The 72,089-nt window shown below is 45.6% G+C and overlaps 5 non-coding genes across 5 annotated transcripts; 3 read left to right on the top strand and 2 right to left on the bottom strand.

The window, feature by feature from the left end:
• Positions 1 to 24,901: 24,901 nt before the first annotated feature.
• On the top strand, positions 24,902 to 24,991 carry TRNAY-GUA (transfer RNA tyrosine (anticodon GUA)). Its single transcript is given in 2 exon segments — positions 24,902 to 24,938; positions 24,956 to 24,991. It is a non-coding gene; the product is annotated as a tRNA-Tyr (tRNA).
• Positions 24,992 to 61,206: 36,215 nt separating this feature from the next.
• Positions 61,207 to 61,296, top strand: TRNAY-GUA (transfer RNA tyrosine (anticodon GUA)). Its single transcript is given in 2 exon segments — positions 61,207 to 61,243; positions 61,261 to 61,296. It is a non-coding gene; the product is annotated as a tRNA-Tyr (tRNA).
• Positions 61,297 to 61,672: 376 nt separating this feature from the next.
• On the bottom strand, positions 61,673 to 61,745 carry TRNAA-AGC (transfer RNA alanine (anticodon AGC)). Its single transcript has one exon. It is a non-coding gene; the product is annotated as a tRNA-Ala (tRNA).
• Positions 61,746 to 62,139: 394 nt separating this feature from the next.
• TRNAA-AGC (transfer RNA alanine (anticodon AGC)) lies at positions 62,140 to 62,212 on the top strand. Its single transcript has one exon. It is a non-coding gene; the product is annotated as a tRNA-Ala (tRNA).
• Positions 62,213 to 62,588: 376 nt separating this feature from the next.
• On the bottom strand, positions 62,589 to 62,678 carry TRNAY-GUA (transfer RNA tyrosine (anticodon GUA)). The gene is given in 2 exon segments: positions 62,589 to 62,624; positions 62,642 to 62,678. It is a non-coding gene; the product is annotated as a tRNA-Tyr (tRNA).
• Between the last annotated feature and the right edge of the window lie 9,411 nt (positions 62,679 to 72,089).

Here is a 72,089-nt window from a genome sequence, read left to right as displayed (position 1 = left end):
CTTTCCATAGCTCGTTGCGTCACCCGGAACTTAATAGAACCCTTATCGTAAGCCTCCAGATGCCGCCCCCGTAGGTGAGTACTGGTAAGACACAGCTGTTATACACTTTTTTTTAGGAATAATGGCGACCATCTTTTCATGATCTGAGAATGCCTGCCAAACGCGCCCCAGCCCATTCTTATTCTTCTGATTATTTCAGTCTCATAATCCGGATCCGCGGTCCCTACCTGTCCTAACTAGATGTATTCCCTTACAACTTTCAGTGCCTTGCTACCTATCGGAAACTGCTGTTCTCTTCCGAGACTGTTAAACATTAATGTAATTTTCTGCAGATTAATTTTTAGGCCCAACCTTCCACTTTGCCTCTCCAGGTCAGTGAGCATGCATTGAAATTGGTCCCCTGAGTTACTAAGCAAGGCAATATCATGAGGGAATCGCAAGTTACTAATGTATTCTCCATTAATTCTTAGGCCCAATTCTTCGCAATCCAGGTCTCTGAATACCTCCTGTAAACTCGCTGTGAGTAGCATGGGAGAGATCGTATCTCCCTGCCTGACGCCCTTCTTTATTGGGATTTTGTTGCTTTGTTTATAAAGGACTACGGTGACTGTGGAGCCGCTATGGATATTTTTTAGTATTTTTTATATACGGCTCGTCTATACCCTGATTCAGTAATGCCTGCATGACTGCTGAAGTTTCGACTGAATCAAACGCTTTCTCGTAATCAATGAAAGCTATATTGGGGTTAGTTATATTCCGTAGATTTCTCTATCACTTGATTGATAGTGTGAATAAGGTCCATTGTTGAGTAGCCCTTACGGAATCCTGCCTGGTCCTTTGGTTGACGGAAGTCTAATGCGCTTCTTATTCTATTTGCGATTACCTTAGCAAATACGTTGTAGGCAACGGTCAGTAAGCTGATCGGTCTATAATTTTTGAAGTCTTTGGCGTCTCCTTTCTTATGGATTAAGCTTATGTTGGCGTTCTTCCAAGATTCCGGTACGCTCGAGGTCATGAGGCATTGCCTATACAGGGTGGCCAGTTTTTATAGAACAATCTGCCAACCATCCTTCAACAAATCTGCTGTTACGTGGTACTCCCCAGCTGTCTTCTCCCTTTGCATAGCTCCCAAGGCTTTCTTTATTTCTTCCGGTGTTACTTGTGGGATGTCAAATTCCTCTAAACTATTCCGTCTTGCAGTATCGTCATGGGTGCCACTGGTACTGTATAAATCTCTATAGAACTCCTCAGCCACTTGAACTATCTCATCCATATTAGCAATGATACCGCCGGCTTCGTCTCTTAACGTATACATCTGATTCTTGCCAATTCCTAGTTTTTTCTTCACTGCTTTTAGGCTTACTCCGTTCCTGAGAGCACGTTCAATTCTATCCATATAGTACTTCTTTATGTCAGCTGTCTTACGCTTGTTGATTAACTTCGAAAGTGCTGCCAGTTCTATTCTAGCTGTAGGGTTAGAGAATTTTATAGATTGGCGTTTCTTCATTATATCATTCGTCTCCTGCGACAGCTTACTGGTATTCTTTCTAAAGAGTTTACCACCGACTTCTATTGGCATTCCTTGATGATACCCTTAAGATTGACGTTCATTGCTTCAACACTAAGGTCCTCTTCCTGAGTTAAAGCCGAATACCTGTTCTGTAGCTTGATCCTGACTTCCTCTGCCTTCCCTCTTACCGCTAATTCATTGATCGGCTTCGTATGTGGCAATTTCTTACTTTCCCTCCTCAAGTGTCAGCTAATTCGAATTCTCACCATCCTATGGTCACTGCAGCGCACCTTGCCGAACACGTCCACATCTTGTATGATGCCAGGGTTAGCGCAGAATGTGAAGTGTACTTCATTTCTAGTCTCGCCATTCGTGCTCCTCCACGTCCACTTTCGGCTATCCCGCTTGCGGAAGAAGGTATTCATCATCTGCATATTATTCCGTTCTGTAAACTCTACAAATAACTCTCCCCTGCTATTTCTAGACCCTATACCATATTCCCCCACTGACTTTTCTCCAGCCTGCTTCTTGCCTACCATGACATTGAGGTCGCCCATCAGTATAGTGTATATTGTTTTGACTTTACCCATCGCCGATTCCACGTCTTCATAGAAGCTTTGGAGTTCCTGGTCATCATGACTGGATGTAGGGGCGTAGAGCTCTACGACCTTCAATTTGTAACTCTTATTAAGTTTTAAACAAGACCTGCCACCCTCTTGATAATGCTGTAGAATTCTTGTATGTTTCCAGCTATATCCTTATTAATCAGAAATCCGACTCCTAGTTGTCTTCTCTTCGCTAAGCCCCGGTAGCACAGGACGTGCGCGCTATTTAGCACTGTATATGCTTCTTTTGTCCTCTTAACCTTACTGAGCCCTATTGTATCCCATTTCCTGCCCGCTAATTCCTCCAATAGGACTTCTAGACTGGCCTCGCTAGATAACGTTCTAGCGTTAAACGTTGCCAGGTTCAGATTACAATGGCGGCCTGTCCGGACCCAGAGATTCTTAGCACCCTCTGCCCTGTCACAGGTCTGGCCACCGCCGTGGCCAGTTGCTTCGCAGGTGCTGGGGACTGAGGGCCGGTGTTTGATTGTTGTATTGATATAAAAAGTTGTGGCGAAGTACTGCACCAGGGTGGCCAGTCCTGCTGTGGTGAGGGAGGGCGTTACCGGCTCTGGTCACGGGAATCAGACCGCACTCCAGGCCTGTTGATGCAATTTTATCTACACGCGGATGTTTTTTTTTATCCGGTGGAAAATTGTGTGGCACCGGGATTCGAACCATGGCCCTCTTGTCCGCGAGGCGGATGCTCTACCTTTACGCCTCTAAGGGGAAATGTCAGCTGGATGCTGTTTGCCTTGATTTCTCGAAAACGTTCGACCGCGCTTCACATCGAGAAGTTCTTGATAGTGCTTAGTCTCGGCGGTAATAATGACATTATGAAATGGAATAAGTGATGTTTATTAAGAGCACGGGTTGTACTTGTAAATGGTGCGATATGTGGAGTGTTAATTCTAAGATCAGGACTACCTCAGGAACCGGCGCTATGCTCCCTAATATTCATCACTGCTATAAACGACGTTACAGACAAAGTTAACTCCAATATTAAAGTGCAACTTCTTGCAGACGACTGCTTAATATATACTCCAGTAGCCAGCCGCAATGACCAGATCGTCTTAAATTCCGTATTAAAAAGCATTAGTGACGGGTGCCATAAGTCGAAGGTGAAAATAAACTACAGTAAAACTATGTACATAAATACGAAGAGTACATATTTACACGCCTACGAAGAGCATCGCAGGCATAATGCGAAGACGTGGGATCGTTTCTCACCTGCGGCAAGTTGTTTTTTCATCCACTTTCATTGCCATTAATTTATCATTTCTTCAATTCAATGAGTAAGTACATGTAATTCCACCCTATGTTGTCCTTGGTGTCATTGTTTGCAGGTTTCTTACGATATAACAGGAGAGAGTGTAAGTAAACTTGAAACTAGGCTAACTAAAATTTTTATTTCCGCTGGAAATAAGTAACTAATAATTTGATGATGAACTTGTTTAATGGAAAACCTATGTTCTGGTTGTAATACATCTGTTCCATGTAGCGGCTGTGGCAAAACTGATGGCACCGTGATGTATTTTGTCTTTTGCTTCTTCTTGCTTGTATTGTGTCTTTTCTTGTGTGTCTGCCTATTTCCGTCTGTTCTCGACTGCGGCAGCAGTGCTATATTGTGCAAATATTTTGTCTTGCCACCACCCTGAAACGGCCTCCGGCAGACAGTATTGTTAAATAAATTTTACAAAAACTGTCTGATTCTCTGCACATCTGTGGCCTGATGGGGTGTTTGATAAGATTTTAATGACGTGTTTAAATCCTCAATGTTGTGTTGTTATCCTTCTTTCCTAAGTTATGTTCCTTGGCATATTTTCAACTACGCTAAATAAGTAAACACCAATTTTATCATAAGCAGAGTTCTACCCGAAGAGTGCGAAATGACCTCGTCATAATGAACATCACCATGTTGTCGTGTTAGTTGCCTATCCTACCTAGAACCGACAATGCAAATTGCAAAACATAACGTGCTTACATAATTATTCAAGCTTAAGACTGCCGTTTGCGCACGCCAGTTTTGCATTCTGCATTATATCATACGAAAAATTTAGGCACCTGCATAGTTAAAGTTGTGTGATGTGAATTGCCTCTGCACTTGTCGTTATACAATTGTGGTTCGGAGCAGAGTTTGTATTATTTTAGTCTTTGAACTCTCTCGGTAATTCACCATCGCTGCTGCCTTTTTGGGAAATTAAACCATTTAAAATTCAGTCATTCAATAATAGGTATCTAATGCGAACAAAAACAGCACACGGGGGCAGCAGGCAGCATTAGCATCATCACAACCAGAGCAACCCAGGCAATCTCGAGCTCGCGCCTGGCCGGAGAAGTGCCGATGTGGCTGAAGCACCAAGCATTCCTCTTCACTACATTCAACTCCCCCCCCCCCCCATCGGAAAAGGAGCAATCCTCGCGACTCATGGTGAACACAGTATGAGTTGGTCATAATACGGCTTAAGGCGCTGTCGCGGACGGTTCCGCGATCAGAACAGCATTCGTCCGTAGATGACCTGACAGGCTTGACGACATAGTTCACAGGCGATGTCTGCGCTACAACACAGTAGGGTCCTCTATACTTGGAGACAAGCTTAGTGGAGAGGCCCACAGCAACAGCTCGAACCCATAGCCACACAAGAGATTGTGGAAGAAAGTGACAGTGCAGGTGGTCATCATCACCTTGAGATCTTGTTGCCGATGGTCGATGGCTGTGGCCAAGCTGGCGAGCTGACGGCATTCCACCGCGCGCCGAGCAGCTTCAGAGATGGGCGTACATTCGAATGGGTCGGGTCTGTATGGAAGAATGGTGCCGAGCGTAGTCGAAGGTCCGCGGGCATACAAGAGGAAGAATGGGAAAATCCAGAAGTACATGTTTCTGGGCTAGTCGGATCATAATGCTCAGTAGACCATAAATATGATTGCTTGTTGCAAAAAAAGAACAAGCGGAGTGCTCCCCTTGCTCCCTTCACAGCTTCTTTGTTCCAAGCGATCATATTTATGGCCTACTCAGCAATTTGGAAAAGCCTGTGGTCGCCTGCGGTGGAGTGTTGTAGGAGTACGTGATTAACGGCAAAATAAAGTTCCAATCAGTGTGATCAGAGGCGACGTATTTGGAGAGCATGTCGCCACGAGTGCGGTTGAATCTTTCCGTAAAACCATTTTTTCGACGATGGCAGGCGGTGGCGGTGGAATGAACAATGCGACATTCAGAAAGGAGCGCGTTTACGAGTTAGGAGAAGAGCACACGTCCTCTATCGCTCAGAAGTTCACGATGTGCGCCGTGACGACAAATTAAGTTTTGCAGGAGGAAGGATGCTTTATCACGGGCTATGGCAGCAGGCAGAGCGGCCGTTTCCGCGTATCATGTCAACTGATCGATGGCGATGACTATCCAGCTGTTTCCATAAGTTGTGCTCGGAAAGAGCCCGTACAGGTGAATGCCAATGCGATCGAAGGGCTTGGCAGGGCACAGAATGAACTAGTGTGAACCAGAGACATGCTGAGCAGGAACCTTGCGCCGTTGGCACTGAGGGCCTGAGGGGATGTATTTGCACACAAAGAAGCACATAGTTCAGGACAACATTCATTTGGGCTAGATGGTGCATACTTGAATTACAAAGGAACAGCGCCAACGAAGACGATCACAAGTGGGGAGAACGACACAGGACAAGCGCCAACTTCATCTATCTTTATTCACCGAAAATCCAGCAAATATAAGAAAAATCACAGACATGCGCACAATGACCATAATGTATCATCTGCTAAACCGTTCAAGATAGGATATTTCGTTTTTGAAGAGGGTCACGGAAGTATCACTAACACAGTTTTTTCCTCTTTTATTTATACGGAAGGCTTCCAAAACCTCACGTGCCTTTGTTTCCCTGCTTCTGCCAAGAATCTTTATCTCTCTGAACCGTGGTTCACACTTCTTGCAGTACTGGCATTGTTTTCGTGGCGAATGTTCTGCGGCTCGGTCACACGCAGTGCAAGTTGCGCAATATTGCGAAAGATGCGAAAGATGCGCACCTCCTTCTTTCAGCGACCGCACATGTTCAGCTGCACGATCATTCACGCATCTGCCCGTTTGGCCCACATATATTTTCCCGCAGGTCAAAGCTATTTCATATACCACACTGGTGCAGCACTTTACAAACTGCTTTCCATGTTTTTTGGTGCAGTTGCTCCTGGAACCCTGGCTCGCGACGCGGGCGCAGAGCTGAGCTTGTTATCGAGGAGCCGAAAACACGACTGGGACGCCGTGTCTGTTTGCCACCTTTTTCATATTGTGGGCTATCCTATGTACATACGGAACCACTTCCGGCTTCGCAGCTAGTTTTTCTTGCGCGCGCGGTTTCTTAACCATGACACCTTTGATTTTTTGCAAGATCGCTTCAGCCACTGCTGTGATAACCGTGCTTGGGAACCCTGCCGAAACCAACCTATTAACTTGCTTGTCAAAATTCGCACGCATTGCATGGTCACACAATTTCGCAAGAGCAGACTCAAGACAAAGTTTTGCAATGGAACGTCTTACGGTTTTTGAATGCGCCGACGCATAAGGAAGAAGCTCCTTTTTTGCTCGAGGTGCGTACTGCCAACATACATGATCTTCACCCAAGGTAATGTTAATGTCTAAAAACTGTAATCTCCCCTGCAAGGGTAGCTCATGCGTGAAAACCAAGCCCCGTCCCTCCTCTTTAAAGCTGTCTAGGACAGTGCTTACACCATCTGGTCAAAGTCAAAGTCAACACCAGGTCAAAGGTATATGAAATACCGTTGACCTGCGGGAAAACATATGTGGGCCAAACGGGCAGATGCGTGAATGATCGTGCAGCTGAACATGTGCGGTCGCGGAAAGAAGGAGGTGCGCATCTTTCGCAACATTGCGCAACTTGCACTGCGTGTGACCGAGCCGCAGAACATTCGCCACGAAAACAATGCCAGTACTGCAAGATGTGTGAACCACGGTTCAGAGAGATAAAGATTCTTGGCAGAAGCAGGGAAACAAAGGCACGTGAGGAAAGATGGTGTAAGCACTGTCCTAGACAGCTTTAAAGAGGAGGGACGGGGCTTGGTTTTCACGCATGAGCTACCCTTGCAGGGGAGATTACAGTTTTTAGACATTAACATTACCTTGGGTGAAGATCATGTATGTTGGCAGTACGCACCTCGAGCAAAAAAGAAGTTTCTTCCTTATGCGTCGGCGCATTCAAAAACCGTAAAACGTTCCATTGCAAAACTTTGTCTTGAGTCTGCTCTTGTGAAATCGTGTGACCATGCAATGCGTGCGAGTTTTGACAAGCAAGTTAATAGGTTGGTTTCGGCAGGGTTCCCAAGCACGGTTATCACAGCAGTGGCTGAAGCGATATTGCAAAAAATCAAAGGTGCCATGGTTAAGAAACCGTGCGCGCAAGAAAAACTAGCTGCGAAGCCGGAAGTGGTTCCGTATGTACATAGGATAGCCCACAATATGAAAAAGGTGGCAAACAGACACGGCGTCCCAGTCGTGTTTTCGGCTCCTCGAAAACAAGCTCAGCTCTGCGCCCGCGTCGCGAGCCAGGGTTCCAGGAGCAACTGCACCAAAAAACATGGAAAGCAGTTTGTAAAGTGCTGCACCAGTGTGGTATATGAAATAGCTTTGACCTGCGGGAAAACATATGTGGGCCAAACGGGCAGATGCGTGAATGATCGTGCAGCTGAACATGTGCGGTCGCTGAAAGAAGGAGGTGCGCATCTTTCGCATCTTTCGCAACATTGCGCAACTTGCACTGCGTGTGACCGAGCCGCAGAACATTCGCCACGAAAACAATGCCAGTACTGCAAGATGTGTGAACCACGGTTCAGAGAGATAAAGATTCTTGGCAGAAGCAGGGAAACAAAGGCACGTGAGGTTTTGGAAGCCTTCCATATAAAGAAAAGAGGAAAAAACTGTGTTAGTGATACTTCCGTGACCCTCTTCAAAAACGAAATGTCCTATCTTGAACGGTTTAGCAGATGATACATTATGGTCATTGTGCGCATGTCTGTGATTTTTCTTATATTTGCTGGATTTTCGGTGAATAAAGATAGATGAAGTTCGCGCTTGTCCTGTGTCGTTCTCCCCACTTGTGATCGTCTTCGTTGGCGCTGTTCCTTCGTAATTTAAAAGAAGTACATACCGCGCCAGTAAAACCTGAGCCAAGTCGGCCATACGCTTTGAAGACAGCCGCATGCGCACACTGTGGGTTGTTAGATATGGGGCAGGGCATGTCAAAAGGGTTAGCTGGCCCATGCCGTCGTCCGAGTTATCCACGCTAAGGACGTTGTTGAAAGGAGGAACATGTTTTTATCGAGAATGAGGAGTACTGGGCTTATTTACATTATCGACATGAAGAGTGGAGAACGTTACCTCTCATCAGTCTTGCATGACTGAATTGAAGGATATTGAGGAGCCGAAAAAGTCCGCTTTAAACCTCTCTGTCCTTAACAGATCCCTAGGCCAGGGAAATCTGCCGCCTCACCTTCGTGCAATCATGGCGTCTAAAGTTCTTCGATGGACTCGCGTTGAGGGCGAGAGCCCACCCAATCACTTCTGCATGTTTGTTCACTGAACACACAGAGAGGAGGGGAGCCTCGTAGACAGGGATTGTCACGCTTGACTCAAGCTGGCGCGTCTTGGTTCCTTAGAGGACCCAGCAGTTAGCTGAAGCCTCTGTCAAACGACCGTGACGATTACGGGAGTCCGTGAGGAAGAGCCACAGAAAACCATTTTCTGGGAGTTTTTTGCTCCCATCGTCCGTGACGGCGACGGTGAACCAACAAACGACACTCGATCCGCAAAACGCGCCTAGCCTTCCTGTCGTCGCAGGTCTCTCCGAGGGGGACGCATTCTTACCTTCACGAAGCGATTTGTCGCTGTCCTGCAGGAGAGGCTAGAAGGTCATTAATCCTGCTGGCCAATCGTAACATGGTCCGCGTGGAAGGCAGAAGATATTTCACCACTAGGTATATACGTCAGAATTGGCAACCTAGGCATTTTGTTATGCGGAACTCCATCGGTCTTTGTAATGAGTCACTTTTATTACGTTGTATCGTCAGTGCATTACCCTCATCAGTCTGTCACACCGCTAACGTCACGGTGTGCTGACTTCGTCGTAATCATTACGTCTTCAGTATGACGCTGCTATCCCACTGCCTTCAATACCAACTAGGCATAACATAGAGGCCAAACATTAAGCAAGAAGGAACGTAGCTATGTAGAAGTCGGTAATGCACGCCTTAATTGTACGGGGTACTTAGAATTATGGGCGGTTTAAATTATTCTTGAAAAAGTGTGCCGAATTGTCATTTAAGCCACATACCCAGAGGAACATATCGTGGTCTCAGCAAAATAGCAGCAAGCACATACCCAGTGGCAGAAGCTAGCAGACAACCTGAGTCCCGGCGTATGTTAAAGAGGCTAGAATTATACTGCAACGTTGGTAAAATTCTCAAAGAATGCTAATTGCTTTAAAAAAAGTAGAAGAGGGCAGCGATGGAACCAAGGCTGCCACAGAAATGGCGCAATCCATAAAGAAGGTTGAGTACTCCCCGCTCATTATTGGAGGGGACTTTAATGCTCCCTATCACACATGGGGATACACTTGGAATACAAAGAAGGGAGAGGAGCTATGGAGTCTTGCCATGGATTTGGGGTTAAGCTTGATTACTGATCCGGCGTATCCCACCCGTTGTGGCACGTCCACAAGCAGGGACTCCACACCAGATCTTACTTTCGTAAGCAACTCAAGAGGAGCCAATTGGGAAAATTCAAACATCGATCTCGGGAGCAATCATTATATCATACACATAACCATACGCATACCGAGACAGGAAACTAGAATCTTCAAATTCACTGATTGGGATCATTTCAGAAAAATCAAGGCGAACAGAAGGAAAGTGGGGCCTCTAGATGCCGAGCAGGATCCCCTTCAGACGTGGGTCACCCAGCTCAGAGAGGACGTCAAAGAGGCCACTAAAGAAATCAGGACAGAGGAAAATATTGAGGCCATGGACAGCAGGCTGGCGCATCTCATTGAGGCCAAACAGTCTATATTAAATAGATGGAAAACGCAGAGACTTAACAGAAGGCTAAGGAAACAAATTCCGCAATTAAAGAAAGAAATTGATGATCACTCGAAGACTCTCGTGAAGCAACAGTGGGATGAGATCTGTAATTCGGCTAATGGTAGACTCAAGCATGGAGGTAGCTGGAACCTCCTCAAGCACTTGCTCAACCAGAATGAAACAGGCACAAGCAAGAGAACAGCTATATCTAAGTTGGTTCATCAGGAAAGCCAAGATAAAACACAGCAGGATATCATGGATAGTCTCGCAGCCAAATATCTGCCACTTAAGCAACCAAACGAAGAAGACGAGACCCCCGAATATACGGGAGGCATATGTGAAGAACTTGACCGGGACTTCACTGAGAGTGAAGTGAGGGCGGCTCTTCACAGTCTTAATAGTAGATCGGCGGCTGGACCTGACGGAATAACTAACAAGATATTAAGAAATCTGGATGATGAACCAATTTCTTATCTAACTGAGCATTTCAATGAGTGTTGGAGAAAAGGGGTATACTCAGAGGAATGGAGGGTGGCCAATACTATTCTCATGCCAAAGCCAGGAAAACAACTCACTCTGGACAACCTCCGTCCTATTTCCTTAACGTCGTGTCTAGGCAAAGCTATGGAACATGTCATCCTAAAGCGACTCACTAAATACGTTGAGCAGAAAGACATCCTCCCATAAAACTTGATCGGCTTTCGTCCCGGGCTGTCAACTCGGGATGCTATGCTGCGGATCAAATACCAACTTATACAGGCCAGCCCAGCGCATACGAAAGCTCTTTTGGGATTGGATGTGGAAAAAGCTTTTGATCGTATAAAGCATAAGGCAATACTTGGCGTCCTCTCGGAGATGGGGTTAGGTAAGAGACTTTTTAACATGATTAAGGACTTTCTTAGAAATCGAACTGCACAACTAATGCTGGGTGAGCTTAAATCAGAAGCTAAGAATTTGGGAAATAGGGGCACTCCACAAGGGGCTGTGCTCTCACCCATGCTATTTAATTTAGCAATTTCCAAGGTTGCAAGATATCTGGAGAAAATTGAGGGCATACATTATGTGGTATAAGCCGACGACATAACCATATGGAGTGCCAAGGGTAATGTAGGACAGAGACAAGATTACAGGTAAGTTGATATATATGTTGTAGAGAACACACTGAAAGACATGGGGTTGAAATGCTGGGCAGCCAAATCAGAACTCTTGGTCATTAAACATCGCAGAAAAGGTCGCAAACCAAGAGTTTACATTCCGGAAGATGCGCCAAGAGTGTCCTTATATACTCATGATGGATCCGCAGCCAGGCTACTTGAAACAATCAAGGTTCTTGGGTATCACATAGACGGACACAATGCTAACTATAGAACAATAAAACATATCTCGAATAAAACAGATGAAGTCATTAGGTTACTAAGGAGAATTACCAATAGACACAGAGGCTTAGGAGAGGACAGCGCTTTGAGGCAAATACACGCCTTTGCTCTCTGTCACTTCACTTATGTGGCTGGATTATTCAAATGGAAGCAGGCAGAACTTAACAAACTTAATGTGGTGCTCAGGAAGTTCGTTAAGGTAGCCCTAGGGATAACCAGTAACGCTGCAACTGACAAACTCATGAGTCTATGGGTGCACAACACAATGGAAGAAATCGCGGAGGCCCAACAGCTAGCGCAACACGAAAGATTGACAAAATCACGAGCTGGCAGGAACATATTACAGGCAATAGGTGCAGAACTGAATACATCAAGGAGCCCAATAGAAGCGGAAGTAGAATTAAGGACTGACGTTAGGAACAAGATTGGAAGCAACCCTCTCCCCAGAAACATGCATCCAGAATATAATGTCGAAAGGAGAAAGGCAAGAGCTAAAGCACTCTTGCAGGAAATAGAACAGCAGAACCAATTGGCAGCTATAGTTGGTGCAGCCTGGGTGGAAGGTAAAGAAGCATATACGGCAATTGTCTCAAATTATCAAGGGAAGGTGCAAGATGCTATCACTATTTTTACCAAGGACCCCATGGTGGCGGAACAAGTGGCAATTGCTCTAGCCATCAGGAGTAATAAGTGGGCCTGGATCTACAGTGATTCGAAATCCGCTATAAAGTGTTTTGATAAAGGCTACGTAGCTGGTGTTGCAGCTAAACTTTTTGAAAACATTGGGATTATGAGAACTGAAATTCGATGGTTTCCTGCGCATATGGGAAAAGTGGACGAGACTCGGATAAACCTCAATGAGGTTGCTCATGACTTGGCACGAGGACTTGCTAACCGTGACAGTCACAACCGAGCCGTTCACCATCAAGCCAGGGAATCTAGAGATCATTTAATAGCATACAATGACATTACCAAACACTACTATTTAGGACGCAGACAATTCCCATTGCCACATTCAAAACTGAACAGGGCTCAGGCAGTCTCACTGCGCTTATTGCAAACAGGTACATATCCCACACCGTACACCATTAATAAAATATATCCAGAGAGGGAGATTAAGATGGACTGCAACGATTGTAATGGCATCATTGGAATCAGACATATGCTGGCGGGGTGTCCCGCTATTCTCCCAAACCTCGTTGAAGAATGGACACAGTGGGAGAAAAGGATTCAAAGCCCATTGTTTCAGGACCAACTAAGGGCCGTCCAGAGGGCCCATGATGTCGCTGAAAGGGTTGGCCTGACAGTGCCAAGGTGGGAGCGGCCCGCCTTGACTTAAGAAGTCGAGCCTCCGCACCTCATTCCCATAAATGTTTTCACAGACACACACTTCTCAAGGCAGATGTAGGTTCTGGCCCGAGCTGCGCTCCCCTTTCTAACTACACAGGCACACTAAGAGGTCCCGCCAACCACCGACACCAGGCTGACCCCACTACCTCCGCGATCCATTGCGGCCGATTGTTCTAGACAAAGGAGCATGGGTCAGGTGATGTTTACTGGGTTACTGTGCGTGTATGTGTTTATCGGGTGTTTATCGGGTCCACGTGGCATACTGCTACAGCGATAACTGTGAACTGTTTGGGAACGAGAAATGCCATCGAACCCAGAAAGAAACGTAAAACCAAAAGACAAAAAGAGGCCGACAATCGAACACGGCGGGGTGTGCGGTCGAACAACTGCCTGAGCCCCTAACCATGTCCAATTGGGCTTGTGCAAATAGGTATGTTTGTCCGAATTGGCATCTGGGCATTTTGTTGTGCGCAACTCCATCGGTCTTCGCAATGAATCACAGTCATTCTATTTTTTCGTCACTGCATCGCCATCATCCGTCTTTCAAGCCGTTTACGTCAGGATGTGGTGGTTCGATGGTATTCACTACTGTGTTCATTACTAGGAGCCACTCGCGGCCACCAGAGAGGCAATTCCGGCGATAGAGAAAGCCATACGACATTTTTAAGTGGGAAGCTTGACGGCGCAGAGCTCGAGAAGGTGAAGGAAGAGTCGACTTAGTAAGCGTTGTTCAGCGCAAAGCTTGCGCGCTTCAGGGCGGCCGAAAACTTCTGCTAGGCCAGTTTTGAAGCTAACCAGCGTGCCGAGATTGGCTTCGCGGTTCTTTAAACCGCAGCTTGGCGACATCCAATAAATAGAAGATCGCGTTGTTGAGCTTTAGGAGATCGTCTTATTTGTTTGTAGTGCTCGCTCTTTCTTATGATTCCAGCCAATCTTCAAACTCTTTGTCATCGGTGCCGCTGATGATGTCAGGATCTCGGTGACGCTGGGCACCGGAACATGCCATGGCTGCTGAAACCGGTGAGATGTCTGGTTCACGTCGTCAGGCATGACGGGCGGCAGAGCTCGGTTCCGTAATTCCAGGGTGAGCGATAACAGCAGCACATCCGCCAAAATCTAATTCGAACAAAGGAATGGACACGAGAGCAGCAGGCAACGTTGGCAGCGTTTCAAACATAGCAGCCCAGGCAATCTCGAGCTCGCGCCTCCCGGACGACTGGCGATGTGGCTGCAGCGCCGGGCATTCCTCTTCACTAAATGTACAATATTAAGGTAAATACGTGTCCTCAGGAATGCGCTACTTCCTTTTCTCTTCTGAAAACTGATATTCTTGAGCATTTTTCATCGCTAGTCTATGGGCAGTGTCTGAGTTTCAATAGGTGATTTCTGAAAAGAAGATAAAGAAGAAGCAATGTCCAGGCCTCCGTCCCGGCCGTCTGCGCCTTACAGTCCGCATTCGATCCAAGGCATCTCCATCTCCGGTGTCCACGTGGATTCTTTGCAATGTGCGAATCCTACCGGAAGTAGACGGTTTTCGCCTGGACGTTTGAACTCGATTGCTCACACGGCTCCAGGTGAAGCTTCGGCATTCAGCAAGTGTACTATCCAAAATCGCAAGAGCAGCGCGGGCTCGTTGCGCACCCACCTTGAATGTGATCTAGTCGGTTAGGACAAAATTCCAATCCCTGCATGCGGGCACTCTTTATCGATATTCAAGACGAGCGTTATGAAAAAAAACTGACCTGCTTGAGGCTGGCTCAAAGGCACAGGCTTGCTGCAGTTCTACAGTGAGCCCCTACGTGGAAATCTCCGACACCCGTTCACTTGTATCTACACCCACCTTCAAAAAATAGAGTAAACGCCGCTTCTTCACAACTTGCAGCCACAGTTGTTCCAGTTTCCACAAATCCACGCTGTTCGTGCCGAATGCAAAAAATGCATCAAGCTCACAGAGCTACAAAGCACATGAAAACGGCAAGGCTCCGAAATTACCATATGGTTCCAAGGGGCATGTCTGCAGAGCAAGCGACAAGGCACTGCTTTGCTCCCCGCTGAACTGGCCGATCATTGCAGGCAGCCTAAGCGCCAAGGTTACAACCACCGTTCATGCAACACCTCCAGGTCAAGCACGACAGCTCCGTCAGTTCAAATCAAGAGCCTCTATACGTCAATTGAGTGAATTACCCCAAAGCTTAACACAAAAAGGCGAGGGCCAGCGACTGCAATCCATAGTTTCCGAACAGCCACCAAAAGCGGCGCTGCCACCGCAAATGTATGGGATAGGAAGCGAAACTGCCGCAGTAACGGAGCAGAATCAGCAGTGGGAATCAGCGAACAAGAATCATCGGCCAGAAAATACGGAGCTCCTGCCACCGGAGGTGCTTGTTGCCGACTTGTTCGAAGCTGGTCCGGTAACAGCAGAATCAACGACGGAGATAGTGCTCCATTCGCCGTCGCTGAATGTTATCAGAAAAGAGGCCGAATCATCCGAATACATCTGATCTGCTTTGACCAGCCCCACACCCTCAGGCACACCGATGCAACGGCGCGCGCAGCAGCGTCGAAGTTACCTTGGTGCTGGTACCTTGGTACCTTGGGCCTTGGTGCTGCAAAATGAGCCTGGGGAACAAGAAGTTCCACGCCAGGAAACACCGGAGAGGGTCATTTTTTCCAGAAGTGGGCCAAGTATTGAGACATCCTACGAGGATAGTTCACCCCCATGTTATGCTGTGGAAGCTGAAGCGCCGAACTGTGTGAAAGAATAGCAGCCCAGATCCTTCATTGTTGAACAGAAGCATAAGGGGATAGGAAGCACAGTGTTAGAAACATCATCACCTTCTATCTCAACAGTAGGTGTCTGAACAGCCACACGAAGGAATAGAGAATGTTATGAAACCATTGAGCCTACGGCTTTCTGAAGTATACAACTCGCTCACCTCTCTGAGTACGAGATAGCGTGAAACAGACGATGAGTATTTGCGATTTGTCGGACCTTTTTCCCCCAGAATGTTGAAGGAAAGGCATAATAATCTCCGCAATAATCGTAGTATAAATAGTGACTCCTTTCAGTAGCGATAACGGGGAAAGATAAAGGAAAGATCTGATCCTCTACGTCAAATAACAATGCACGTTCAGCCTTGCTATGTTGCCGAAACCTAACACGTTATCCCACCGTTAAATTCCTAACGTTTGATCCTGACAGACAATTTTTGCAATAAATGTACGTGTGACTATCATTTTCAAGTCGTCAAATACGTACTTTCTTGTCTCCTGGTCTCATTCTTATAGTATTGCGATAACAATTATATAACATATAACTTGTATAACTCCAGGCATTCGCCGCCGTCGTGAGGTTCCAATAGGTTGCACTCGCCGTCGCCGTGAGGTTTCATATAAAATTCAAGGCCTATAAAGTCGCCGCGGGCCATATACTGTATGTGTGAGTGAAATCGGGCGAGGGTGAGCCGTTGAACGCGGCTCAATCTGTAGTCGGCCGGCGAGGAAGGCCGCCCGGAAGCGCGCCCTCTCCTTTCGCGCGTGAGGCACGAGGGCGCGGCGAGAGAGGTGCGTTCTTCTTCGGAGGCTGCTGCTTACGGCACGGCCGTGCGGCCGCCGTATCCTGAAAGCGATCTGCGACGTGGCCAAAGTGCTCGCCCGCGCGGGTCTAATCATCAAAGCGATGCGTGATGTTTGCTGAGAGCGCGTAGTGCCGGTGGCTTCGCTGTGCTTTCGACGTTTCGTTGGCGTTCAAGCGACGGATGTACGAAGGTCGATTGGCTGGCTGCTATTCCGCGCTTACTCACCCCAGAGTTTTGACAGCTTGCTTGCGAGGTCATCGGATGAGGTGTGTTTATGTTTGCTTGTGCGCACGTCACACCCTGCTGTTCAATTTACTTAATTCTAAGCACATTCGAGCGAGCAACCCATCGCATACGTGCTTGCGATGGCGGCCACACCAGGGCGACAACGAGCCGACACCGCTGGTCGCGTTCTACCTTTGTGTGCGCTCTTTTTCCCTGCGCAGTATCTCATCTGCTCATTTTCCGACGCGTGGCAGACATGCAATGCTGCCCGGATCGGCAACACAGGACGTATGCAGCACATGCCTACACGCGCTGCCCACGGGAACCGCTTCTCATCAACGCCGCCCTTTCGCACGCTCCTGGCCGGAGTCATCGATACTCTCTCTTCCTGTCGGTCTCGCTACGCCGCGGCACGCGAGCTTACTTACCGAACTAATATTTACTACAATTCATATTGCTCGGTGAAGGGGACAAGCTGTTGTATTCCGCTGAAGTAGTAGTTCGCGGTTGCTGTTTTCCAAATGCACGAAAAACGGCAGTGGTCTCCAAGCGCCTAGGCACTACATTCCGCTGTACGTTGTGTTATGTTTCGCCTACGACGGGCGGTATAGACGGCGCGGATGCAACGGACGCCGGGCTTCATTCAAAGCGGCGGACATTTTGGCCCGTTCAGCGCTGCCGTAACGCTTCCTGCCAAGCGCGTCCAGGCATGTTTCAATGCCACGTGTCTTCGTGTGTGTGTGTGTGTGTGTGTGTGTGTGTGTGTGTGTGTGTGTGTGTGCGCATGTTGGTGCCCACGCTTGCCAAAGTGCGGCAGCCGAGGAGAGGAGCTTCCCAACTGTGAAGCGAGTAGGTCTGACCGACGCCGGCCCGGCGGATGCGTCACTTCTTGTCTCAACGTGTCTCTCAGCGTGTCCGTGCCCCGCCGTGCCCCGCCGTGACGTGCGCCCCATCCAGAGCCGTTCCTTCTTGCCCTGAGCTCCGAGAGTATAAAAGCAGCTGCCCCCGGACGCCGAGAGAGGCTCCGATTTCTTCCGTCGAGTAACGTGCTCTCCCGTCTCTCCACTTCGGTCGCCCTGACCGGCCGCTCTTTTGCGATGCTAGAATAAACAAGTTGTTCCGTTAGCAGTCGACTCATGCTTTGCCAGGACCTTCGGATGCTTTCAGTTGTGCCCCAGGCCACCAGGCCAACGCTACCCTTTAGGCATGCAACCCAGATGCAACAACTGGTGCCAGCGGTGAGATCGCGACAACGGAGGCCAGCAGGGAAGATATGCGGTTAACTGTATGCTGAGCAGCACAACGACCATCTGGGAGCAGTGCAAGGAGCCCTGTGTGATGACTGGTTGCCTGCAGCGGAAAGACTGCGCTGAATTCTTGGCTGCGAGGTTTGGTGAATGCGGGACTTTCTTCTTCTGAGTTTTGCCAGGCTTTTGTTAGCGTCAGAAACAGAGCAGGTAATTGTGGTTGTCGTTGCGGCCGGGTTAGTTTGCGGCAAGACAATAGTAGGCAGTAGAGAAAGCAGCATTCAGAGCAGCCATGGATTAGAAGTCGTTGCGCAAACCGAAATTGCTGGAGCTTGCAAGAGAGTTGGGTTTGGATGTCTCAGACAAACTGAGAAAACCAGGACTGCTAAGGGCTATTCTTGAGCTAGAAGCTGAGGATGACGAGCTGTCGGAATGCCTTGAGACCATTGAGGAGAGGGAGACGGCAAAAAGACAGGAGCGCGAACGTAAAGAGCAAAATGAGAGACAGGAGCGCGAACATAAAGAGCAGAAAGAGAAAAAGAGAGAGCAACAAGCGAAAGAGGAGCGCGACCGTCAACACGCTTTCGAAATGAAGCGTCTCGAGGTAGAGATGGAACGCGCTCGTAATGGAAGTGAGGCACACGGTGCAGGAGAACGAGTATCGTTCAAAATGACTGACCTGATGCGGCCGTTTAAGCTTGGAGAGGACATTGGTTTCTTCCTGGTTAACATTGAGCGAACGTGCGAGAAGCAGGGGTTCTCTCGGGAAACGTGGCCACAGCGCTTGCTCTCTTTGTTACCCGGCGAGGCGGCTGACGTAGTCGCTCGCTTGAAGAGAGAGGAGGCAGAGGATTTCGACCAAGTGAAATCGAGTCTGCTAAAAAAGTACATTCTGTCAGCGGAGGCGTTCCGTCGGAAGTTTCGGGAAAATGAGAAAGGCAGAAGTGAGTCATATACAGAGTTTGCCTACAGGCGTATGTCAAACATGCAGGAGTGGCTCAAAGAAAAGAAAGCGTTTGGTGACCACGAGAAAGTTCTGCAGTGTTTCAGGCTGGAAAAGTTTTATAGTCGGTTACCCGAGAACGTGCGGTCCTGGGTCTTGGATAGCCCAGACGTTAGTACGGTGGCTAAAGCCGCCGAGCTAGCCGAGGAGTTCCTGACCCGTCGGGCTCGCGGAACTAAGGACGGTCAAAAGGGTGAGTTTGGCTCCAAGTTTGAGAGGCCGAAGTTCACACCCATGAGAGCAAAGGGGGACACACGTAGTGCGGATGCGACTGAAAGCAGTCCGACCGAACGTAAGGAGACGGCGGCAGCCGAAGCCGAACGCAGAAAGCGGTTCGAGACGAGGCAAGTGCGCGTTTGTTATACGTGCCAGAAGCCGGGTCACTTTTCGGCGCAGTGTCCAGAAACAAAAACAAAAGTCGTGTTTTTGTCATTATGCAGCACTGACGAGAACATGAAGCTTCTCGAGCCTTACATGCGAGACCTCTTCGTGAACGGGAAAGAGTGCCGAGTGCTTCGTGATTCCGCAGCTACAATGGATGTAGTTCACCCCTCTTACGTAGAACCCGATATGTTCATGGGCGAGTGCGCATGGATCAAGCAAGCCGTGGAAGCTCATAGCGTGTCTCTGCCCGTAGCAAAAGTGCTTATTGAAGGACCTTTCGGAGCACTTGAGACGGAGGCCGCAGTGCCATCTATGCTGCCCCCCCCCAGTACCCGTACCTATTTTCGAACAGGTCCGATCACCTCCTGCGCGAGAAGGGGCTTTTGTTTGGTGAGGCTAGCGTTCAGGCCTTAACCAGATCGAGAGTTCGGGAGCTAGCTGCAATGGCGGTAGTTGCGGGGCCGACGTCGAACAATGAGAAAGGGTCGGAGTCGCAGCAAGCTGATATTCAGAGCACGTCCGAAATGAATAAAATTGAGCCTGTAGCGTTGAAGGCACCAGATACTGGAGAGGACGTGCCCGACACGGGAAAGTTAGAAGAGCTATCTGCAGATTTGCTCATCGCGCCTACGTCAGATGGACTCAATAGGTTGCTAAAAGTCAGCCGGTCGGCTTTGATAGCCGAGCAAGAAAAGGATGGCCGCCAAGAAAACATGCGCTGCAATGTCAAGGAAGGTATCGCCAAGAAATATGCTCGTTTTGTGGAAAGAGGTGGGGTCCTGTGCCGGAAGTATCTAGACCGCAGGGGAGTGGAGTTCGATCAGCTGATCGTGCGTCAGTGCTACCATCAGGATCAGTTGCGCTTGTCGCATGGAGGTTCGTGGTCTGGACACCTAGGAGGTAAGAAGACTAAGGACCGTCTCTTGCAAGAGTACTATTGGCCAGGGTGTTTTCGTGACGCAGAACACTTTGTGAGGACATGTGACACCTGTTAGCGGGTTGGCAAACCAGGCGACACATCGAGGGCGCTGTTGAAGTTGGTACATATCATTACGGAGCCTTTTAGACGGCTCGTTATTGATACAGTGGGACCTCTGCCGGTAAAAACCACGGGGTACAGACACATTTTGACTGTGATCTGCCCAGCGACAAAGTTCCCTGAAGCAGTGCCGCTTAAAGAACTCAGCTCAGTTGAGATAGTCAATGCACTACTGTCCATATTTGCGCGAGTTGGTTTTCCTGCGGAAATCCAGTCAGATCAGGGCACTGTGTTTACTAGCGCTTTGACGACAGCCTTTCACGAAATGTGCGGGGTTAAGCTGTTACACAGCTCAATGTACCACCCACAGTCGAATTCCGTTGAGAAGCTCCACTCGGTCATGAAGCGCGTGTTGAGAGCATTGTGGTTTGAACAACAAATTGACTGGAAGCTGTGTCTGCCTGTGGTGATGTTTGCATTAAGGACCGCGCCGCATGCGGCTACGGGGTTTTCACCAGCTGAGCTGGTGTACGGTCGCTCACTGCGGTCTCCGCTTCGCATGCTTCGAGACGGATCTCTGCCCTCTCCAATGGCTGCAGACCATCTCTTCCACAAATGGCCGCCTCCTGCGCTGGAGCCTCGCTTTGCAACAATATTCCTTTGAGGTGCGTTACAAAGAGGGGAGTCTCAACGGTAATGCCGATGGATTAAGCCGAGGCCCCTAACGTAGGAATCAGCCTCAAAGTTGTTTGTTACTGATGTTTTCTTCCTGAGGCAGGATTTTTAACATATTGCTTTTGTTTAGTGTTTCAAAGTAATGGCGTGCTTTCTAGTGAAATTTTCTAATTTGTGGACGCGTTCTGAGTGCTACTAGACTGTAAGGAACTAGGTAGTAGTATAAAAGGGGAAAGAGTCTGGCAGGACTTCGTGAGGGTTGTGTCGTGCTTGCTGACTGAGCGGTTGAGTTTCGGCGTAGTTCTAACGCTTGCCGGGAACGAGAACAAAAATGGCAACTCTCCCGAAGTCACTTTGCAGTGTCCTGTGTGAACCTTAACGTGAGAACGCGGCCTTCACTGTGCGCTGCGCTCAAGAAACGCCGAAGGACGACCGACTTCGGTTATGAGCATCATCGAGCGACATCCCTCCGGACAGCGGATGCAGTCCCCTGTCCATCGGGATCTCCTTCTCCCGGTGGGGCAGTCTGTTACGTTTCGCCTACGACGCGCGGTATAGCCGGCGCGGATGCAACGGACGCCGGGGCTTCATTCAAAGCGGCGGACATTTTGGCCCGTTCAGCGCTGCCGTAACGCTTCCTGCCAAGTGCGTCCAGGCATGTTTCAATGCCACGTGTCTTCGTGTGTGTGTGTGTGTGTGTGTGTGTGTGTGTGTGTGTGTGTGTGTGTGTGTGTGTGTGTGTGTGTGTGTGTGTGTGTGTGTGTGTGTGTGTGTGTGTGTGTGTGTGTGTGTGTGTGTGTGTGTGTGTGTGTGTGTGTGTGTGTGTGTGTGTGTGTGTGTGTGTGTGTGCATGTTGGTGCCCACGCTTGTCAAAGTGCGGCAGCCGGGGCGAGGAGCTCCCCAACTGTGAAGCGAGGAGGTCTGACCGGCGCCGGCCCGGTGGATGCGTCACTTCTTGTCTCAACGTGTCTCTCAGCGTGTCCGTGCCCCGCCGTGACGTGCGCCCCATCCAGAGCCGTTCCTTCTTGCCCTGAGCTCCGAGAGTATAAAAGCAGCTGCCCCGGACGCCGAGAGAGGCTCCGATTTCTTCCGTCGAGTAACGTGCTCTCCCGTCTCTCCACTTCGGTCGACCTGACCGGCCGCTCTTTTGCGATGCTAGAATAAACAAGTTGTTCTGTTAGCAGTCGACTCATGCTTTGCCAGGACCTTCGGATGCTTCCAGTTGTGCCCCAGGCCGCCAGGCCAACGCTACCCTTGGGGCTTGCAACCCAGATGCAACAGTTGTCGCTCGTGCCACAACCCGTCGCAGGTTGATGCGAAGCAGCGAACACGAGGAGATAGCTGGTTACAAGAGGCAGTGGTTCCTGGATGGAATCGCATTCACAGTTTCAACCGCAGCTGGTGTAATTAAAGTCTCTCCATCGACGCGAAAGGAAACAACGCTAAATAACATACCGTCACTTCCACTCGGAACAGGAAGCTGTAGCTACGCAAGTTCCGCTTGACGCCGGAAGCTAAGGGGGTAAGTGGGAGAGGAGCATGGAGGAGGAGGGCAGGCTGGCGGTAGTTAACCTGGTCGGCGGAAACGTGTATGGAGGGTCTTTAGTCCATCCCGGTGCCCTGCTCCGAAGCCTACCTCTGGACGGTACCGCGAAGTGCTGATCGGCGCACGCGCGGAGCGTCCGCCTCGCTCACTGACCTCAAGCCATGGAGCAAGGAGAAAGATAGGAGGGAGCAATACGTCATGCAGCCAGCCTTAGCAAGCGAACGCTCCGTGAAGTCGCAGCGGTGGCCTAAAACGTCACCTCTTGCGCCGAGATCACGGAGGAAATTCGAGATTTGTCGGTACGTTTGGTTACTGGTAGTTTTTCTTCGGTGCGCGCTCGGCCGGAAGCTGATAGCTGCTCAGATGGAGGCCTCCGTGGCTGCTCAGCTGCTCTGCCTGTCTCTCTGGTTCCATTTTTTCTCTGGCTGCTTCTTCTGCTTCGGTCGTTTATTGCAAGGCATGTGTTCCGCATTTTGGGCAAGTTGCGAGAGGTTGAAATTCCAACGTACGTTAGCGCATTTAGGCTACAGGTATACTTCGGCCGAAGTAAACAGACGGTTGTGAGCGATAAGAAGCGATGCGTGTACATTGCCCTGATATCAGCCTTATTGATTTGCATTGTCGCTGGATAAATGGCATCTTACGAATGAGGGTTTAAATGCATGCGATTGATCCCGTTGCGGAAGCGGAGTCATCATTGCAGGCCAAACCCGGTAAAGCTTATTGCCTCAGATGACGCCGTCTCCCGCAAGAAACGGTGAGTTGCATTTGCTATGTACGTGATGTGCTGTTTCCTCGCGAAACGTGGTGCGTTGTCAATTTATCCGCTCCCTAGCAAAGCAACAAACAACGCTTGTTCCAGCTTTTGGAGTTTGAGACCCATATACGGCCGGGTCATGCGGTCTCCACTATGTTCTTAAGCACTGACCCTGCCTGAAACACTGCATACTGCGAACACGGGAAAGGGGTAGGTCATCGGACGCACACGATCTTATCACAAACAATTATGGGGTTTTACGTGCCAAAACCATAATCTCATGATGAGGCACGCCGTAGCAGAGGACTCCGAAATAATTTTGCCTGCCGGGAGTTCTTTAACGTGTACCTAAATCTAAGTATACGGTTGCTTTTGCATTTCGTCCCCGTCGAAATGCGGCCGCCGTTGTCAGGACTCGATCTCGCGATCTCGTGCTTAGCAGTCCAACACCATAGCCACTAAGCAAGTACGGCGGGCAAAACATAACATGTATCGGCGAACGAAAGAGAAAGGTGCACTAGAACTCATAAACTAAACTTTATCCTTCACACGAGAACTTCCAAACTCTTTGAACTTATCTCACCATGCAAATTTGCTCGAATCAAATTATTTTTAGCTGTTATCAACACGGGTTCAGGAAATCATATTCTTGTGAAACACAACAATTAACATTTACTAATGACTTGCATGGATTTTGGATTCGGGTGTTGCGACGGACTGTATCTTTTTATACTTTTATAAAGCTTTTGATAAAGTTCATCACCAACTACTTATCTATGAGCTAAGCCTTTTAAATATTCACCGTTTAATATTCAACTACATTTGTAGCTCTCTCGCTAGTCGTACTAAATATGTAACTTTCAATCACAGTGGCTCACCAGATTCATTGTAAATTCTCAATTGTATTACATATTTAAACACAGCGTAGGGATTGTATGGCAGGCAGGCCGTACAAAATCACGTCACGCGTGTCCAGAAGAGCTATCGTGTGCTACAGGTGGCCAGCGCAGCGCTTACGCGGCCCTGCAGTACTGTGCGTTTTTCGCGCGCGTTGAAATGCGAACGGAACAGGCGTACCCACAGACAGGAGAGCCTTATTATGATAAATTCATGAAGTGTGTGCCGACGGAGTATTCGACGAAGTATTGCCTGCGAATAGTCGTATTGACAACGTAATACTACACGTTCCTAGAGACTCCCCAACTGATTTTCAAACATTACAACCTAAATTAACGAATAGAGGAAGCCTGCCAATAGATGGTTACACCACTGCAAGGTCATCAACAGCCCCTGTTTCTTAATCACTGATTGTCACTCCACCGATACACCGGTGTTACGTATTTGACCACACTCATCAATGCTGCGGAACGAATACGCAATTTTTTCCTTAAATTTGTTTAGAATTTCTTAGCGTACCCTTAAGTGCCAGCCGATGTTCAAGTTAATCTGCGCTCGGGAAAATTCGACGACACCGGTGAACCAGTTTCGCGCCAATCATTAGCCACATCTTCCTTCAGCTAATTAGGTCACGCCATCCGCAGATAGTGCCTGCTCTTTAAGGTTTGCGTTGCCGTTCCGTCGATAGCTCACTTGGTAGAGCGGTGGACTGTAGAGGCATTGAACACAGGCATCCATAGGCCGCTGGTTCAAATCCGGCTCGACGGATATCTTTTGATCTCTACGGGTCCAAGTGAATTGAATGTAACTTTTCTTTGCGATGGAGCAACAAATGCAGACCTCGTAAGAGGTTTGCATTTTATCGTAAATGCTCTCCTCGTAAGAAAACGCTGGTCATATTCTCCTGGCCAAAGATAGGTCTTGTTCTCTTGATTAACTGCGGAGCATCTTTAATTGTCGACAATTAAAGCGGACTGCCTCTTGGGGCAATATTGTTTCTGGATCAACGCACTACAACTCCACCGTGACCCCTAACCCCTCCCCCATCGCCCCCCCCCACGCCTACACCCATATATCAATCGTAGTTTCGTGGCTCCGCCCACGCGCACAGAAAGTGCCACCACAAAACCACTTTTTTATTTATTTATTTCCAACAGCAGTTCAGGGTCCCTCAGGCGAGAAGCGATTGCCAACAGCATGAAATTTCCTGAGGGACCATTTGGTACCACAGTGGGTTTACAGACCGGCTGTGTACACATGTTCACTAGCGCAGTACAGTAATAAAGTCAATGTAAAGACTAAGGCAATAAAAATTAAGGCTTATAAAATGTACAACGAAGTTTGTATGTATTCAGTCAACACAAAGATAAAGCAAATCTTTAATACATTAAGCTCACGCAAAACCTTTCACGTGAATCCGATTCCCAATATAACGCGAGAGAGAGAGAGAGAAGGAAAGACAGAAAGGCAGGGAGGTTAACCAGACTGAGTCCAGTTTGCTACCCTACACGTGGGGAGGGAAGTGGGGAGTGAAAGAGAGAGAACTTAGGTGTAGGATGTCTATAGTCGGGCACTGAAGTTTGTTGCCCTCAGGTAGCGAAAAAGCGCTCGAACTGCTTTCTGGGCTAATGAACTGTGAGGCCAGGCTCCCAAGATTTTCGCTTCCGTAAGTGCCTGTCTTCCAGTCTATTTAAGGCACACTGGAGAGTCTCCCGTTGATTATCGAAGCGAGAACAGTGGCACAGAAGGTGACTGATGGTCTCTTCACACTTGCACTTAGCGCACATTGGTGAATCCGCCATTCCAATACGATAGCTGTAGGAGTTGGTGAATGCTACTCCTACCCACAGCCGACACAGCAGTGTTGCGTCACGTCGTGGAAGGTTCGCTGGTAATGTAAGTTTCAGTGATGGGTCGAGGCTGTATAAACGACGCTTAGAGTTCTGTGGTGTATGCCAGCAACCTAACGGGATGGTACGAGCGAGACTGCGAAGCTCTCTTGCAGCGTCGACTCTGGATAAAGGTATAAGGAGTGTCGGTGAGCCAGCCTGGGCACGTCGGGCAGCGTCATCGGCGAGGTTATTACCAACTATGCCATAATGTCCCGGCAGCCACTGAAATATGATATCATGTCGTCGTTCAGAAGCGCAATGACAGCTTTCGTTGATTTCTGACACCAGCTGTTCATAATTGCCACGTCGTAAACTTCGCAAGCTCTGGAGGGCTGCTTTCGACTCACAATATATTGCCCATTTGTTGGGCTGTTCTTCTTCAATGTATTCAACAGCAGCGCGAAGAGCGGCCAGTTCGGAACCTGCAGATGTCGTTACGTGTGAAGTCTTAAAGTTGATGACGACCGATTGAGATGGTAGAACAACGGCGCCCGTAGAATTTTCCGAGACAGAACCATCCGTGTAAACATGAATTCGGTTACCGTATGAACAATCCAGAAGTTCCAATCTGATCTGCTTGAGAGCGCCGGTGGTCAGGCTAGCTTTCTTCACTATTCCTGGAACAGCAAGGTATACAGGAGGCTTCTTCAAGCACGACATAGGGGATGGCGTTCTTGTTGCGGGTGAATGCCTCAAAGGACAAAGAGTGCCGGTTAGCCGCAATTGATCTGGAGAACGCTGCCTTGGGTCTTTTCTCAGGCAAGCGAACGAGGTGGTGGTCAGGGACTCTGGATATATGGCGAACATGCGCCCGGAGTGCGTCGATATCTATATAGGTCCTTATTGGGTGGTCTCTCGCGGCGGCAACTGTTGCCACGGTTGAAGCATTTCGTGGTAGCCCCAGACATGTTCGAAGGCGCTTGGCCTTGAATGCTCTGTAAGACATGGATGTTAGTTTTGTTAGCATTGGACAGCACTGGTGTGCTGTATCGCAAGTATTGTAGGAAGAGCGCCCTGTATAGTTGAAGCATAGATGCCACGGATGTGCCCCATGTTTTACCGGCAAGAAACCTTAGTATATGGGAGATAGAAGTAAGCCTCTTCTTCAAGTATGAGAAGTGGGGGCTCCATGAAAGGTCTCTGTCTATAATACCGCCTAGGAATCGGTGAGTTTTTGCGTAGGAAATTGGTTGGTGGTCAATAGAAATGGGGCACCACACCATGGGCTTGTGGGTAAATGCGACTAAGGCGCACTTCTCGGTCGAAATGCTGAGGCCTTGCCCATGCAGGTACGATGATGTTAGGGAATCGTCTGAGTACACATTTACATCCGCTAAAAAACGTACGGATTTTGACATGGAACTTGAGCGACTTCGAACGATTCGCAGAAGAGCCGAGAGGTGATACAGGCGCACGAATTTATGACCTTAGAGTCGCTCGACGTATACAGAAGAAAATCCAACGTCGTATGGACAGGCTGAATGAACAACGGTGGAAGACGTTCTGCGAATCACTTGACGTCCGCAAGCCACTGTCTATCATATGGAGGACGGTGCGCGGCCTTGGCTCGTCTCCAGAGCAACGACACCCATTCTCAACTCTAGCCCTCCATCAAGGCCGCTCACAGGCGATATAGCTGAAGATTTCTGTGTGAACATTGCGGGCAGTGTGGTCACCATCAATAGCAAAATTCTGGGTGAGGTTCCTGCGAAACGCTTCCCAGAATTGAATGTGTCCTTCTCACTTGTGGAATTGGACACTGCTCTGGCAACATGCAGGCGCTCATCGTCGCCAGGACCAGACGGCATCACCTACGCTGCTTTATGCCACCTAGGTGAAGATGGCCGAAGCAGACTTCTGGAATGTTATAACCATTCATGGAATGATGGCGTCGTACCTGAGCGGTGGAAGTCCAGCGGCTTGTTATCACTCCTGAAGCCTGGAAAGTCGCCACTTGACCTAGCGTCCTACCGACCCATTGCGCTGTCCAGCTGTGTTGGGAAGGTCATGGAAAGATTGATTCTCACCCTCCTAGAATGGTATCTTGAGCGCCACAACGTATACCGAGAGGCCATGACTGGTTTTAGAAGAGGCCATTCCTCCATTGACAACGTCATCGACCTAGTCACGTCTGTAAAGCAAGAAAAACACCACAAGCGTATATCGCTTGCACTATTCCTCGACGTGAAAAGCGCCTATGATAATGTAACGCATGAAGCCATCCTTGATGCCCTGGAAAATAATGGAATTGGTGGACGTATGTTTTGGTGGATTCGGAGCTATCTATTCAAAAGATCCTTCTTTGTGCACAGTGCAGATGGCCGAACTGCTGACTATTACACTTGCCGTGGCGTCCCTCAGGGTGGGGTTCTTAGCCTCACTTTGTTCAACCTTGCAATTCTTGGACTTTCCGACATTCTGCCACATACAGTAAACTTTTCCATATATGCTGAAGACATATGCATATGCGCCTCGGCAGTTAAACGTCTCCAGGTGCGTGCACGGCTCCAATATATAGCGCAAATTACAATAAATACAATACAAAGAGCATACAATAATCATTGTAATAGGAATACAAAGACCTAAAATAGGAACATAATCAAGCGTTGAAAAACAACCTTTCATTTGTCTTCTGGTGTATGTAGCGAAGAATACCTGGCTCCGGACAGGCCGCCATTGGAATCTGAACCTGGCAACGTTTAACGTTAGAACGTTATCTAGTGATGCGAGTCTAGCAGTGTTATTGGAGGAATTAGAGGGTAGTAAATGGGACATAATAGGGCTCAGTGAAGTTAGGAGGACAAAAGAAGCATATACAGTGCTCAAAAGCGAGCACGTACTGTGCTACCGGGGCTTAGCGGAGAGACGAGAACTAGGAGTCGGATTCCTGATTAATAAGGAAATAGCTGGTAACATACAGCAATTCTATAGCATTAACGAGAGGGTGGCAGGTCTTCTTGTGAAACTTAATAAGAGGTACAAATTGAAGGTGGTACAAGTCTATGCCCCTACATGCAGTCATGATGATCAGGAAGTCGAAAGCTTTTATGAAGACGTGGAATCGGCGATGGGTAAAGTCAAAACAAAATACACTATACTGATGGGCGACTTCAATGCCAGGGTAGGCAAGAAGCAGGCTGGAGACAAATCAGTGGGGGAATATGGCATAGGCTCTAGGAATAGCAGAGGAGAATTATTAGTAGAGTTTGCAGAACAGAATAATATGCGGATAATGAACACCTTTTTCCGCAAGCGGGTTAGTCGAAAGTGGACGTGGAGGAGCCCGAATGGTGAGACTAGAAATGAAATCGACTTCATGCTCTGCGCAAACCCTGGCATCATACAAGATGTAGACGTGCTCGGCAAGGTACGCTGCAGTGACCGTAGGATGGTAAGAACTAGAATTAGCCTAGACTTGAGGAGGGAACGGAAGAAATTGGTACACAAGAAGCCAATCAATGAGTTAGCGGTAAGAGGGAAACTAGAGGAATTCCGGATCAAGCTACAGAACAGGCATTCGGCTTTAACTCAGGAAGAGGACCTTAGTGTTGAAGCAATGAACGACAATCTCATGGGCATCATTAAGGAGTGCGCAATAGAAGTCGGTGGTAACGCTGTTAGACAGAAAACCAGTACGCTATCGCAGGAGACGAAAGATCTGATCAAGAAACGCCAATGTATGAAAGCCTTTAACCCTACAGCTAGAATAGAACTGGCAGAACTTTCTAAGCTAATCAACAAGCGTAAGGCTGCGGACATCAGGAACTATAATATGGATAGAATTGAACAGGCTCTCAGGAACGGAGGAAGCCTAAAAACAGTGAAGAAGAAACTAGGAATAGGCAAGAATCATATGTGTGCGTTAAGAGACAAAGCCGGCAATATCGTTACTAATATGGATGAGATAGTTCAAGTGGCTTAGGAGTTCTATAGAGATTTATACAGTACCACTGGCACCCACGACAATAGTGGAAGAGAGAATAGCCTAGAGGAATTCGAAATCCCACAGGTAACGCCAGAAGAAGTAAAGAAAGCCTTAGGAGCTATGCAAAGGGGGAAGGCAGCTGGGGAGGATCAGGTAACAGCATATTTGTTGAAGGATGGTGGTCAGATTGTTCTAGACAAACTGGCCACCCTGTATATGCAATGCCTCATAACCTCGGGCGTACCGGAATCTTGGAAGAACGCTAACATAATCCTAATCCATAAGAAAGGGGACGCCAAAGACTTGAAAAATTATAGACCGATCAGCTTACTGTCCGTTGCCTACAAAATATTTAATAAGGTAATCGCAAATAGAATCAGGAACACCTTGGACTTCTGTCAACCAAAGGACCAGGCAGGATTCCGTAAAGGCTACTCAACAATAGACCACATTCACACTATCAATCAAGTGATAGAGAAATGTGCAGAATATAACCAACCCTTATATATAGCTTTCATTGATTACGAGTAAGCGTTTGATTCAGTCGAAACCTCAGCAGTCATGGAGGCATTACGTTATCAGGGTGTAGATGAGCCATATCTAAAAATACTGGAAGATATCTGTAGCGGCTCCACAGCCACCGTAGTCCTCAACAAAGAAAGCAACAAAATCCCAATCAAGAAAGGCGTCAGACAGGGAGATACGATCTCTCCAATGCTATTCACAGCATGTTTACAGGAGGTATTCAGAGACCTGGAGTGGGAAGAATTGGAGATAAAAGTTGATGGAGAATACCTTAGCAACTTGCGATTCGCTGATGATATTGCCTTGCTTAGTAACTCAGGAGACAATTTGCAATGCATGCTCACTGACCTGGAGAGGCAAAGCAGAAGGGTGGGTCTGAAAATTAATCTGCAGAAAACTAAAGTAATGTTTAACAGTCTCGGAAGAGAACAGCAGTTTACGATAGGTAGCGAGGCACTGGAAGTGGTAAGGGAATACATCTACTTAGGGCAGGTAGTGCCCACAGATCCGGATCATGAGACTGAAATAACCAGAAGAATAAGAATGGGCTGGGGTGCGTTTGGGAGGCATTCTCAAATCATGAACAGCAGGTTGCCACTATCCCTCAAAAGGAAAGTGTATAACAGCTGTGTGTTACCAGTACTCACATACGGGGCAGAAACCTGGAGGCTTACGAAAAGGGTTCTGCTGAAATTGAGGACGACGCAACGAGCTATGGAAAGAAGAATGACGGGTGTAACGTTAAGGGATAAGAAAAGAGCAGATTGGGTGAGGCAACAAACGCGGGTAAACGACATCTTAGTTGAAATCAAGAAAAAGAAATGGGCATGGGCCCGACATGTGATGAGGAGGGAAGATAACCGATGGTCACTAAGGGTTACGGACTGTATTCCAAGGGAAGGGAAGCGTAGCACGGGGCGGCAGAAAGTTAGGGGGGCGAGACGTTTGCAGGGACGACATGGCCACAATTAGGACATGACCGGGGTAGTTGGAGAAGTATGGGAGAGGCCTTTGCCCTGCAGTGGGCGTAACTAGGCTGATGATGATGATGATGTATGTATGTAGCGAAGCCAATGTTTCTCTGTTCGCGTTTTTTGAGCAAGAATGGCAATCTCGCAATGGCCTCTGCAGGAGAGCATAATCATCCACCCTCCCGACTTCAAATCTCTTGAACATTCGCTCACTCTCCCACACAGGGCGACAAAGCAGCTCCTATGCGGTGTGTCCTGTGGCACGTGGAATAATTGTTTGGAAGACCTAGCGAGTCCCGTGTAGCCCTTGATTAGGGAATATGCCAAATAAAGTTTTTTTTCACCTTTTCAATAGCCAGTGAGGTGGCGTCGTCGTTTTATCCCCATTGTGCAGTCAGTGCTGTTGTCGTCGTTTTCATTGAACCGTTGTCGATTTGTTGTCGTTGTTGCCTAGAGTTTAACAACGCTGCACTACGTTGGGGGCATTGTAAGGTCGACGATCTGGCCATATTGTAAACGGTTATCTTTAAGAAGGAGGCGCTGTTTAAAGATAATAGGTTGGGGACCTTGAACGAAGTTGCAAATTAAATGCTCTCGTAGTATATGCGTTCGGAGACACACAATTCGCTGAACTCTGAATGCGTTTCTAGAATATATCACCGAAGGCTTCTCAAAAATGTCTGGATAAATTTTTGTAATGCGTAAAGCACCTCTAATAGGGTCAACTATTCGCCATAAGTGTATATTATGTGAATGTTACTTTTATCCAAGTGCCCAGAAATGCAAAAAGCTTTTCTGTTGAGTGCACATACAGGCATCATTTTGCAGTTCACCCCAACTGCACAAACCTGAGTGTTTACGTCGAATTTCTCACAACTCATTATTGCGGCACATGACAAAAAAAAATGTAGCTATTTTTCATCGGCGAAAAAAAAAAGCAGTGGAGGTGCTGCGTATCGATCCCGGTACATCTCGCATGCTAAGCGAGCGCTCTACCATCTGAGCTACACCCCCGATACGATCGCTCGGTAAACGAGACGCCACCGTATTGTGCTCTTCGAGTGAGTCGGTCGAAGGAAAGCGAACGGCAGAAGGGGAAGGGGCGGCAACTGGTTGCCGTAAGGATGTCGCTTCGCATATTAAATGTATTGTCTACCTTTCAATAGGTGAAGCGCCAATATTGGCGGCACACAAGAAGAAATAGACACAGGACAAGGCGCTACTGTTTATTGAACTTTGCAACATACTCCTTGCGGGCATCGAAAGAGCGCTATCCAAGGTGTTCGACGGATGTAAAGTGCTCAAGGTTTCTGGGTATGTTGACAATTTTTTAATTTTACTGACGGAATGATCTCCCTTGACTTACTCGCATACTGTGCAGGGCATTTTATCTGATTTTCAGCAGCAAGGAAAAGGCTTAGATTTTACTTTTGAACTAGCAAAGGATAACAGCTTGCAGTTTTTAGATCTTGACATAACCCTTACTGACGAAGGTTCCTGCTGGATGTACCGACCCCGTGCCCGCAAAGAATTGTTGTGGTATGAGTCTACACACTCCAAGACTGTTAAACGAGCAATTACCACTATGTGCCTCGAATCCGCGCTGAAGAAATCGTGTTGTCATAAGGCACAAGCAAGCTTTGACGACCAGATTTCGAAGTTGAGGAAGGCTGGCTTTCCTTGCTTGGTTTTAAGCGTAGTTTCGGAGGCGTTATTGAAAAAGCTGAAAAAAGAAAGTAAAAGAAATGAAGAAGGTCCAACAGTGGAAAAGACAGCTAAAGCGGTGGTGATACCATATTCTCATAAAGTGGCGCATAATCTTAAACACGTCGCCGTGAAATACAAAATTCCTGTGGTTTTCCCGCGCCGCGAAAACTTGCTACTTTGCGCCGCCTGATTTGTCCGGATTACTCTAAAAAAAAGTAGAGTGTTCTATTAAACATACAAACCCTTTTGTTAGGTGTGAAGAAGGGGTAGTATACCACATACCACTGAAGTGTGGAAAAGAGTATATCGGCAGAACTGGCCGATGTATTAATAAACGCCGGCGGGAGCATAAGCTTTCATTGAAAAATGGATACGGTTCGAACTTGCCGCTTCATTGCAAGGCCTGCGGAAATGAGAATGAACAAGTATGTCAAGCAAGGCTTCATGATACGACAATCATGTTTAAAAGTAAAGATTCTGTTGCGCGTGAATTGTTGGAGGCCAAGGAGATTAAGAAAAGAGGGGAGAACTGTGTCAGTACCCCGTCTCTGAATATATACACGGGTGAAAGCATGATTTTAGATAAGTTTTAGATTTAGATTAAGCGTGCTTCGATTCATATATACCTTCAGTGTTCTCGCACGTGCGCATTCACATATCCAGTGTCCCTTTTCTTTCGTTCCCCTCTCGGCATGGCTATATAATCAGCCACCTGTTACCTTAATAAACCGTTGCAAGTAACGCCTTGTCCTGGGGGTCTCTATTTCTTCTTGTGTGCCGTCACTATTGGCGCTTCACCTATTGAAAGCCATGCAGCAACTTGCCTCACAACGTGTTTTACTGCAGTATTGTCTACCGCTCGGAACATGTTTTTTTTTTTTTGATTGCGCTGGAGATAAGACTAAAGTCTGTCACATTGACTTAACGAGAATGCTTGTATTTCATAAACCTGGATATATATTCTTCACTTTGCTCTGAGTGTGGGTGCAAAAGTAACATGTGGCGTCGCTTGACGGTGACACGGTGCCAACCAATCGCTGTACAGTCGCGTAAGCAAACACAATATACAGCGGTGTTACATATTTGACCACAGTCATCAATACTGCTTAACGAATGCGCTATTTTTTCCTTCAGTCTGATTGGAATTTCTTAGCGCCCCCTTAAGTGACAGCCGACGTGCAAGTTAATCTGCGCTCGTAAACATTCGACGACCCCGGTGAACCAGTTTCGCGCCAATCCTTAGCCGCATCTTCCTTCTGCTAATTAGGTTCCGCCGTCCGCAGGCACTGCCTGCTCTTTAAGGTTTGCGGTTGCCGTTCCGTCGACAGATCAGTTGATAGAGCGGTGGACTGTAGAGGAATTCAACACAGGCATCTATAGGTCTCTGGTTCAAATCCGGCTTGACGGATATTTTTTTTTCCTCTCTACGCGTCAAGACAACCGAATGTCTTTTTTTAAATGTAGCAACAAATGCATACGTCGCCTCTCCGCAAAAGAAGGAGGTGGTCATATTCTCCTGGCCAAAAGAAAAAAAGTTCTGGCCCTCTTCATGAACTGCGGAGCATCTTTAATTCTCAATAATTAAAGCGGACTGCATCTTGAGGCAATTTTGTTTCCGGTCCAACTCGCTACAACTCCAAAGCGACCGCTAAACCCTACCCCCCCCCCACCCCTCCCCACGCGTATGCCCATGTATCAATTGCAGTCTCGTGGCTCTCTCTGCCCACGCACACAGAAAGCACCACCACAAAGCCTCTTTATTTATGTGGTTGGATGTCACATTTACAAATTCCTCTGTATTCCTGATAGGCATGGCCATAATGGTGGCGTGCGAATTTGTGCGGGTGCGATGAGAATCTAGAGCAGCTTCTGCGTCACTGCACATTCTTTGACACTCAACGACGAATTTACAAGCGAAACTCAACCAGCTAGATAACAGAGCGCTCTCGGATGGAAATATTCTTGGACCATGGCCTACACATAATTGCACGCAAAAGGCCACAAAAGCTTTTCTGAACTTCTTGAAGGAGACTGGATTGTATCAGGCACGTACGCAGGATTATTTTTCGGGGAGGGGGAGGGCGAGGGCAAACAAGGTAACTTTTCTATGCAAATGAGGGGGAGGGAACTTTTACTAATACAAATGTGAATAATGCTCATCATTCGCCATAAAGACGCCTAAGCCCGCAAAAGGGAATTGAAATAACATGTATCTCACAGGTACGCCGGTGAGATACACATTTTGTTGTTTGGCAAACAAGGAACCACATCAAATGGACTCGCGCATGAAAGATGGGCCGGGAGAACCTTGTCAAGAACAAGTTAACCAGTTCCTCTTCTGGAAACATGCACCAACTAGCCCCCCAACAAGTATTACTAAGTTAACCAGCCAAAGTGCAAAATAAAGATTACTAGTATCGTTTTTTGAATTAGCTTTGGAAGAAAAACAGAGAAATGTATATTTTCGGAACAATCACATTTCTTTTGTATCACTCCTTTACTGCTCTGCCAAGTGCCAAAACCGACTGGTGTTGTTATTCGGAATTTGCGTAATGATGCCTGGTCATCAGATCCGTACTAACGCGTAGAACTCAGGACACTGGGGTGCTAGACGTACTGTACCCACCACGGAAGGTTAGAAGAACACCCTCATTAGCACAGCAGCGATATGGCCACGTCAGGCGGCTAGACTGATAACTGTAGAAGAGGGATTCAGAACAGACGTAATTATTCTCCACTACGGGAGGCATTTTCTCTACTTCATATTTAAATAAAAAGATGTTGATCCTTGGATATTTTGAAAAACAATTTTCTCTTTTCCTTCCTGTTTGGCTCTTGCTTGGCTTTCTCCCTTAGTAGAATGCCTAATTTTTCATCTCCTTGGTACTCTTGTTCCCAGTTGCCAATATTGCACGAAAAGTGCTCTACAATTAGTGAAAAACCAGACGAGGTAAGGGGTGACCTTACCACGTCTGGGTAAAGGCTTATGGGTTGCACAGTTATTGCAGACTCTAATGATGGACGCTGTTTCGCCACATTTTATTTTCCACCTTATCTAAAGCATTTCGCGCATATATGGTTTCGAGGATCTGCCAGCGCCGCGGCGAGCCGCCACACGAGGAAATGAAGGAAAAGATAAACGCACCTGGTGTTTTCTCCGGCCACGACTCGTTCTATGAGCATATAGACCAGCTGGCTATGAACCAAGTCCCTTTCCTGGTACCTGGATCAGTCGATACAAAAAGGTTGAATTAACGAAGGAACAGCGATGCGCGTGTGTCGGGCAATATGAATAAAATAAAATATTATAATTAAAACAATAAACTACGTCCTGCCTGTTGCAATAGATGGTGACAACTGAATTCATCTTGAGGGGATCGCGCGGGCGCCGAATCGATGAGAACGCTGGATGCCACACCCCAGGTGATGCCAATAACTACAGCCATCCAAAAGGAGTAAAAAACTTGACAAGCATTCTACTTTCTGAAGATGGAATGGCAGCGAGAGGTGACGAAGTCAAACCTCTCAAACATAATGCAAACTGTTTCATCTCCGCGGCTGGTCGGCCTGAACGTACTGCAATATCCGGCCACCCCGCGGTGGAGGTGAAGCAGGCGGTAGCATACGTGGGCCAATCCTAAAAGTAGCGCAACGCTAGACCGACCCGCGGCAAAGGTGAAGACGGCGTTAAGCACTCCCAATATGTGGGCCGCTGCCGAAGATGGTGCAATATCGGGCCGTCCCGCGGCGGAGGTGAAGCAGGCGGTAAGCACCCCTCATACGTGGGCCAATCCCGAAAGTAGTGCAACGCCGGGCCGACCCGTGGCAAAGCTGAAGCAGGCGTTAAGCCCTCCCCATACGAGGGCCACTCCCGAAGATAGTGAAACACTGGGGCGACCCTCGGCGGAGGTTAAGCAGGCGGTAAGCCCCTCGCATACGTAGGCCAATCCCGAAACTAGTGCAACGCCGGACCGACCCGCGGCAAAGCTGAAGCAGGCGTTAAGCATACGTGGGCCGCTCCTGAAGATAGGCATCATACGTGGGCCGCTCCCCAAGGTAGTGCAACACCGGGCCGACCCTCGGCGGAGGTGCAGCACGCGGTAAGCCCTTCATACGTGGGCGAATCCCGAAAGTAGTGCAACGGCGGGCCGACCCGCGGCAAAGGTGAAGCAGGCGTTAAGCACTCCCCATACGCGGGCCGATCCGAAAGATTGTGCAATACCAGGCCCAACCGCGCCGGAGGTGAAGCAGGCATTAGACACGCCCCATACGTGGGTCCATCCAGAAGGTAGTGCAATGTTGGGCTGACCCACGGTGGTGGGGAGGCAGGCGTTAAGCGCTCCCCATGCGTGGGCCCATCCCGAAGATGCCGAAGGGCACATTATAGGTTCCCAAGTCCACAGGGGTATATGCCATTGATCTTGGACCCTTCTTGCACTATCCCCAGGATCGGTTCACATGATGATTTTTCGTGTTAACGGACGCCGAAACAAACTACGGAAGGTAATCATACACACCTTTCGCTGTAAAAGGCAGCAAAATGTTGACCGCCGAGTTGATTGATTTGTCGGCGCTTTAGGATTCTGTATGAGGAGTGGTGGCGTGGGCGGATAGAGCAGGGGATAGAAGCAGGCGCCCCGGGCGGCCCCCTCCCCACCCCCTGGGTACGTGCCTGGATTGTATGAATGCTTGTGACAGTGGAAATTCTTCTGGGACTGGCTTTCATTGACTGACGAATACTTTTTGTTTTCTCTTTTTATCTGTACGTCGCTTTTCCCAATCCCCAAGTTTAGGTTAGCCAACCCGGCACTTCCTTGGTTAACCTTATTATCTTTTCCTCTTAAATTCTCTCTCTCTCGTCATTTCCAACAGCATTCGGGGCGCCATCAGGTGAAAAGTGGTTGAAAACAACATGAAAGTCCCTGAGGGCTCATGTACATGCATGACAACGGGTTTCCAGACCGGATTCATACCAATGTACACTTGGGCAATACACTAATTAAGAGAGTTAATATAAAGAACAACGTAATAAAATTAAAGATTATAACGAGTAAGACGAGGGCAGGTATTCAATCAATACATACATTCAGGAAATGTTAATCACATTAAGCTAACGCGAAATATTCAACGTGAACACAATTCACAAGATAACGCAAAGAACAATAAACACAATGCAACACAAGCTAACAACAATAATTTTAGTGATAATAAAACGACATAAAATACGAACAATAACCAACAGTAAAAAATTTGCCTCATTTTTCTTCTGGTGTATGTATCGAAGCCAGCGTTTCTCTGTTAGCATTTGTTGAGCAAGGATGACAACGTAAAACGGACAGAATGCACTAAACAGCCTGTGCACGAGAGCATAATCATCCACCCACCAATTTCAACTCTCTTGAACACTGGCTCACTCCACCACACGCTGTGGCAAAAAATTGCTCCTATAGGCTGCGTCGTGTGGCAGGTGCAATAAGTGTTCAAAAGAGCCAGCGAGTCCCGTATAGCCCTTAGTTAGGGAATGTGCAAAATAATTTTTTTCTCAATAGTCAGTGATGTGGTGTCGTCATGTCGCTGTCGTCGTTTCATCTGAATCGTGCGTTCACTTCCGTGTTCGTCGCTTTCATTCAAGCGTTGTCGATTTGTAGTCGTTGTTGCGTAGCGTTAAACAACGCTGCACTATGGTGGGGGCACATAGGGTCGACACTTTGGCCATCATGTAACCAGTCATATTTAAGAGGGCGGCCTCTTCTAAAGATGATACGTTGGGGACATTGAACGAAGTTCCGAAGCAAATTCGTCCGACGGAAATTCGTTCCGAAGCAAATTCGTCCGTCCGTTTGTGCGCAGATCCATGTGTCGGTCGCTTGTAGCCCCAAAACTCCTTGGGCGTAACCCCATGCGCATGGACGGAGAAAACAGCGAACAGAGGAGCGCGATTAGCCAGCGCCAGCTAGATACCCCAAGGCCTGTTTACTTTGATCCATGACGTGGCGCTACCTGGCTCGCAATTTCCATTTACAAGGCTGGCGTAGTGAAAGCAAGGACGTCAAAATCACTGTTGCCTAATTGGGAGCATCCAGATTTGATTATATCTTGGTGGTGCTGGATTAGTTGCACCAGTAATGACGTCGTTGCTCTTTGTCGCATCCGAGCGCGCGCGAAGCAGTTTATATTCGGCTGCGAAATGGGTACGCGACGCGTCATACGTAGCTCTTAGGAGCAGACAGCCTTCGATAAGCAACGCCGCGGTCAGAACCGGGAGCGAGCTCGTCCACGTCCTTCCAATGCTGCAGCTCGGGCACAGCAACAGGCTGCTTTAACAAGAGGACTGTTATCACAGTTGAGATTCTCACTGTATGCAGATTATGTGTGCATTTGGACATCTGGGACTAATGTTCAGTGACTGCGGATGGCATTGCAAAATGGCATAAATATTATTAACCTTTATTGTGATAGAGAAAGAGAGAGAAATAGTTCTATTACATGCAAAGAAAGTTGCATTGACCTTCATTCAGAGGCAGTTAAAAAATTTCACCCTTAATCTGGAAGGACAACCTCTAACGATCATCACACAGCATCGATTTCTTGGAATAATTCTTAATAGGCAGCAATCCTGCGCACCTCGCATAAAAAACTCGAAAACGAGATCAATGCGATAGCGAGTGTCCTTCGCGCACTTGCAGACACATCATGCGGTGGATCAGCGTCGTTCATTCTGACTGTTTACTGTGCATTAATACGACAAAAATTGCGTATTGCACGCCCATCTTGCGCGGACTTTACTACGCGTCCGAAGAGCGACTTTAAATACTTTTAGCTAGAGAACTACGCATATGTCTAGGAGTTCCACGAGTGACTTCTAGCTTTCTTGTGATAGTTGAGGCGCGGCTGTTACCGTTTCCAGTTATGAGAACTACAGAAATATGTCGACATTGTTTTCTCTGCAAACGCAGCCTAAAAGCCTCTCATTGGCTCTAGACATAACGAAACGAGGTAGAAGCTATGTTCATAAAGAAATGCAAGAAAATTTTCATATATTGCCAAGCACTGAATTTTGGAACTCAGACACCGAATATCCTCCATTGCTGCTTACACTTCCCAAAATCGAATTGCCGGTAGACGAGATATTAAGAAAACGAGACAGGTTCATTCAAGCTGCTCAACAACTAGCACTTCACCAGCTATATATGCGATATTCAGGATACAGACAAGTCTAAAGAGGTGGCTCCAGCGCTGCAACCTTTTCAACTTCAGGATTCATTATACCGCATCTCAATAAACAAGAATCACTTAAGTTAGCGCGCACTACTTCATCCGCTACGGCTGAACAATTTGCAATGCTACGCGCGATAAAATTTATAACTTCAGTGCGAGATGTGCAAAAAATGGGTGATTTTAAGCAAGTAACAGGCGGCACTAACTCCGCTCTGCAGCGCAAAAGAAAAAAAAACATCAGTGACAGCATAATATACGAAGCACTTATAAACCCCACAAAGGCAAGCCAAGTGAAGCATGAAATAGTATTTCAATGGATACCAGGACAATACTACATCTCGGGCAAGACAGCAGCCAATGAAACAGCACGACAAGCACACCTCAAAGGCGATGTGGTTCCTTCCCAATATCAAAGAATGAAATACGCTGCGTTATAAGGGCAAAGTCCTTCAAAATGTGTAGGAATACTAGGTTTGGCCAGAATTCTAAGAGCTGTGATTTGTATCATATGGATTCGGTTATTGAATTCAAATTTATATTGTCATGGGGCGGAAGTATGGAAAGCCTTATTTGTGGAGTGATGCCCGTATGTGCGCGCATAAAACATTTCTTACATAGCATTCGCCATGCGGAAACCCCCGAATGTGACTGTGGATTTGTAGATGAAGATCTACATCACCTCCTTCTATATTACCCACGTCAGAACGCACCAAGACGCCACGTTAAATGAACTCTGATAACGATAGATCGAAGACCTTTCAGTTTAAGGAAACTTGTGGTCTTTTGGCCAACAACAGCCTAGTAGAAGAACCGCTGTCTGTTTCTCCAAGACAGCGGCATTGTTGGCAGTTATTAACGCTTTTAATATTCCTTTTATTTCAGTTTCGCTGTATATATATATATATATATATATATATATATATATATATATAAAAGTATATATATATATATATATATATATATATATATATATATATATATATATATATATATGTGTGTGTGTGTGTGTGTGTGTGTGTGTGTGTGTGTGTGTGTGTGTGTGTGTGTGTGTGTGTGTGTGTGTGTGTGTGTGTGTGTGTGTGTGTGTGTGTGGATTATGTTATATTGCCTGTTCTGTTCTTAAGGAATGTGATATTGCATTTACACGATTTATGCACCACGCACTGATTGCAAACTGTATATTTAGTTGACTATTATTTGTATTCGCACGATGTATGCGCCGCCCACTGACTAGAAAGTGTATAATTGGTGACATTGTTATTTGTATTTCTGAAACTTTCTTGTACGGTCCTGTTGAGTTATCCTAGATGTATCTTGTATGTACCAGGTATTTTTTTACATGGTAGTATTACTGAAAAGACGTTGTTTGGCAACTTCTGGTGCTCGCTTGAGAAGGTTGTTTCACACGTAATCTTGAACCCTGCATGTTGTAGGTTGGACCCATTCAAGAGCTAAGGAGCAGCTGGCGCCTAAATTGTGCGTCAACGTCTCCTTATATCATATCATTAAAAAAACAAGCCCGTGCAGCTGAGCACAAGAAGAAACTGCATACCGAGGATCCGGCAGCCAGCCTACCGATCAGTCGCTTATAGAACCATTGGAATTAACCCAGTGACAGACACCGGGGTGGGACGTTTCAGCTTCTCTGGTTACCGCTCTGTACGGAGTGCTTGGTTGGGGATTTCTGCAGTATCTGACCAAAGGCTTGGAATAAATGTCTGGATAAACGTTTATAATGCATGAAGCACATCTAATACAGCGAACTATTCGCACTAAGCACGCTTACCTTAAAGTTACTTTTATCCAAGCGCACAAAAACAGTAGAAAGCTATTCTGGTGAGGGCATATAAAGGGGCAATATTGCATTTCACCCGAACTGCGCAAATGAGCCTACATTCTCACAACCGAAAACTCAGGCGGTTTGAAAGAAATATTGTTATTATTTTCTTCCCATGGCGAAAAAAAACATCGTGCAGGTGCTGGGTATCGATCCCAGTACCTCTCGCATGCTAAGCGAGTTTGGTGACTTCTAGTAACATAACATTGACTCACTATCACGGCCATGCGGAAGTGGATGTTCCGCGGAGCTGCCTCAAAACCAGCACTACAATTGCGGAAGTAGGCTTGCACGGCATCTTTGATGGTTGGGATATAGTTTTCAGCTGGTTCTTTATCGAAACATGTGCTATTCTGTTCGTTATATGTGTGGTTTCAATGAATGTATGCACTCTTCGCTTCACTTTACTGGGCATTTCTAGCCTCTGCCTTACAGGTGTATGAGCCATTGTATTTTTGCTCCCATACGAAAATATCAGCCATTGCATTTGCATTTGCTATTGCAAACATTGCATTTTATTTTGCTTACGGAATTATCAGCCTTTGCTGATGATAATACCTGCTTCTTTCGAACTTTTGTTGAAGCGCACTCTGTTCTGTACGTTGTATGCGTGATTCCAATGAGTGTATGTACTGTTCCTTTCACATTACTGAGTGCTTGCATCCGCTGCATTATGAGGCAGATGAGCCATTGCATTTATTGCTTGCTGTGGGAGGCATGAGCCATTGCTAATGTTAATAATTTTTGCTCACGCACGGACAAGAAAAACCACCGAAAGGCTAGCAGCTTCGCTGTAGTAAAACATGACTATTTTCTAGGTAAATTAAACTCTAATGGCACCAAATCCTAAAAAACAAACTGGCATCCTTTAATCAGCACTGCAGTTTCCTTTCAAGTTGGTCAAGTTTAAATAGAGAAGTAAAGGGCCAGAATAGTTTCATTTTGAAACCGCTTTGTCTAAGAGTGTGTGTGCTTGATGGATAGGACAACATTAGAGCGTTCAAGAAACGCAAGAGAGATGTCAAACCGCCCTCCGGAGCGAGGCACTCGAACACGAGGAGAGGGTCGTCCAGCGGTCCAGGGCCATTGCCGAGGATCTCGGAAGATTTTCCTCTGGCGATAGAACCCTGGCAGCCAAGCCCCGGCTGCCAACAGCAATAACTGTTGCACAAATAAAGTTTATTACTATCATATACTATCTTATCAGGTAGTAGTGATGATGAATAATACAGCGGCAAGTCTGTGAACGTTGAAACTAACTTTCATTGGGCGAACTTGTGTCCACAAAAGTAAGTTACCCTGAAAACACATGAATAGCGGCGAACACGGTCGACGATCGCCGAAATCTGACCTGCCGAACCTGCGCGTCGGCTTTTATGCATGAGTCATGGAAGGTTCCTGCGTGTTCCTGAGTGACTGCTGGTACTCAAGGGCCTTCCAGAAAGTTGTACACAATTCGCGTCGCACATACAAGCAGATTACAGAAGCCTCAATGACAACATGCAGCAGGTAGAAACATCTATAACATTCGAGAAACTTCCGATGCATAGCGGCGCTTCCTGCGCTGAAAGATAACGCTTGTTAGATGCTGAATAGCGGTGACCCCAAAAACATAAACAAGTACACGCGTCAATGTAATACTAGATAAATTACAGAAAAGGTTTTTGCTGCATTTCATGGTTTGGTCTCGAATATGGAGTTGGTCGAGGATTGTGCTTGGCTCTGTGGTTCTTTAGTTTGGTTGGGGACACGCTGAAAGAAGGCGCAATCACATTTTTTGTAACTAGCGTGTGTCAGAATGCCGTTTATTGCGAACCGTGGAACACCTCACCCCTCCTATAAAGCTCACGATATACCTGCACGGCAGGCGGCTGGACTGTGACACATTTAATGCATATAAAAGAGACATAAATTCGGTAGAGCGAGGCTCCGTGACATTACCAGGAGACCCAACCGACTTTTGCAATGCTGAGCCTTAGCGCTCTGTTCCAGCTAAAGTGACAAATTTATATGACGTTATTTACATAACATGATACCCCGCAAGCAACGGTTTATCGTCAACAAGCTCGAAAACAAACCTTGGTTTTGTTCGTAATACAGTTGCACAAACTCAAATTGACGAGTTTACTAAAAGTTTCGCGATGCCAAAATAGTACTGCACTTCTTAGAATAAGGTTACATTCAAAGGCGGATGTAAATATCGGCCATATCATAGGATCCCTACTCTTTAGCTCGGCAGGGTGCATCACGCATGTTTGCCTTGTTCATCGCATTCTGCGAAAGAAAATTATTGTTACGAAAACTTCATTACGAACCAGGCACCGGTAATCTTTGTTTAGGTTTCATGCCCGTTCGTTCACGCCAACCACTTCTAATACTTAGTTGCCCATTAAACCAGTAAACACCACTTGCGTGTAACTTCGTCAATAAACTCAATCGCCAAGGATATTACCGTTTGTGAGAAAGCAACTCTGTATAAAGAGCTAAACAACAACCAATGAACAAATTTAAACGACGCAAAAAGCACCATCGGCAGTCCCTTTTCCGAGGAAAGTTTTGCTCTTGGCAACTTTATGACGAATCTCTATAGAAAGACACGCTCATTACCGCAGCGCCCGGTCAGACCTATATAGGTACGACCGCGCGAAAAGGGGATATCGTAGAGAACCCCTTTGGCACACTTCATGAAAGGTCGCCCATGTTTGGTTCCACAGCCTTTTTTTCGTGTCAGGGAGCATGAAAGCAATGTTGAACAAATGAAAGAGGGCCCAAATTTGCCGAAGCACATACGGACCTGTCCCTCACGCTCTTGTGAACCACGTTTTTCAGATGTGCGGATTCTTGACCGAAGTAAAGATACTAGAGCAAGGGAACTGGTTGAAGCATATCACATAGGGAATAAAGGCAGCTTGTGCGTTAACGAAACTTCGATATCATGATATAAGGCCGACATGAGGTATCTTGAGTGTTGTGCACCATGAATGTTTGATCAGATGCGTGAATGAATGATTGGTCTGTGCGCATGTGTTGACTGACGGTATATATGTGCCTGCGTTCTGTAAATAAAACAGTTGCGAATGATGCCCTGTCTCGTTCTCTTCTCTTGTGTGCGACGGTTTATTTGGCGTCTTCATATTTTATAATGAACAGCTACCAACTAGCCCAACCGGAAGTGCTTTTAAAATTTTATCATCATAGTAGTTAGTGTGCGCGAGGCCAGTGCGGAGTCTGGAACCTCAAGGTAATCATATGCACCAGTGCCATGTATATCATGGTCAAAACCTTGAAGACCGAGATCTTGAAAACAGACTTGACTCTGCCAATTGGCTTTCACAAAATCCGAAGAAGAACCGGACTTTCTCACTCAAGTGCTTTGGAGGGATGAGGCCAATTTCTCCAGAAACATAAAGTTATTCTTCACAACAAGAGCTTCAGGAGCGATAGGAATCTCCACTGGCTGCCACAAACACGACACCAATACCAGTGGTTGTTTAATGGTGCGGCATTGTTGATGGCAAGATCGTCGGAGCAATCTTTTTTGAGAACACATTAACGACGCAACGCTATGACAACGACATCCTCGAAGGCCCCATGAACGACGTCCGTTGCAGCGTTCCAATTGCGCACCTTCAGAGCATCTGGTTCAACACGATGGTGCCCCTTCGCATAGTAGTTGTCAATCTCGAGCGTGGCTCGACAAATTTTTTGCTGGACAGTGGTTTGGCCGACACGAACCTGTACCCTGGCCTTCAAGTTCGCCGGACATGACACCGCTTGACTTGTTCTTTCGGGGATACACAGCGTATATAGCCGCGAAACCACCACATCGGAATTCCTAAAGGCAAAAATAAGCCGAGCCTGCCACGAGATTCCAACGTCGTTGGTCGCAGCTGCAACAGCGCAAGCGTTGGAAATAAGCAAGTACTGTATTGCTTCAGACGGTGACTTGTTGCGCACGTGCTATAAGTGTCAGTGGAAAACAACCGCTCAAAACTGGCGAAAAACGTCCTTGTTTAACGCACCTTTATGATGTCACCGTAGTCTTACATAAAAAAATCTTGCGACAAGTTAGAGATAGGTAAAAAACTCCTTTGATTGGCATCTTTAAGCTGTTTGACATGACGCGACAGGAGCGAAAGAATTTATTCTGCCGCGCACACCGCAGAGCGATTTTCGCTGATAGCTTTCCCATGCGTTTGCGGCAGCGCAATTTCCATCGCAGCGATGCGCAAGGTTGCTCCCTGCACAAGAGGTACACCTGCTTGCTTCGTTAAATAAAAACAAGATGGAAACTAATCAAATATTCGCATTTTGCTATCATTGTTCGATGATATAGTAAGTACACCATTTTTAACGTTTAAAAGCGTTGAGAATTTACGATAACTACCAGACGCGGTGAATGAGACGCTGCGCAACACCGCAAGTATGAGCGTGTGGCTTGTGCGGCATTGGTGGGGTGGTTCCGTTTAGTACATTCTTGTTACGTTGTTACTATGGGAGCCCCAACTTTTTGTCTGGATGAGTATTTGCTTTCGAATAAGAACAAGGTACTATTGAGTGTGCACGTATAAGCAGCTGGCACAATTTGTAGCGATGAAGAGGTTGGAGACGGTGGCGATCGAGTTGGTACGTGCCTTATATTGAAGCGCGCCGCCCTTCTCCCGACCTGGATAGCGTGCAGCTTCTCCTTTTAAACGAATTGTGCAAGCGGAAGCAAAGAACAATGTTTATGAAGCGCTGGTGGGCACGCCCTGTTACAAGGTAACTGAAACTGGCCCGAGACATTGGTCAACGCGTGGTAAAAGGGGAAAGCGCCTATTTTAAAGGCGCTTTGTTTCGTCACAAACATTGCCCCTCCCAAATCGCGCCGATCGCTACGACTTAGCGACGGCGCGACCAACTTGTTGGAACCCTGTCGCAGAGTACCCACGACGTCGCGGCGGTCACTGAGCGAGGGATGCGCTGTGTAGCTTGCTGAAAAGCGCGGCATGTGGAACAGCTATTCGACGGAGTTGGAGATAGGAATTGGAAATGGTTAAACAGGTTGCACCTTTGGATGTTTTTTTGTGGGTGGCTGATACACTTGCTTTTGGTTTATCTTTTATTGGAATAAACTCCTGAGTAGCACTTTTCTGTTATTCCGAGAGCTGAGCCACCTTTCTTTCTTTTTTCGTGCTCCTTTGGACACTGTTTTTTTTTAACATTGACTGCATTTCTTTTGTAGCTTTGTTTCGTGATGCACGAATGCTAAAGCTATCCCGAGTGCCTCATCATTCAGCACAACATCCTTGCATCCGCAGAGGCTGACGCTTATTGCACCACATTAGTTCGGTCGCGAAACTGCTCGAGCTGTCCTACATACAGCCTTGCACGATGCAGCGATAAACAAATGCTGCCGTATATCCATAGAGTAACATAGTAATGCTATATCTCAAACGTTGCTTGGGAGCGCTCGAGTAGGGGAGCGCCAGCGCGTATCTATTTCATATTTCGTGCATTCCGTGGCCTTTTCCTTTTTCTTTGATAATACAACCAGGCTTTTTTCAGCACGAAATAAATGCTTGACTCGGAGATTATTTAAGGTGCCCTACAAATTTGTAATTGACATGTTCGCGATTCAAGCAATGAATAAAAAGTTCACTGATTAAAAGCAGTTAATAAACATCGTCACTGGCTATCTTTGGCCGTTGTAGCCCTTGCACCATAAAACAATATTATTAATAACGTCACGTGGTAGTGACGGTAAAGATGGCAGCAAAACTGTGATTAACGAAACGATCGTTTTATTGGGCGAACTTGTGCCCTCAATACCTATTTTTTTAAGGTTACAAAGAGTACCATGTCTATGCATGGTAATAAAAATTAGTTTATTGAAGCGGCATGTTAGTTGCATGGGGTCACGCTGCGTGGGTAGCCAATCGGATCACTCGGCCGAGTGGAATCGCCCAGTCATGCGACACTGCAAAAAGAAATTTTCCGGTTTTACGACGAGTCCGCTGGTGATGTGCGACAGAACGCTCTTCCGTAAATAAAGAACGGGCACTTCCGTGGAACGAAGAGCCGTAAAAGAGAGACCGTAATACAAAATACAAGTGCTCTTGTATCTAGAAAACGGAAGAAACTGTAGGCTGAATCTATAGTGCAACCGTTAACGTACAGTTGCTTCTCGTATTCGGAAAACGAAACACACTGTATGCTAAATCTATATTATAACCGTTAAAGTACAGGTGCTTGCCGTATTTCGTCTTACAGAGCATATTCATTGTTTGGAGGATGTACTATCCACGACAAAAATGCCCAGGATGCGCGAGCGTCGACCGAATTTTATTGGTGCGCAATATGCTGGGGTCGGCCGCGTTAACATCTGCGTTCGGAAGGTGCATACATGACCTACTGTTTCCAGCGGTCTTGAACGCCTAAATGCAATTTGGTTGGCGCTCGCACTTCCAGGGTGCTTTTGTCCACGATAGTACATATCCTTGAATGAAAATGTCATGAAGGCAGCTGATAGTCGAAGCAACAGGTCACCATTGAGAAAATTGTCTCGCCAACACACTAAAACACTGTGCCCTTTATTATAGCAATGAACGGCATAGCATACATACAAAGAAGTGCACCATCACAGTACTCAAGTTTCTTACATCACAGAAGCAACTTCATTTGCTTCAATCATTCGTCTTGCACTCTTTCCTGGTGAAAGTTGTTCTTTACCCCAAACCCCTTGCAAAGATAAACTTGCCACTGTTATGAGAAACAAGTAGTATTCGTGAATTTCCATCCTAAATAAAGCGGCAAAAAAAGCACAATCCCAGAGCACAACAAAGGAGTAACTTATGTGTTAGAAAAAACGTATGCCAACATTCTCGGAACAAGGGATGTAGCTGTAAACGAGATTTCAGCAATGTTGCTTGTCATCAGAGTGGCAATTGTTTTCCTTGGCAGCTTTTTGTGCGTATCTCACTGGCCCCTACCTTCGTTGGGGGAGGAAAAGCTGGTGCAAATTATAGGTCAAGAGAATTCAAAGTGTTAAAGGCAGGAAGGGTGTGCTTAGCAGTGGTGATCGTGACATCGCGGGCAGGGGCACTGTTGACAGTTCGAGCAAAGAATAGGGCTGACCAAAACAGAAAACGATGTACACATGTAAGCAGTCATTGATCGAGAAGACCTAGTCCTCCCAGAAGTCAAAATGGGAATTAAGATAAACTGTTTTTACATTTGGAAGAAAGCAACCAAGAATTAAGGAAAATAAATTTCGTATCAAGATGCATCTGGTTAAGATCTGTGGAAATGGTAAGTGAAGGCACATTATGAATACACATTTTGTTGAAAGTCGATGAAGAAAAAATATATTGACCAAATATTACAAAATAAGAACATCGAAATACAACTGGTTATGAGCATAAAATAGTAAAGAACAGCCTGCAAAAGAAATGGGGTGGCAAATACGATAACTAGGTGCAAGATTGCGAAACGTTGGCACAGTTGATGGCTTGAAGTTTCTGTCTTCCTCTGTAAGCTTTGTCTTAGTTGAACAAGAAAATGGGTCCTTTTTTTAACGCCTAAGTTCAAATGCTGTTCAAACCTTCAGGGTTATTATAATTCCAGAAAATGTTATGGGCAGTTCTCCTGGGTTGGCCTTAATCCAACAGTAATATCCCCATCTGTAAGCTCAAAATGTAATTTTCTAAATGTACCTTAGCTCCTGGGGAACCATTACCTCGTCTTCTTTTTCAACAAAGATGCCGAACCATTATAGTGTTGGCAGGAGCGCTAGAAAACTACATTGTATTTGTTACTACAACCAAAGTGAATTTTGGCAACAATTAGTGAAAGCAACAAACAGTATCCCAGAAAACTGATTCAAGTCATCCGGGAAAACTGCTAAATATATTGTACTCCCCGCCCCACCTCTTCACCATACACACAATAATTATGCACCACACTGATTCTCATGGTGTTGATTATGATATTATAACACTAGGCATCAAGTGAAGAGAATTAGTGGACAAGAGGTCACAAGTGTTTTCGTTAGAAAATCAAATGCGTTTTACATTGACGTTTTCCTGCAGCCAGCTTGTGGGATGGTGACCAATGCATACGAAAGCTCATGGGATTCTGTGCAGCAGATTGTTGCCTACGTGGTGTTATGCGCACAAATGCACTCCTCTTTCATGAAAAATGACGTCAGGCGGTAGAAATTTGTGCAGACCATGTCAAACTTAGAGGTTGAAAAACATCACAATGTATTATAAAGAGTGCCCAATTTGTTGAAAGCTACTAAAATTTATTCGATTATTCATTACGCTTACTGTTAGTTAGATTCAGAAACTGTGCTTTACTAGTTCTGTAAACGGGCACCATGCTTTTACAGTCGTAGCAACAATGATTTGTGGCGCAGACAAGGAAAAATGCTTATGAGGTTTATGCAAGTCTACAAATTATATCCTACTTCACATTCCCATCTGGTAGAAGAAGAGGAAAAAACTGTATTTTCTGGTGGAGGATGCATACACGAGAGCACAAAAAACTAGTGTGCCCTAACCATTGCTGTTGCGCAGCCTGTGCACTAGCAGTTACACATAATATCAAAGTTGCAATCGTATTTCCGCAAGCTGTAGTTACTACATACTAAAAAGATTTTGCGCCAAAGCAAACACACACACAAGAAAGAAGCCGACACCACGGGCGCTCGTCTTTCTTGTGTGTGTTTGTTCTGGCGCAAGATTTTTTCAGTGCACAAGATCACGAACTAGCCCAGCAGTTAACTCTTCTGATGTAGTTACTACAAGCTGCTGCCAGTCTACCGGTACACAGCTTTAACCTCTCTAATGAATTTACCTCCTATGACACAATTGAAATGCAATATTCTGCAAATAAGTGAAGCCCTATGTGCTTTCCCATGCAATGAAACACCTTTGAAGAACCTGAATCGCCAACTGGAGGACGAGGTGAAGAGTGTGTTCTTTGCAAACTAGTGGGGCACCTGTAAATCCTACAGCTATGGATAGTGCATTTAGTATCAGTTTTGAAGGTTTTTAATTTAAACTGCTCGCAGTAAAAGCCTTGTATGCAGTTGTGTGAAGTTCAAACCCCCCCCCTTTATTGTTTATAGGTTTCAACCACTTTCATTTCCAATATTTCGTCGTTTATTTCATTTATTAAGCACATTAATTTCCCCTATGCTGTCCTTGGTGTCACTATTTGTTGGTTTTGGTGACATGGCATTTTCATATTTCTAAATCTTGGTGCATGATTCTTCGGACACCCTGTAGATCAGAAAACAATATTACAACTTTCATAATCATATCATGCGTGTTATTGGCGGCTGCGGCTGCTTCAAGCGATTCTTTCAGTAAGGTTCAAACAGATTTGAAGTAAAATTGTTTTGCAGCAGGGGCGTGCCATCTAGAAAATCAAGCAATAAGATCAAGTATTGTTCAGTATTCAGATGTTTACCTAAGAAGCTGTCAAAAAGCAAACAGGGCACAACACCTAATAAACAAAGCAAAATTTGAAAATTTCAACTGAAAAAGAAACAAGTTCTTGAAAATACAGCAGAAAGCCACCAGCTTATGTGGAGTACACCCTTGCTATGCACTCCAAGTGAAGCAGTTACCGCAATGCTTGGGCACCACATGAACGTAAAAATCAACAACTTTCAGCAGAATATTAACACCACTAAATGAACTGGTCTTTGAAGATTCTCTATCTAAAGTTTCCAACAACTTCTTCTGGCATTTAATGTGTTTACATCATTCTGCAGTCGCAAAAGCCGGCTCTCAGAAAGGCAGTTTGAAGCCACAATTTCCCTAAAGGCAACTTCAGCTTGAGTGTCAAGATAGCATTGAACTGCAGATAAAGTGGACAACGCATGGCAAACATCGTGAACACTCTTACGTGTTAACCAGTTGGCTCACTCACGCTGCAATGAAATTATGGGATGCAGACACAGGATACAGTGAAGCGGGTTTCGTGAAGTGTTTCACGATTTGAATGCTTCTTCTCCGGTTGTGAAAGCTGTCTCCACTACACAAATAAGCAAATAGAATAAAAAAGGACTTCAACGTGCTAACAATACGTTGGCCATTTGCAAGAAACGGGCAGGGTTTTGGCTGCTAGCTTGCCTCGTACAAATCTTCTATGCAACAGTACTTCCTTTTCCCAGTACAAGCCACATCAAAATGCAGTGTGTTCGGAGCCCTTGCCCTCTGTATTTCTGCTTTGGAAACAGTTGACCATGTGTTCAGTTGGTGTCAAGAAAAGGTACACAAAACACTGTCCACCATTGATTTCTGGTATGCTTTGCTCCTCGCACCGCTCCCCGCATAATGCCGCTCCCCGCACCGGATGCAGGTGAAGCCAGTGGAAATGCGGTGACCTGCAGCGGCTTTTCCTGGAAGAAGCGGGTATGGTCCACTAACTAGCGCGTGTGATCACATAATATTACTGCCATAAAATCTTTCTTCGTGGTTTTTCACATTTTAGCACATGTCTCAACATGTCAGGTAAGCGTTTTTACAGCAATCCTAACTCGTGTGCGATAGTGTTTTCTTATATAAAATATATTCTCATTTATTTGCGTTTCCTGTGCATGCCACTTACTTTAGCGATGCTGTGGGCGCTGCAATGGAAACATCCTGGACGTCTCGAACCACTGAGCTGGCTTGCTTGGGTAATTTACGGAACAACAGTACCGGTACAACGACACAACTATCGGCCAGTATCACTAACCAGCATTCCTTGCTAGATAATGGAACATGTCATCTTGTCATTCCTAGCGAACCTTCTTCAGTCATCATCATTTTTCACTCGTGCACAGCATGGATTTAGAAAGCACTTTTCTAGAGAAACACAGCTAATAAATTTCACAAATGATATTAACTTCATACTTGATCGTGGCAGTGAGGTTAACTGTACCTATTTAGGTTTTTCCAAAGCGTTTGACAATGTCTCTCACAGCTCACTTCTTCACAAACTAAGTAAGCTTATCATCGACGAAAATGTACTACGATGGATTGAATGCTTTTTGTCTAACAGGTTCCAGTACGTGCACGCTAACGGCATTAAATCATCATCAGTTCCTGTCACCTCACGCGTCCCACAAGGTTCTGTTATCGGTCCCTTGCTGTTTCTGGTAGATATTAATGACTTGCCTAACAACGTAACATGCACAGTGTGAATTTTACGGATGACTGTGTGGTTTACCGGGTAATAAAAAGTAATAATGACACTGTACTCCTCCAGGAAGGCTTAGCTACTATATCTAACTGGTGTTCGCAATGGAAAATGACACTTAACGAGACTAAATGCGAAGAAATGCGTTTTTCGCGTCGTATAAATCCGTGCCCCGCTCCCTACACTATTTGTTCTTCCATCTTACACCGGTAGCATCTTACAAATCCCTCGGTGTCATTATAACGTCAAACCTTCCTTGGAAGGCACATATCATTTCTATCATCGCGTCCGCTAACCGCATGCCTGGATATCTGAAACGGAATTTTCACTTAGCCCCGACACATGTTAAACTTCTGTACAAATCGCTTGTCCGCTCCAAATTAGAATATGCTAACTCAGTATGGGACCCTTTCACTAACTCTATCATCGACGCCCTCGAAGCCATGCCGAACAGAGCAGAACGTTTCATCTTCCGAACTATGATCGTTTGTCCAGCGTCACAGAAATGAAAAACACATTGTCACTAACCAAATATCATGCCTGTGTCTGTATTTTAAAATTACCACATGAATTGCACCCTTAAAGATACATTACTCACGCCGCCTACGTATGTTTCATCCCACTGAGATCATCCATGCAAACTTAGTGTTCCACAGTGCCGTACAACATCCTAAATGAATTCATTCATTTCAAAAGCATTGCTGGACTGGAACCACCTACCAAGGAACATTGCACTTTCCGAAGACTTTGATGAAGTTAAGAAAAAAATGTCAGCACATTATTGCTTACCATAACTTTGGTTCAATTTTCTGTTTCCTCGTAATCATGCGCATTCTCATATATTTTTCCCCAGAGTTGCTGTGTTAATATTTTTACAAATGGTGGCGTTTTGCAATTTGCATAACTTTTCTTTGTGTGATTTAGCGTTTCTTGGTATTTGTATCATTCTGAACTTATTTCATGTTCTGGTATATTTTCTTTCTCTGTATGCATTTTGTCCTTTTGTAACAAATTTATTGAAATGTGTGTACCACTCCTTTCAATAACGCACTGTGGGCCATGAGGTTATCGGAGTTAAATAAGTATAAATAAATAAATAAATAAATAAATAAATAAATAAATAAGCAGGCAGGTTTTCAACGGAAAGAAATGCCACACACCTCTGCAGACAAAGTGCTGCTGCAAAGTCATGAACCGCCAACTTCCGGGACAAGGTAGGCTTTGGTCGAGGGCGCTCTATGTGCTATCCACCCCGAGTAGCAGAGATCAGTGGTGTGGACCCCTTAATACTGGCTTTCCTTTCTGCTAGGAACCTCGGCAACCGCTCACACACTACTTTTTTTTTGAATCTGCAACACGTGCAGAGCAAGTCATATCACTGTGCATTGATCCTATGGCTTTATTTTTCTAAGCGAACTGCCTGCACATTCTATCAAATCATTACAAAAATACAATTTGCACATTTTTACTACTGTTGTAGACAGGCTAGTTGCTAGACGTGTGAAGCATGTTACCAGCCCTCTGACAGAATGCAACAATGGAAGCATACACTGGAAAGCTACACAATCTAAATTTATGTGGCACTGTATAGCATACAGTATGGTTGCTGTGTGTTCTAGCCCTGTGTCAAGTAAAAGTTAATTGTCAAGTGTTTATGCTGTAGTTCTACTTATTCTGAGTCCTCGAACTGCACAATCAATCTTCCAAGTTTACACATTGTTGGCTTTTAATTGCCTAAGTTATTCATTTCTTACTTACACATGCAGTAATACCACTGCGATAAGCAAAATGAGTTTGAAAAAGAAATGCCGTGATAATCTTCCACATTTGCTGAGGGAACGAGCAATGGCCAATAGCACATGCTTGAGACTACATAAATATTCAGTCTTTACACAGCTTAAGTGTTACGCAAGTAATAAAGAGGTACGCTGTGCACGTCTCCATGCCAATGCAATCTGTCTACTTCAGACTGCACTGAGGCCGCTACTTGGTACTGTTCGGCAGTTCAGCTTTGGTTTTCTGCTATACAAAACTGTTTAGGTACTAGTAGCTTACATTGGGATAAAATTAAACTTGGAGCACTGGTCATATACATGTATATAATGCGCCTACAATTATAAAACAAGGGGAGGACTATGGGTCTCTTAGAAAAAGAACATATATATCATGGTTATAATGTGTTCTGATGCCACAATGAAATAGAAGGCAACGCATAGAAGCGGACTGCGCTTCCTTGCCACCAAGGTTATTGGACAGGCAGTACTTCAAAAGTGCCCACGGCACAGTCAATTAAGGCAAAGCCATGGTTCCTCATTTATGTTTGAACACGGTTCCACATGCGGTAGCGATTCTAGTATTACCGCCCAGCGGTTTACCTCACCATAGTTTCAAGTACCAGAAAATATAGAGAGAAAACTTCATTATATTCTTGTTGCCATCAAAAATATAACGTAAAGCGCATTCTTAGGCGAGAAACGATCGTGCGAAAAAACTTACATTCATGAAAATTTTTGAGGTGCACGACATATTTCACATGATAAATTTTCCAGATGCACTAGTGTGCAAAGATTTATGGAAAAAGCCAAATACATTTAGTGCAAATATTACACTATTGTGGTGCGAAATAAAGTAATATCTCATAATGTAAGAGGCGTTGCATTAATGTTACAACAAAAGTGCACATTATTCAATCAGAGCCCTGTAAATTTTAGCATGCAGAGGCACCACTTCGTTAAACAATAGCGATATTATGTCTATGTATACAATTATTACATATGAATTTCTGCCATTGCCCCCCAAAAATTCCCCTCTAAGTCTGCCTAATTAAAAGCTAGTAACAGCATATACATAATGGAATAACATTAAAGTAAGAGTGCCCACGAAAAGAAACGCGGAGAAGACACGGAAACGCCCAGCTGTTCAGTTCTACTTAATGACCACTTCTGCTCTTTTTACTTCCGTAAGATAAGCTAACTCGCTCAATGCAGCATTCATATTCGTTAACATTTATTTGCCATGTGGGTAACCTGCTAGGAGGAAGGAAGGAAATCAACTTTAGTCAAGGTCCTGCAGGCCACCAGAGCTTTGGGCTCTCATGGAGTGGGCGTCTCCCACGACGGAACCGGGAGTTTGAGTCTCCTGGCGGCGTCGTGGACCGTTATAAGGGCCACCCGTTGTTCGATCCTCTCTGAGATCACAAAAAGCAAAAAAAAATCCCACGTATCCGCAGAACCACTTCCGCGCAGTCACATAGCCGCACATTGTGGCAGCTAACTGGATCATGCCGAAAAGTGGGTAGCCGCTGCATGCTCTTTAAGAGATCGGCTGCCCGTTTCATCGATAGCTCAGTTGGTAGAGCGGTGGACTGTGGAGGCTGGCCTGACAGAGACATACATAGGTCGCTGGTTCGAATCCGGCACGACCGATTGTTGTATTCTTTATATATACATGTTTTCTATTTTTTATAATGTGGCGAACTGCATAAGGACGGTGCGGTGCCATAGTGGTGAAGGAGGGAGACGTAGACTACTGGAAGTCTTAGGGCGACCATGCTTGTCTCCGTCTGCAAACTCCTGCTCGCGCCTCACACATGCACACACACACACACACATACGTATATATATAATGTATGTATATAATATCGTGTTTAAACTGAATTTTGCCAGAGTTTAAAAATATGCCGATGCACTCTAAGACGACGCGACCAAGTGACTGTTGCAAACTTTTGTATGTAGTGTTTCACGCTCTATTTTGTATTTTGCTTAATTAGATAATTAGTGAAGACTACCTCGCCAACTTCTGAAGAAACGGAGATAGTAAACAAATGCCATTAGAAAGTTGCGGAACGGTTTGCAAAACGACCGAATAAACAGTTTCTGGCATTTTATTAAGTATTACTCTTTTTCAGCTTACTGCGGTTGCCGGTGAAATACAAAAGAAGAAACACCAGGTGACATGCCCGCTTGCTGGTCCCAAGCTTTCCGCGCACAAACGAACATAGCATTTAGCCGGGTGTGCTGCCGCTGCGTCTGCTTATCGCTTTCATGAACCGCCGCGAGGCAAGCACATCGCTGATGTAAATCGCACATTCAATGCCTTCGTGACTGCTCTGTCGCCTTTTAAGCGGCACCAAGCCGTCTTAGATGCAATGTTGGTTTGTACGCGGACAGTATAGGAGTGCTGCAATCACGGCGCGCGAGCAGGTATGTCACGTGGAATTTTTTTTTTTTGCATTTCGCGAGCCTCCGCCATAATAATAATAATATTTGAGGTTTTACGTGCCAAAACCACTTTCTGATTATGAGGCACGCCGTAGTGGAGGACTCCAGAAATTTTGACCACCTGGGGTTCTTTAACGTGCTCCTAAATCTAAGCACACGGGTGTTTTCGCATTTTCGCCCCCATCGAAATGCGGCCGCCGTGGCCGGGATTCGATCCCGCGACCTTGTGCTCAGCAGCCCAACACCATAGCCACTGAGCAACCACGGCGGTGAGCCTCCGCATTAAGCTGACGAATTCCAATACTCAATAGATAGCTAGTTAGAAAATGCCTAATCGGATGTTTTGCACAGCGCGCTACAATCTTCTAATTCGAATTCTTTGTCTAACTTCGTGTCTTCACAAGTTGGTTAATTAGTTTTGGATAATTATCAAATTAAGCCAAATACAAAGAACAGCGTGACGCACTGCGTAAAAAAGTCAGCAACATGCATTTGGTTGCATCGTCTTCGAGTGCATCCGTATAATTTTAAGCTCTGACAAAAGTTAGCTGAAAACCTTTTATATAAGAATATATCATCTTATAAAGGCTGTTAATCACCCGCCTTCAAATTTTCCTTCTGCGCGGGGCCAACAATACAGAGAATCATACCTCATTCATGAGTTCAAGACATTGCAACCAATAAGCACAAACGTTGCAAAGGAAGCTTTAGAATCTATTCGCTGTGCTAAATTTCAAACAATAGGCAACAGCGCTTACATATTTTTGATTGAGGCACTTTGTTCTTTTTTGTTTTGTTTTGTTATTGGGTTGTTCATTTCATTACATTAATTACTTCCATTCCTTTTTTATACATTTATTCATTTTCTTAATCGAGCCCCAATTTCTGTCGCTACTTTAATTCTACATCAACGTGGTTTTACACTGGCTTTACTCAACGATAGAGTGTAACAAAACATAGACGTTTCGCCACTTTTGCGGGTGGCATCGTCGGTACTCAACATCGTCAGTACGCAAGACGATAGTTCACTGACCTCCATGGAGCAAATAACCCCACCCATGTCAACATACGAGCTTCATGGTGCTTCTCCTTAAAATTGGTCTGACTAAATAATTTTATACAAGAAGGTGCCGGGTATCAATTTCACTACTTCTCGCAAGCTAAGCTAGCACTTTATCATGTGAGCTACAAGGCCGACAAAGATGGTTGGTCAATAAAATGCTTCCCGAATGCTGCCCCCTTTCGCATACTAATCACTGTAGCTTAGCACCGTGTGCAACCCTTACAACCCTTATATATATATAAGCAGAAAGACGGGGGTTCGATACCTGGTTACAGCGACTCCATCCAGGCGCACAAGAAACGCTGAGCTGCACTGAGCTTCCAGTTTACACTGAACATCCCCGGTTGGCAACATTAATCATACACCCTCTGTAAAATATATTAGTAGTTTTGAGATCTAAAACTGCATAGTTCAGCATTCATTCTGTCTCCAGAAAATTTCGCAAGGTACCGCCATAAATGATTTAATTACGAAAACACTCAATATTTGTGCTCTGTGTGCCAACTGGGATGTCTGAACATCTTATTGCGCATCTATAATCTAATCCGCCCAATGCCCTAGCTTACACAATTCCACATTCCAAGCTTCCAAGCACATTTGACTGCTCATTGGAATAACGTTAAATGATAACACTCGAAGGAGGGTTTACTCTCAAAAGCACTACTGAAGAATTTAGCACACCGTATCAATGTAGGCCGGAAGCAGTGTAATGTGATTGTACAAGCACGTAGAAGCTATAAATTAAAAATAAAGTCCGTAGTTTACTCTAACCTCGCCGCATGTTAATTGTACGTCACGAATCCACACGTCCTTATGTGGAACTATGCTCTCTAAATCATAGTGCGCATTGTGAAAAGAAGAATAGATTTGTATTAACAGAAGCAACAAATAAGTATAACTTTCTAGCTGCTCAAGCTTCCTAAACCCTTGCTTTATTAGTTTCCTCGTAGACTCTGCATAGCATGTTTACTCTATTACAGAGTCCTTATTTACAACGTACAAAATATTATTTGCCTTCCAATACAGTGACGCCTAATGCGGCATTTAATTGTCTGTACTGCGTACAGCCGTTGGAAACATGGCTTTCTTTGCTGTCTTTGCGAATATCATTGTGCGCTATGTCCTGCTGGGGGCGGTGCATATTATGACACTTCGATCGCGCTACGCTTGAGCAAATAATAGCTCATAATATGATTCAATGAGTTCATTAATAAAGTGGCTAAATCACTGCACTTTGACTTCCACAAGTTGGTGCTCAGATATCTCCTTCTGCCACATTATTGGACTTAAATATAGTTTGCACTTGGTATTTATGAGCTCCTACGACACGTTTCCTTCATTTGGATAACTTGCGCAAATCGTATGTTTCCATTGTGTTGCATACTCGCCTACACTATCTCCCGTGCTTTTTCTCATCCTTCAGTTTCTTACCTCGTGTACCTTCGTTTAAGAACCTCTGTCAATTTGAGTCCTCAAACTATTTTTTTTTCTCCGATCACATGTGTGCTTGGAACTTCTCTGGTAGCTGAGTCACTGCACAGGTGCGTAATAGTTTACCATCGGCAATAGTCATTAGTCAGTACTCGCGCACTTAACTCACGCGACCGAAAGTTGCCAAGGTACGTCCGTCTGCAGTGTTGGGCAGATGTCTGTTAGCTGCAACTCTGCCGCTGAAGCTTTGCAGGTTTCATGGCTGCGGATTCTTCGCAATAAATTGAGGTATGTTTAATGCAGTGCTTAAAACCAAACGGCACTGAGTATTCCCGCCTGTAAATTGTATTACATATTTACACAGCGCCGGGACCGCATGGTAGGCAGGCCGTACAAAATCACGCCGCGCGTTTGCAGAAGAGCTATCGTGTGCTACAGGCGGCCAGTGCTGCGCTCACGCTGCCTTTTAGTTGTGTACATTATTCGGGGTCGGTGAAAGGCGAATTGAACCGGCGTACCCAAGGACAGGAAAAGCCTGTTCAGAGAAATTAATGAAGTCTGTGCCGACAGAACCCTCTATCAAATATTGCCCACGAGGAGTCGTATAAAAACAAGGTAATATTATATGATCCTAGAGACTGCCCAACTGATTACCAAACACGACGAACGGAAATCGCGAATAAAGCTAGGCTACCGATAGACGGTAAGACCGCTGCAAGGTCGTCGACAGCGCCTGTTTCTTATTTACTGAATGCCGCTCCTCCCGTACACCGCTGTTACATATTTGACCACAGTCATCAATACTGCGTAACTAATGCGTTTTTTTTCTTTAAATTTGGTTAAGATTTCTCAGCCTCACGTTAAGTGCCAGCCAACGTACAGTTATTCTGCGCTCGGGAAAAAATTCGGCGACACCGGTGAACCAGTTTCGCGCCAATCCTAAGCCGCATCTTCCTTCAGCTAATCAGGTCACGCCAACAGCAGGCAGTGCCTGCTCTTTAAGGTTTGTGGTTGCCGTTCCGTCGATAGCTCAGTTGGTAGAGCGGTGGACTGTAGAGGCATTGGAAACAGGCATCCATAGGTCGCTGGTTCAAATCCGGCTCGACGGATTTTATTTTCTTTCTATGGGTCAGGTCCACTGAATTTTACTTTTCTTTGTGATGTAGCAACAAATGCAGACGTCGCCTCTCCTCTTAGTTAATAGGTGGTCATACGCTCCGGGCCGAAAAAAAGGTCTGGCCCTCCTCATGAACTGCGGATCATCTTTAATTCTCCATATTTAAAGCGGACTGCCTCCTGGGGCAATATTGTTCCCGGTTCAACTCACTCCAACTCCAATGCGATCCCTTCCCCCTCCCACCCCTATGCCCATATATCAATCGCAGTCTCGTGGCGCTGCCCATGCGCACAGAAAACGTATGAGCATTGCGGCACTTCGCAAAAAAAAAGTTGTCGCTATATTTTATTGGCGAAAAAAAAAAGAAGTGGAGGTGCTGGGTATCGATCCCAGTACCTCTCGCATGCTAAGCGAGCGCTCTACCATCTGAGCTACACCCCCGACACGATCGCTCGGTAACCGAGAGGCCACCGTATTGTGGTTTTCGCGTGAAACTAGGTCGAAGGAAAGCCCATCGTCTGTCCCATTGACTTAACGAGAATGGTTGTATTTCATAAACCAGGATATATAATCTTTACTTGGCTCTGAATGTGGGTGCAAAAGTAACATGTAATGGGACAGACGATGGTCTGATCTCCAGCTCAATCCAAAAACGTGTTCCGAGCGGTAGACAATCCCTTTAATATGCGCCGCGAGATTCCTGCGGCAACCGGTCGCCACCCCTCCCTTCCTCTCCCCCCCCCCCTCTTCTCACCTCCGCCGTTCGCTTTCCTTCGACCTAGTTTCACGCGAAAACCACAATACGGTGGCCACTCGGTTACCGAGCGATCGTGTCGGGGGTGTAGCTCAGATGGTAGAGCGCTCGCTTAGCATGCGAGAGGTACTGGGATCGATACCCAGCACCTCCACTTCTTTTTTTTTTCGCCAATAAAATATAGCGACAACTTTTTTTTTGCGAAGTGCCGCAATGCTCATACGTTTTCTGTGCGCATGGGCAGCGCCACGAGACTGCGATTGATATATGGGCATAGGGGTGGGAGGGGGAAGGGATCGCATTGGAGTTGGAGTGAGTTGAACCGGGAACAATATTGCCCCAGGAGGCAGTCCGCTTTAAATATGGAGAATTAAAGATGATCCGCAGTTCATGAGGAGGGCCAGACCTTTTTTTCGGCCCGGAGCGTATGACCACCTATTAACTAAGAGGAGAGGCGACGTCTGCATTTGTTGCTACATCACAAAGAAAAGTAAAATTCAGTGGACCTGACCCATAGAAAGAAAATAAAATCCGTCGAGCCGGATTTGAACCAGCGACCTATGGATGCCTGTTTCCAATGCCTCTACAGTCCACCGCTCTACCAACTGAGCTATCGACGGAACGGCAACCACAAACCTTAAAGAGCAGGCACTGCCTGCTGTTGGCGTGACCTGATTAGCTGAAGGAAGATGCGGCTTAGGATTGGCGCGAAACTGGTTCAGTGGTGTCGTGGAATTTTTTCCCGAGCGCACAATAACTGTACGTTGGCTGGCACTTAACGTGAGGCTGAGAAATCTTAACCAAATTTAAAGAAAAAAAAACGCATTAGTTACGCAGTATTGATGACTGTGGTCAAATATGTAACAGCGGTGTACGGGAGGAGCGGCATTCAGTAAATAGGAAACAGGCGTTGTCGACGACCTTGCAGCGGTCTTACCGTCTATCGGTAGCCTAGCTTTATTCGCGATTTTCGTTCGTCGTGTTTGGTAATCAGTTGGGCAGTCTCTAGGATCATATAATATTACCTTGTTTTTATACGACTCCTCGTGGGCAATATTTGATAGAGGGTTCTGTCGGCACAGACTTCATTAATTTCTCTGAACAGGCTTTTCCTGTCCTTGGGTACGCCGGTTCAATTCGCCTTTCACCGACCCCGAATAATGTACACAACTAAAAGGCAGCGTGAGCGCAGCACTGGCCGCCTGTAGCACACGATAGCTCTTCTGCAAACGCGCGGCGTGATTTTGTACGGCCTGCCTACCATGCGGTCCCGGCGCTGTGTAAATATGTAATACAATTTACAGGCGGGAATACTCAGTGCCGTTTGGTTTTAAGCACTGCATTAAACATACCTCAATTTATTGCGAAGAATCCGCAGCCATGAAACCTGCAAAGCTTCAGCGGCAGGGTTGCAGCTAACAGACGTCTGCCCAACACTGCAGACGGACGTACCTTGGCAACTTTCGGTCGCGTGAGTTAAGTGCGCGAGTACCGACTAATGACTATTGCCGATGGTAAACTATTACGCACCTGTGCAGTGACTCAGCTACCAGAGAAGTTCCAAGCACACATGTGATCGGAGAAAAAAAAATAGTTTGAGGACTCAAATTGACAGAGGTTCTTAAACGAAGGTACACGAGGTAAGAAACTGAAGGATGAGAAAAAGCACGGAAGATAGTGTAGGCGAGTATGCAACACAATGGAAACATACGATTTGCGCAAGTTATCCAAATGAAGGAAACGTGTCGTAGGAGCTCATAAATACCAAGTGCAAACTATATTTAAGTCTAATAATGTGGCAGAAGGAGATATCTGAGCACCAACTTGTGGAAGTCAAAGTGCAGTGATTTAGCCACTTTATTAATGAACTCATTGAATCATATTATGAGCTATTATTTGCTCAAGCGTAGCGCGATCGAAGTGTCATAATATGCGCCGCCCCCAGCAGGACATAGCGCACAATGATATTCGCAAAGACAGCAAAGAAAGCCATGGTTCCAACGGCTCTACGCAGTACAGACAATTAAATGCCGCATTAGGCGTCACTGTATTGGAAGGCAAATAATATTTTGTACGTTGTAAATAAGGACTCTGTAATAGAGTAAACATGCTATGCAGAGTCTACGAGGAAACTAATAAAGCAAGCGTTTAGGAAGCTTGAGCAGCTAGAAAGTTATACTTATTTGTTGCTTCTGTTAATACAAATCTATTCTTCTTTTCACAATGCGCACTATGATTTAGAGAGCATAGTTCCACATAAGGACGTGTGGATTCGTGACGTACAATTAACAAGCGGCGAGGTTAGAGTAAACTACGGACTTTATTTTTAATTTATAGCTTCTACGTACTTGTACAATCACATTACACTGCTTCCGGCCTACATTGATACGGTGTGCTAAATTCTTCAGTAGAGCTTTTGAGAGTAAACCCTCCTTCGAGTGTTATCATTTAACGTTATTCCAATGAGCAGTCAAATGTGCTTGGAAGCTTGGAATGTGGAAGTGTGTAAGCTAGGGCATTTGGCGGATTAGATTATAGATGCGCAATAAGATGTTCAGACATCCCAGTTGGCACACAGAGCACATATATTGAGTGTTTTCGTAATTAAATCATTTATGGCGGTATCTTGCGAAATTTTCTGGAGACGGAATGAATGCTGAACTATGCAGTTTTAGATCTGAAAACTACTAATATATTTTACAGAGGGTGTATGATTAATGTTGCCAACCGAGGATGTTCAGTGTAAACTGGAAGCTCAGTGCAGCTCAGCGTTTCTTGTGCGCCTGGATGGAGTCGCTGTAACCAGGTATCGAACCCCCGTCTTTCTGCTTATATATATATAAGGGTTGTAAGGGTTGCACACGGTGCTAAGCTACAGTGATTAGTATGCGAAAGGGGGCAGCATTCGGGAAGCATTTTATTGACCGACCACCTTTGTCGGCCTTGTAGCTCACATAATAAAGTGCGAGCTTAGCTTGCGAGAAGTAGTGAAATTGATACCCGGCACCTTCTTGTATAAAATTATTTAGTCAGACCAATTTTAAGGAGAAGCACCATGAAGCTCGTATGTTGACATGGGTGGGGTTATTTGCTCCATGGAGGTCAGTGAACTATCGTCTTGCGTACTGACGATGTTGCGTACCGACGATGCCACTCGCAAAAGTGGCGAAACGTCTATGTTTTGTTACACTCTATCGTTGAGTAAAGCCAGTGTAAAACCACGCTGATGTAGAATTAAAGTAGCGACAGAAATTGGGGCTCGATTAAGAAAATGAATAAATGTATAAAAAAGGAATGGAAGTAATTAATGAAATGAAATGGACAACCCAATAACAAAACAAAACAAAAAAGAACTAAGTGCCTCAATCAAAAATATGTAAGCGCTGTTGCCTATTGTTTGAAATTTAGCACAGCGAATAGATTCTAAAGCTTCCTTTGCAACGTTTGTGCTTATTGGTTGCAATGTCTTGAACGTATGAATAAGGTATGATTCTCTGTATAGTTGGCCCCGCGCAGAAGGAAAATTTGAAGGCGGGTGATTAACAGCCTTTATAAGATGATATATTCTTATATAAAAGGTTTTCAGCTAACTTTTGTCAGAGCTTAAAATTATGCAGATGCACTCGAAGACGATGCAACCAAATGCATGTTGCTGACTTTTTTACGCAGTGCGTCACGCTGTTCTTTGTATTTGGCTTAATTTGATAATTATCCAAAACTAATTAACCAACTTGTGAAGACACAAAGTTAGACAAAGAATTCGAATTAGAATGTTGTAGCGCGCTGTGCAAAACATCCGATTAGGCAGTTTCTAACTAGCTATCTATTGAGTATTGGAGTTCGTCAGCTTAATGCGGAGGCTCGCGAAATACAAAAAAATTCCACGTGACATACCTGCTTGCGCGCCGTGATTGCAGCACTCCTATACTGTCCGCGTACAAACCAACATTGCATCTAAGAGGGCTTGGTGCCGCTTAAAAGCTGACAGAGCAGTCACGAAGGCATTGAATGTGCGATTTACATCAGCGATGTGCTTGCCTCGCGGCGGTTCATGAAAGCGATAAGCAGACGCAGCGGCAGCACACCCGGCTAAATGCTATGTTCGTTTGTGCGCGGAACGCTTGGGACCAGCAAGAGGGCATGTCACGTGGTGTTTCTTCTTTTGTATTTCACCGGCAACCGCAGTAAGCTGAAAAAGAGTAATACTTAATAAAAAGCCAGAAACTGTTTATTCGGTCGTTTTGCAAACCGTTCTGCAACTTTCTAATGGCATTTTTTTACTATCTCTGTTTCTTCAGAAGTTGGCGAGGTAGTCTTCACTAATTATCTAATTAAGCAAAATACAAAATAGAGCGTGAAACACTACATACAAAAGTTTGCAACAGTCACTTGGTCGCGTCGTCTTAGAGTTCATCGGCATACTTTTAAACTCTGGCAAAATTCAGTTAAAACACCATAATATATATATATATATATATATATATATATATATATATATATATATATATATATACGTATGTGTGTGTGTGTGTGGGTGTGTGTGCATGTGTGAGGCGCGAGCAGGAGTTTGCAGACGGAGACACGCATGGTCGCCCGAAGACTGCCTGTATTCTACGTCTTCCTCCTTCACCACTATGGCACCGCACCATCCTTATGCAGTTCGCCACATATATAAAAAATAGAAAACATGTATATATAAAGAATACAACAATCGGTCGTGCCGGATTCGAACCAGCGACCTATGTATGTCTCTGTCAGGCCAGCCTCTACAGTCCATCGCTCTACCAACTGAGCTATCGATGAATTTTTTTTTCTCTTTATTGCATGGGATTATCGTTACTGTCAAACCGATGCAGTTACATTACATACGATCATACAAGAGAAACAAATTCACAGAAAGTATACAGTCCAATGACAGTTCAAAATTCTGGTAAACAAACGCAAGCGTCCAGACGCGAAATCCATTCAGGGACGGGATCATATGTAGCCACTACACTCCGGACTTGAGCAGTCTCTTCGCGGAAGATAGACCTTGTCGAGCGAGGTGGCTCGGCATGTCTGTCGATCATTCGACTTCTCCATAATGAATAAAGTCCTAATAACATAAAACTGGCAGCCGATCTCTTAAAGAGCATGCAGCGGCTACCCACTTTTCGGAATGATCCAGTTAGCTGACACAAGGTGCGGCTATGTGACTGCGCGAAACTGGTTCTGCGGATACGTGGGATTTTTTTTTCTTTTTGTGATCTCAGAGAGGATCGAACAACGGGTGGCTCTTATAACGGTCCACGACGCCGCCAGGAAACTCAAGCTCCCGGTTCTGTCGTGGGAGACGCCCACTCCATGAGAGCCCAAAGCTCTGTGGCCTGCAGGACCTTGACTAAAGTTGATTTCCTTCCTTCCTCCTAGCAGGTTACTCACATGGCAAATAAATGTTGACGAATATGAATGCTGCATTGAGCGAGTTAGCTGATCTTACGGAAGTAAAAAGAGCAGAAGTGGTCATTAAGTAGAACTGAACAGCTGGGCGTTTCCGTGTCTTCTCCGCGTTTCTTTTCGTGGGCACTCTTACTTTAATGTTATTCCATTATGTATATGCTGTTAATAGCTTTTAATTAGGCAGACTTACAGGGGAATGTTTGGGGGGCAATAGCAGAAATGCATGGGTAATAATTGTATACATAGACATAATATCGCTATTGTTTAACGAAGTGGTGCCTCTGCATGCTAAAATTTACAGGGCTCTGATTGAATAATGTGCACTTTTGTTGTAACAATAATGCAACGCCTCTTACATTATGAGATATTACTTTATTTCGCACCACAATAGTGTAATATTTGCACTAAATGTATTTGGATTTTTCCATAAATCTTTGCACACTAATGCATCTGGAAAATTTATCATGTGAAATATGTCGTGCACCTCAAAAATTTTTATGAATGTAAGGTTTTTCGCACGATTGTTTCTCGCCTAAGAATGCGCTTTACGTTATATGTTTGTTGGCAACAAGAATATAATGAAGTTTTCTCTCTATATTTTCTGGTACTTGAAACTGCGGTGAGGTAAACCGCTGGGCAGCAATACTAGAATCGCTACCGCATGTGGAACCGTGTTCAAACATAAATGAGGAACCATGGCTTTGCCTTAATTGACTGTGCCGTGGGCACTTTTGAAGTACTGCCTGTCCAATAACCTTGGTGGCAAGGAAGCGCAGTCCACTTCTATGCGTTGCCTTCTATTTCATTGTGGCATCAGAACACATTATAACCATAATATATATGTTCTTTTTCTAAGAGACCCATAGTCCTCCCCTTGTTTTATAATTGTAGGCGCATTATATACATGTATATGACCAGTGCTCCAAGTTTAATTTTATCCCAAAGTAAGCTACTAGTACCTAAACAGTTTTGTATAGCAGAAAACCAAAGCTGAACTGCCGAACAGTACCAAGTAGCGGCCTCAGTGCAGTCTCAAGTAGACAGATTGCATTGGTCATGCAGACGTGCACAGCATACCTCTTTATTACTTCCGTAACACTTAAGCTGTGTAAAGACTGAATATTTATGTAGTCTCAAGCATGTGCTATTGGCCATTGCTCGTTCCCTCAGCAAATGTGGAAGATTATCACGGCATTTCTTTTTCAAACTCATTTTGCTTATCGCAGTGGTATTACTGCATTTGTAAGTAAGAAATGAATAACTTAGGCAATCAAAAGCCAACAATGTGTAAACTTGGAAGATTGATTGTGCAGTTCGAGGACTCAGAATAAGTAGAACTACAGCATAAACACTTGACAATTAACTTTTACTTGACACAGGGCTAGAACACCCAGCAACCATACTGTATGCTATACAGTGCCACATAAATTTAGATTGTGTAGCTTTCCAGTGTATGCTTCCATTGTTGCATTCTGTCAGAGGGCTGGTAACATGCTTCACACGTCTAGCAACTAGCCTGTCTACAACAGTAGTAAAAATGTGCCAACTGTATTTTTGTAATGATTTGATAGAATGTGCAGGCAGTTCACTTAGAAATACAGCCAGATGTTCAATGCATAGTGATATGATTTTCTCTGCACGTGTTGCAGATTCAAAAAAGTAGGGTGTGAGCGGTTGCCAAGGTTCCTAGCAGAAAGGAAAGCCAGTATAAGAGGGTGCACACCACTGATATCTGCTACTCGGGGTGGATAGCACATAGAGCGCCCTCGACCAAAGCCTACCTTGTCCCGGAAGTTGGCGCTTTATGACTTTGCAGCACCACTTTGTCTGCACAGGTGTGTGGCATTTCTTCCCGTTCAATACGTGCCTGCTTATTTATTTATTTATGTATTTATTTATTTATTTATTTATTTATTTATTTATATCAGATACCCTCATGGCCCACAGGGCGTTATTGAAGGGAGTGGTACACACATTTCAATATATTTGTTACAAAAGGATACGACGCATACAGAAAAAGAAAAATACCGGAACATTAAATAAGTTCAGAATGATACAAATACCAAGCAACGCTAAATCACACAAAGAAAAGTTATGCAAATTGCAAAACGCCGCCATTTGTAAAAATATTGACACAGCAATTGTGGGGAAAAATATATAAGAATGCGCATGATTACGAGGAAACAGAAAATTGAACCAAAGCTATGGTAAGCAATTATGTATTGACATTTTGTTCTTAACTTCTTCAATGTCTTCGAAAAGTGCAATATTCCTTGGTAGGTGGTTCCAGTCCAAGTTGCTTTTGGAATGAATGAATTCATGCAGGATGTTGTACGGCACTGTGGAATACTAACTTTGCATGGATGATCTAAGCGGGATGAAACATACGTTGGCGGCCTGAGTAATGTATCTTTAAGGGTGCAATTCATGTGGTAAACTTTAAAATACAGACACATGCATGATATTTTCCTGCGCTGTGAGAGCGGGGTTAGTGACAATGTGTTTTTAATTTCTGTGACGCTGGACAAACGATCATAGTTACGGAAGATGAAACGTTCTGCTCTGTTCTCCATGGCTTCGAGATTGTCGATGATATAGTTAGTGAAAGGGTCCCATACTGAGTTAGCATATTCTAATTTGGAGCGGACAAGCGATTTGTACAGAAGTTTAACATGTGTCGGGGCTAAGGAAGAATTCCGTTTCAGATATCCAGGCATGCGGTTAGCGGACGCGATGATAGAAATGATATGTGCCTTCCAAGGCAGGTTTGACGTTATAATGACACCGAGGTATTTGTAAGATGCTACCGGTGTTAGCAGGGAAGAACAAATAGTGTAGGGAGCGGGGCACGGATTTATACGACGCGAAAAACGCATTACTTTGCATTTAGTCTGGTTAAGTGTCATTTTCCATTGCGAATACCAGTTAGATATAGTAGCTAAGCCTTCCTGGAGGAGTACAGTGTCATTATTATTTTTTATTACCCGGTAAACCACACAGTCATCCGTAAAATTCACACTCTGCATGTTACGTTGTTAGGCAAGTCATTAATATATACCAGAAGCAGCAAGGGACCGATAACAGAACCTTGTGGGACGCCTGAGGTCACAGGAACTGATGATGACTTAATGCCGTTAGCGTGCACGTGCTGAACCTGTTAGACAAAAAGCATTCAATCCATCGTAGTACCTTTTCGTCGATGTTAAGCTTACATAGTTTGTGAAGAAGCGAGCTTTGAGAGACATTGTCAAACGCTTTGGAAAAACCTAAATAGATACAGTCAACCTCACTACCACGATCAAGTATTAAGGTAATATCATTTGTGAAATTTATTAGCTGTATTTCACAAGAAAAGTGCTTTCTAAATCCATGCTGTGCACAAGTGAAAAATGATTATGACTCAAGAAGGTTCGCCAGGAATTTCAAGATGACATGTTCCGTTATCTTGCAAGGAATGCTCGTTAGTGATACTGGCCGATAGTTGTGTCGTCGTACCGGTACTGTTGTTCCGTAAATTACCCAAGCAGGCCAGCTCAGTGGTTCGAGACGTCCAGAATGTTTCCATTGCAGCGCCCAAAGCATCGCTAAAGTAAGTGGCATGCACAGGAAACGCAGGTAAATGAGAAAACATTTTATATAAGAAAACACTATCGCACACGAGTTAGGATTGCTGTAAGAACGCTTACCTCACATGTAGAGACAACAGCTAAGTTTTGAAAAACCACGAAGAAAAATTTTATGGCAGCAATATTATGTGATCACACGCAATAGTTAGTGGACCATACCTGCTGCTTCCAGGACAAGCCGCTAGAGGACACCGCATTTTCATTGGCTTCACTTGCATCCGGCGCGGGCAGCGGCATCCAGCAAAACATATTAGAAATCAGTGGTGCACAGTGGTTTCTGTACCTTTTCTCGACACCAACTGAATACATGGTCAACTGTTTCCAAAGCAGAAAAAGAGAGGGCAAGGTCTCCGAACACACTGCATTTTAAAGTGGCTTGTACTGGGAAAAGCAAGTACTGTTGCATAGTAGATTTGTACGATGCAAGCTAGCAGCCAAAACCCTGCCCGTTTCTTGCAAATGGCCAACGTATTGTTAGCACGTTGAAGTCTTTTTTTATTCTATTCGCTTATTTGTGTAATGGAGACAGCTTTCACAACTGGAGAAGAAGCATTGAAATCAAGAAACATTTCACGAAACCCGCTTCAATACATCCTGTGTCTGCATACCATAATTTCATTGCAGCGTGAGTGAACCCACTGTTTAACACGTAAGAGTGTTCACGATGTTTGCCATGCATTATCCACTTTATCTGCAGTTCAATGCTATCTTGAGACTCAAGCTGATGTTGCCTTTAGGGAAATTGTGGCTTGAAGCTTCCTTTCTGAGAGCCAGCTTTTGAGACTGCAGAATGATGTAAGCACATTAAATGCCAGAACAAGTTGGAAATTTCAGATAGAGAATCTTCAAAGCCCAGTTCATTTAGTGGTGTTAATATTCTGCTGAAAGTTGTTTATTGTTACGTTCATATGGTGCCCAACCATTGCGGTAACTGCTTCACTTGGAGTGCATAGCAAGGGTGTACTC

Source organism: Dermacentor variabilis, chromosome 6, assembly GCF_050947875.1.
Source record: "Dermacentor variabilis isolate Ectoservices chromosome 6, ASM5094787v1, whole genome shotgun sequence".
Lineage (NCBI taxonomy): Eukaryota > Metazoa > Arthropoda > Arachnida > Ixodida > Ixodidae > Dermacentor > Dermacentor variabilis.
The sequence above is the reverse complement of the archived record's forward strand: the minus strand, read 5'-3'. Positions and strand labels throughout refer to the sequence as shown.